General features: G+C 42.2%; 1 pseudogene; it reads right to left on the bottom strand.

The window, feature by feature from the left end:
- Positions 1-43231: 43231 nt before the first annotated feature.
- LOC131403101 (small ribosomal subunit protein eS6-like) lies at positions 43232-43976 on the bottom strand (annotated as a pseudogene).
- Positions 43977-72089: the final 28113 nt, after the last annotated feature.

The following is a 72089-nucleotide window of genomic DNA, read 5'->3' as shown; positions in this document are numbered from 1 at the left end:
ATTCTACATTTCCCTCTAAGCATTTCTTTAGCAATACCTCAAAATTTTTGAAATTTTGTGTTTTATTTTTATTTATTTGAAAGTATATTCCAGCTGCTCTCATAATTTCTTTGACTCATGGATTATTTAAAAGCATGTTGGATTATTTCCAAATATTTGGATATTTTTCAGATATCTTTTTGTGATTGATTTCTTATCAGTACTGTTATGGTGAGAGAATGTACTCTGTACAATTTTAAGCATTTTTAACATTCTGAGATTTGTTTTATGGTCTGGAATATGGCCATAATACCCGGTGAGTGTTTTATATACAACAGAAATGAATATATATTCTGTAGTTTTGGACTAGAATGTGCCATAAATGTTAATTATGTGATTAAGAGTATTATTTCAGTGTTGCATAATCTTCCAAAGACATGTGTCTGAGATTTAATTTAGTCTGATAATATCTGTATGTAAATCTCCTGGGGGAGAGGTCCTAGGGTAACACTGAGCTCTGTTTCCTTTGGTGATGGCCCTTGACTGTGTAACGGGAGGACACAAGAGAAGGAATTTGGTCTTCAGACACAATCAGCAGCAGCAGGAGATTTTCATCATCATCAACTTAATCTTCAAGTATTTATTAAGAATCCATTAGGTTACATTCCCCCAAAGACCTAGTTTCCAGTCTGTCCTGTTGTAAGTCACTAAAAAAATATAGTCACAAAAACATTAAGGTTTTAGTATTTTTAAAATGGAAATATGTTGAGTTTTGCACGTAGCAATTTCTCCAGTGATTTCTGCTCAATCTACACCATTTTTTACTTTCCTCCAGTTTATGTATTTGTAGCTTAACTCAGCCTCAGCTAATCAGATCCCCATGATTCTCTGATATATGTCCCTGTTAGAATCCACTGAGGACTTCCCATGAGGCTGTTAAGAGAGAGGGGTTTGCTCTTTCCCTTTGGTCTTGAATCTGGGAGGATCCAGGGGGAGCTGCCCACAGGTGAATTGCATCAAAGGGATCTGAAGAGACCAGAGACAAAGATAGGTGAGAACAGATCCCAGTGAACGTGAACTCCTGAGTCCAGCTCCCCCTGCAGCTGCAGATGTGTCCCGAGAGCTTTTTGATGGCACAAGCCAATGCAGTTAATCCTTTCTTCCCTAAGCACTGCGAGCTATTTATTCTTCCTGTTGCTTAAATCTGTAAGACTTCTAAATGATGTAGATATTATCAAAGTCCTCAGTTGTATAAAAAATATGTTAATATGTGTTTTCTGGTCTGAGCTTCTATAAGACAGTGTGGATAGTTTGCTCTGATGATCTCTGCATCTTCACTGGTGAAACAAGCATCTGTTCCTGAGACAGTGGTTAATAAATGGCTAATGAGTAACTGAAATATTGAAACGTGTTTAGTGTACAGTAATACAGAGGATGAAGTAGTTGCCTGAGTCTTATAATTGTGAATGGTTTAGGAGGGCTCCCTAAATTTTCTTCGTAGAAATTTCTGGTTGAATGCAGCCAATCGTCAACCTCCAGTTTTTGTATCCTTGTCATGCACATTACCTGACGACCTTCTTCTCAAACACTTAGTGTTGGTGGCACCTTGCAGGACCAGTCTTAGACCATAGGGTCCATGAGGTAGGGACTCTTGGTGTTCCCCTTACACCTGGCCTGTGATGGTGGAGCATCATGAAGAGGTGCTTCAGTGCCTCTATGTAGGCTCTCTCCTGCAAATCCTCCTCCCAGAATCCTCCTCTGCTTGAGTTCTGGCCAATGTCTTTCTCTCTTGAGGGTACAAATGGATAAACATCGTCTTCCATGGAACTCATCCCAGTTTCACTGTGGGGTGAAGACAGGGAACAGACAAATATGAACTCTCCTCCTTGCTCCTGCCTTGCTCCCCAGGGTTATATCTCATCCTTTTCCTCAATAATATCCTGCACTTGGAAGACTATCCTACATTAAGATTCAAATAAGTCACACTTTGCAATGTGTTCCTGACCCCAGAATTTCTTGGCTAAATTCAACCCTTGTTCCACTGTCTACAAATCTTGCTCGAAAAAGGAGTCAAGCCAAGGGGTCTGTCTTCTGCTCACTCACCAGTTCAAGCCCACTTGTCACCCAGCAATGAAGACCAGTGGCCCTGCCTGATTCTCTCTCAGCTCCAGAACAACCACAAAACCCTAAACGTTATAGTTTGAATTATGCTCTTTCTTTTCTTTCTAAATTGAAATGAAAAGCAACTCACAGAAACCACAAACTGTGTCAGGAAAAGTAACAAAGTGGCAAATTGGAGGAGGAAGGAGGGCAGAATAATTTGCAGCAGTTTTAAGTGCACTTGTCATCTCATAGATAGAGATGGTTAGTTAGCATCTTACATTTTGCTGGCAGAGACTGTGTATGATCCAGAGCATTATGTAACACAATTTTTCGATAGCAATGGAAGGCTTCCATATTTTTATGTATTTGTCTAAGAAGTCAAAATGTGAAGAAAAGATATTGGAAAGGCTCTGGCCGCCAGCCATTAATCTCATATTATCACTTTTTACAGCCTGTGCTGATTATGCTTAGAAAATTGATGTAGTAGGGGGAAAACAAAATTATAGCCATTGGAATGAAAAGCTACTTACAGTCGAGCCAATGGAGATAAAATCCAATAAGACGTCTGCACACGTTCCCCACTCTCACCCTCCACTAAATTGCTGACATATTTGTTATGCTCGAACTCAACAATATCAAATACCAATATCAAAATGTAAAAAACATTTCTATCCCTTTACTAATTGCAAAGAGGGCAGTAGCTTTATTATTATTTCTTTACTTTTGTAAAAAAAAAAAGAACAAATAAACAAAAACGTGATACAAATTTGGAGCATTGGTTGACACTCAGTAAATGGGCCAGAATCCACATGGATGCTGACACTGCAGCCACCACTCACTGGAAGTGACCCCACATTATGCGTGATGGGGCGAGAACCTCAGAAGTCCCTCAGCTTCTTGGTGAGTGAAGTTATATGGTTCATGCTCTCGGCAGACTTATTTTCCTTTTTATTTGTGTTTCCTCAAGTTTTATGGCTTGGCCCCTTAGAAACCATTTTCATTTTTGCAAATAGAATTTATCTTCAGTTTATTTTATTTTACTTTTACTGGTTCCTCAGTCACCATGGTTTTAGGTTTCATGCGAGGATTTGCAAGTCTCTAAGCTATTGAGACTCTTGGCTGCTGCAAATGTCTGTGAATAACCAGAGACGGCCTGATTGTGGGGAAGTTGGAACATCGGCCAAGTCACCTACGGCCATTTTCTGGGATTCCTTCTAACATTATGTTTTGTATCAATGGTGATAACCATTAGCACTAAAGTGTGGATGCTGACTTCAATCCACATCAGCAATAAAAAGTAGCCAGTGAGTAGGTGGAGTCGCTTTATCCAAAATATTTTAAACTAGGTCTTCAAATAGCATGACGAAAACTTATTCTTACTTGGCACATATATAGCAACCCACAACTCCTGCTTTCAATAATATTTGAATCCTTAGCTTGAGGAAATAAAGGAAAATGTCAGTGTTATAAAATGACATGCTAGGCTCACTGAAAGGAAAGTCTCAGAAATAATTATGTCCACAACCTTGGTGAAAGATAAAAATCAGAAAATGCAGCTTGTTTCAAAATATTCCTCTTTCAACACATACTACTTTCATTGGATTGTGTCTTAGTTTTTACATTTTCAGATTGACTGAAAAAGCTAATTCTCATTCAAGATTAAAAGGTGACTGGTGGTGAGTGAAATTTGGTAAAGACCAGCAGATATAGCATTAGAAAGGTCCAGTATTCCATTGGATTTGCCAGAAAATCAATCTGGGTGTGAGATCTGGCTCTTCAATACTGCTATTTTGCCCATATCTCTGCCAAAGAGTCGCCATCTCCCTGACGCCTAACCCACTGAGGCCGCGCCTATCTGGATGCAGGTGGAGGCGGCTCATAATTTCAGTTTAGAGGTCATTTTCCTTGAGTCTCATCCAAACGCATGAACCCAAACATGAGGAAAGCCGAGGTGGGAGGTGATCAGACACAGCTCTCCAAAGACCAGGGCAAAGCAGCTGCCAAGTGGATGGAGCGGGAGAAGTGGAAGGATGAGGGCATGTTTCTGTCTGTTGCAGGGCTGGGAGGGTAAGAGGAGGTGGGGGAGGCTGCGAAGAAGTGGGAACATGAAAATCGAATCTTGATCATGTTTCAGACAACACACGATGAACTTTTTGTTCTTCATTTTATTTTTTCCTCAAACAACTTTCTGAAGTGGACATTAGTCTCCCCACTTTATAGGCGCAGTGGCGTTCACTGTTCTGCCAAGTACACACAGGGAGTGAATCCTGATCTAGGATTGTTGGGCGCAAGAGCCAGTTAGTGTTTCTTAGGACCACTTTTGTCCACCAAGGAGACTGAAACGCTAGAAATGACTCAGTCTTCAGTTTCAAGTGGGAGATAAACCATGAAAACAATGACTAAATACTATTAAGGTGAGTAATATGGAAATGCCTTTTTTTTTTTTTTTGCAAGTCAGGTCAAAGGCAGGTGAATATTTGCAAATTCATATGGTTCAGCCTAATTAAAATAGATACATTGTTTGATTCCTTTGGGGAAATATGGAGGTCAGCAAGGCCAGCCCTGGTTAGACGGTCCATGATGCCGAGTCTAGGTGACATCTCTGCTCTCCTTGGCTTCTCCTCAGGGTCTCAAGACCCATTTTCCATTGTTCCCAGGACTTTTGGTTCTTATACTGTCATATTCTTCAATTTCCTTTTCTGCAATATTCAATCTACTATACATTGGCATCAGTTTTTCTTTGTTTTTATGTTGGAGAGATTCATTATCTGCAATAACTGTTTATTGTGAACAGATTGGGTCTTTTCATGACAGTTTGATGTAGAACAAATATCATTGAAAAGATTATTTGTGTGTGTGTGTGTAAATTATTTTTTCCTCCATTCCTATTTCCTACAATAACTCTGTCCATTTTGAGACCATTTGTTCTAAGTACTCATATGTGCCTGCTACCTCTCAAGTCTAGTTTTTCTATTTTTAAGCTTCTGAGACTGTTTTTTTCCCTTCACTCTTTTTTTTTTTTTTGGTGAGGAAGATCAGCCCTGAGCTAACATCTGCCAATCCTCCTCTTTTTGCTGAGGAAGACTGGCCCTGGGCTAACATCCATGCCCATCTTCCTCCACTTTATATGGGACGCCGCCACAGCATGACTTAACAAGTGGTTCGTGGGTGGACGCCCGGGATTCGAACCAGTGAACCCCAGGCCACCACAGCGGAGTGCACTCAACCACTTGCGCCACTGGGCTGGCCCCAAGCTTCTGAGACTTTTTATGTAACTGTTAATTTTTCTATGCTTATTCATGCTTAGAGATGGATATCTCTTTGGTCAGAGGCAGTAGCCCATAAAGACTCCATCAGAGGTTGTACAGTTTTCTGCACTCCTTAAAACATCTTAAAATTTTGTATGTGCCTCTAAACATCCTCCCTAGATACTAGTCATCTCATAGAAGTTTACCAGTCGTATTGATGGTATGGCAGAGATTTTGGGTGGCCCCGCATTCCTGGCACTGGAATCATTCTCATTAGCAATCCTACACTGATAACTCACAGAATAATGATCAATCCAAAGTATTCCTATGCTGGCTGTGATGCCATCTATGGTGTGACCACTCGAGATGTAACGGTTCCTGTCAGAAACAAGCAACATTAAAATGATGTACACAAATAACTCGAATTTGCTGGTTCCAGTTGAGGATCATAACTGCGCTGATGTTTTTTTCATCTAAATAAAAAAATTACTGAATTTTATATGTGAAGTAAAGATGGTGTTTCATAGAATTGTTGCTTTGTTGCTTTCTTTCTCTAACATGAATATTTCACCTTAACACTACATTAAAAATTTGTTATTCTTTGATATTCTCCATCTGAGCTACTGCTTGCTTGAAATTAAGCCTCAATGTTGTGCTCATTAACTCTCAAAGCTTCTAAAAATGCCAAACTTACTCTTGGAAAAAGTGTGGTTCAAATGTTGCACCTTGATGTTTTACTGGCCCTCATACATTTCAAACCCTCAACTGTCACAATAAAATTAAATGAGTATAATTTATTGAAGATTTCTTGACATAATTATAGCTTTTTGAAAGAGAGGAATATTTTTTCTGGAAAGTAGCAGTCCAAAACAAAAGAAACCTAGAGCATTCACCTGACTGCAAAACCATAATTAAATCTGCTAGAGAAACCTGCAAATAGCACAAATGCTATTTTTGTACTGAGTTCAAACAGACATTGGCTTTCCCTAACTTAAACATCTCTGGTGAAAAGCTGAGTTCAGAGTCCAAGGCCTGGCAGACGTCGAGATGTCTTCTCCATGCCCGCATGGAGAACCAGCAGCCATGTTGAGGAAAATGGCTCTTCTGCAGGTAAGGAGGTTTATTTCTCCTTTAGCATCTCTTAGAAAATGGCTGGCCGAGTCTGGAGAGCACTGCGGGAGGGCAGGCCATGAACAGCACCTACTGTAGGTAAATGTGGTGGATTCAGAGGGCCCACATTCCTCCTACTCTTCCCACTTTCTCTCACCGTGGGCCATGCTTCACCCATGAAAGCCTCCCAGTTTCTGCTTGGGCCTCAGAGAATGACTGCACTGGGCAGAGCTGTACTCTATGGAGATGTCTGATTATGAGAGGACAGCATGCTGGGAAAGGCCACATGGGGAGACGGCAGGGAGAAGCCCAGTCAGGGGAGAGATGTCACTAACTCCCAGCCATGAGTTAGCTGAGACCCCAGCTGAGACCCTGATCAGCAGGATGAGCTGACGCCCCCGAGCCCTAAAAAACTGCAGATTTGAGAACAATGTGATTTAGTATTATTCTTTTAAGCCACTGAGTTTTGGAGGGGTTTATTACGTAGTGATAGGTGATCACAAGAGTCAAGTCTACTGCTCACCCAGACTTGATGTGCTCATCCTCCAAGATTGGGTCTGGGGCCACTGCTCTGGTAGGTATGGAGAGTCAGCTAAAGCCAGAGGTTCAGAGTAACAGCATAAGCTAAAACCAGAGAATAAAACAAGGCATTTCAAAGCCAGGGAAGGGAACGCCCCCTGGAATAGGAGACATACAGACACCTCCAGGATAAAATAAGAGTTATTGACATTCCCTGCGCCGCCCAGGGCTGGCCACTCATGTGTGTTCACAATAACTGATGATACCTCTGCAAATAAAAATGAGCCCATTTAATATGCTGTGGTCAATAACTAATTAAATTTATTTTTAAGAAGCCATCCCACTGCTCCCAAATGGTTTGTAGTTGGAAACCAAGAATCACAGAGCAAAATAACCATAATGGTCAACTAACTACGTGTTATTTAATTGAAGTAGCCGTGAAAATCCATCTTCTTGATAAGACACAAGCATTTTATGGTTACAAAATGCTTTAGTAATCCTTCCTAACACAATACTTGGGGGACCTCCTGCCATTAAGGTTTCCTTTCTGAAGGGTCACTAGCAATAAATGTTCTATATTCACTTTTATGTCAGTTTCAGCTGTAAGGCCATATAAAATCCCAGAGCTGAACAGTGCAAAAGCATCAGTTGCTTGAATTCGTGAAGAATTCTGGGCAGTGGGACCAGATATCTGCCTTCTTCAGACAATGTCATAGTGTGGAAAAATCAGCTGTCCTCTGCTGCTGGAAAGGGTCATTAGCCGTTGCTGGATCTCCCTGCGTTGTGTGAACCCTTAACAGACACACAACAGCTGTCATGTGGAGGTCTACACATGTGCCCACAACTGGAGTGCAAAGACTCCGCTCTGTGGGAGACGCAGAATCGCACATGGGCTGTCTGAGCAACGTTCTTGTGGCTGCCTCTGCTGGGCCTCCTTCACTGTGATCAGTGGCAGGTTTTTCTTTTGTGGATGATCTCCTGTCTTACATAGTATGTTAAAGATGGAGACGATGACCGTAACCCAAGCGCATTTTTCCAGGGCAACTGTTTATTCCTGGCTCAAGGACCGGAGACGCAGATGTCCCCACTGGGGTCAGTGCTATGTGTCTCCAAGGTCCCTGTAGATCCCTCACCCAAGGACAGGCAGCCTTCACCAGTGGTTTTATGATTCAATGACAAACAGACAGAAAGGATCACGCTGAGAGGAGGAGCTCTGGGGACCTTGATTATCTCCCACCTTTGGGAGGAGAGAGAGGAATTTGTAAGGCCCAGGTGGACATCTGGATATGTGGAAGCAAGACAAGGGAGGAGGGCCTGGGAGGAAGAGTGGCTCTAAGCAGAAAAGCAGAGCCCATCACGCCTTCCTCTGGCTGGGTCTGGGCAGTGGCCAAGCGGGGCAGGGCCAAGTGCCCAGAGCCGGGCCGAATCTACGCTCCTCTTGCCTAGCATAAGGAACGTGTGCACAGAGAAAGCCCATCCTTGTTTACAGAAGTGAATCTGGAGAGCATCCTCGTCTGCTGGTGAAAGTGTCCCATTTTCTCCAGCGTGGGTTCCTCCCTCAGGCTTAGCTACAATGGCAGATGGAATTGGCAGGAATGTCCTCACCCTATAGGAGGATTTTCTTGATTTTGTGCCCATACCAATGGAATTACTGGAAACACGAGACAGACTTTTATAAGTACCACAGGCATGTCTGGTTTTTCAAGCTTCAGCAAAGAAGTTTTTTCAGTGAAGAATACGAAACAGACTTAATAAAAATATAACAAAGCAGCATTCTCTTGATTCGTTGGTGAGGGGATTTTGCCTTTCCCCAAACTCGCATCAATTTTTAAGTATAGTTCATTTTTAAGCATTTAATGAGTAATTAATTGAACAGAAATGGAGTCAAATGTTTTCACTTGCAATTGGGAGAAATTTTGCTTGTGTCACTTTTGTTAAAATGGGAGTTCAGAGTACTTTGACTTTTCATAGCCATACGAGAAAAAATAAATAAATAAAATGTAAGTAAAAAAACCCCACGGTGTCAGATGTCAGTCTCTAACTGCACTGGGTATAAAAATCTAAACACAATATAAAACAAACCAACAGAGAAACACATTCCCAAGTCTGTGCTAGCTTTCTTCTGATGAACTGCAAATAAGAGATAAACGAAAAGTTGAAATAAAAGCTATTATTTGTGACTATCGTCCCATTAATGAAATCTGGCTCTGGCAGCCTGTGGACGTGGAGGCAGATAACGCTGTCAATGCGGGTGGACAGATCCACGCAGACAAGCCCATACCAGCACTCTGGAGAGCAAGTTCATATAATCCTTTTCTATACTTCAGCTAGTATTTTTCTTTTTCAGATTATAAAATAAAACCTCCCCAAATTGGAAAACATAAATATTTTACGCATCTGTAGAGAGCAGACATATGTTTTCATTGGTTTACAGAGTGTTCTTCATATCTGAGGTTAAATTGTTATTCTTCCAAGATGAGGATTATTACTAATGACAACAGACACCTGGCTCTTGTGGATCTAAGAGTGCACAGCATGTCAAGGGCAACTAGTCCTGTGCAGCTGAATTGAAATGGTGTCAGTAAAAATGGAAAATGGGAACAGAGATATTCAAAACGAACGTTATTTTATGAAAAAACTAATCCACTAAAAATGTAGCAAAAAGGATGTGCCAAAATGCAATGACATGCTTGAGTCTAAGTTTTTAAGTAATGCAGACAGTAAATCTGTCTTTCCTGACACAAACATGCAGAGAGATAGAAGTATCTGGAAAGAAATATACCAAAATGTGGTTGATTTTATTGTGCATGATTTTTTTTTTATTTTAACATTTCGTTCTTTAAATTCGCATCTTCCAAATTTCCTGTAAAGGATATTTATTCCTTTATTTTTTTAAGATAACATTTTTTAGAGTGCATAGAATTAATAAGCCTAGATATAGGAAAAGACTTATGTAAATACTCCCATTAAAAAAGAACATTCCTACAGTTAAGTTCGGAGCTTTTGAATACAAAAGAAATACTAATTTTAAAAATAGTATTCCTTAGTAAATTGTAACGTATTAATTCTTTGAGTTTGGAGAGAGACCAGTTTATTTGTAGTCCACACTATTTACAAAATGCTTCATCCTCATGCAAATGCTAACACTTACTCCAGAATACAGTAAAACAAATTAACAAACTAAGACTTTCTAGATGTTACTATGCATTAGGTTCTGTGCTGAGTGTTTTACAGACACGATTCTATTCACTGCTCACAATCACAATCCTGTGAAACAGCTCCTCTCGTTTGCATTTTATAAATGGGACAGTTGAGACACGGAGAGGACAGTTACCACACGTGTAAGCACACAATGAGCGTGGAGCCTGCAATCCGACCCCACCGGCCTTCCCCAGAGCCCAGGGCTCAGTCGCTATCGTCTCAGCCACCCCGCTGTGCTGCACTGTTTTTGCTTCTAAATGAAATAATGTACAAGTCAAACATGAACTTTGAATAAGTAAGAACTGTATAAAAATGAAATAAAACAGAATGATATTGTGTCTCTGCAAATGGAACCAGACGCAAGTGGACTAATGTGTGAAAATACGAATGCGCCAGGCTGCTAGTTCGGACCCCAGTGAGGACAGCGGGTCCCCACGGCAGGCAGGGAGTGAACGCCCTGCGCTGACAGAGCCCCGAGTCACCAACACACACAAGGCAGCCTTGTTCCCCTCCCTGCTGACTCCTCTCTCCTTCCGCTGCGGGGGGCAACTTCTTCTGCATTTCACAGCAGATAATTTCAATCCTCCGGATTGTTAGAAGACGTCCACGGGTTCCGGAGAGGATTGTTCTGAGAAACAGCATGTCTCCAGAGTGTTCATCTATTTCTAATGTTCTCCTCTATTTCTCAACCTTGTGGAAGAAACCACAAACTGAGAGCGAGACAGAGAGAGGGGAAAAGCACATCCCGGCCATGGTGCTCTTTAAACGCTTTACATCCTCATCTGGATCATCAAGTTCCCACACTGATCATGAGAACCAGACGAGGCACTTGAGCTGAAGCAAAGAGGAAAAAGTACAATTAAATCCATTGAATGAAAATCCTTAGATGTTTGGTGTTGCCAATATGCCTATGGTCTTGGGCCACGTCATCATCCTGGTGCTTTATACCCGAGATGGAGAAGAGAGAAGATGGACGCAAAAAAGGAGCAGCCTGCACCAGCTCTTCCCACACCCCTCAGCGGGGGACGGGCCCGTGTTCTCACCAGAGCAGGGCTGGGTGAGGGGGAAGCCGCCCACTCTCCCCACGGTGCAATCGTATTCGTCCTTCTTCAGACTGTACTTTCAAATACGCCACTTCGCGCTGTAGGTCGGCATTGTCGACTAATCTTAGAGGCACAAGTGACAGGGGCCCCGAAAGGGCCTGCAACAATTAATATGAGGTGGAAGATCTCACCACCAACCTCTGTATACCACCCACAGGTGTCTATGAGGTCTCTAAACACCACCCCATGAAATTATAGGGGATTAAGGAATAGATACAGGTACCCAAATAAACAAGCAAATGAAAAGAGGCAGCAAAGGTTGAGGGACACCCGGGAAGAATGTGTAATGAGAGAGGCAGGGCGTACGTACATTCAGAGGTACATGCCTTTTTGGGGGCCACAAGATACCCCACAGCACGAGTTTTTTGAAACAGAAGTGAAGTGGACAGAGTATGTCTGTTATGACCGCAGCCCGTGCAGGCGGAAGACCCAGCCCAGTGAGAGGGAGCTCTTCTCCTGGAGGCAGAGTCGGCCACGGGGAGAAGAGAAGGGCAGGATTCAAGGCACCCGGAGATGAACTAGTGCAGGCAGGCCCGTTGCGTTCAAAGGACGGACGCTGCAGAGGACATGGGGAGGGGATGGGTCTCGGAATTCTCGTCTTGTTTTGTTTCCCAGGATTGACCCGATCCTTATTCTATGGCTCCATTGTCCATGGTTCCACTGGGTTGCTCTTTTATAAAAACAATGGTCATGGAAGCACAGAATTCTCCCCAACATTACTAGCTGAGTACCTTCTCACAAAATTGCTTCTAAAGCTCTCTGTGGTATAAGAAAATCTAATAGAAGGTTTTACTTGATAGAACTGAGTATTTCAATATATTCATTATTTTTTACAAAGAGAAAGAATCATGATTATAGAATGTTTGCTTTAGCCTGCTAAATATGCAACATTTTCCCAAGTCTAAGATATTGATTTGCTTTCTGTATATACATAAGCAGCTTATATTTAAGGTAGGATACTGGACTCAGTATTTTACTTCAAATTCCTGAATAGTCAACACATATAAAACCGTTTCCCTTGCTACACACAAGACTGAAGCTACACAGATTTGCTCCACCCACTGGCAGGGAAAGGAAGAAGGATCTGATTGAGATTGAGTGCAATATTAGAATTCAATTAACTCATCAGAACAATTAAATATTTATAAAATAGATATCCTCTTGTATGGCAGAAGAGAATTCAATTTGCCATATTCCACCTGTGAGATCTTCTAAAAAATGAAATGTGCTCCTGAAATGTGGTCTTTGAACAATTGGGTAGTTTGTTTTTTTTTTTTTTGGTGAGGAAGATCAGCCCTGAGCTAACATCCATGCCAATACTCCTTTCTTTTTGCTGAGGAAGACCAGCCCTGAGTTAACATCTATTGCCAATCCTCCTTTTTTTTTCCCCCTTTTTCTCCCCAAAGCCCCGGTAGATAGTTGTATGTCATAGTTGCACATCCTTCTAGTTGCTGTATGTGGGACGCGGCCTCAGCATGGCTGGACAAGCGGTGCGTCAGTGCACGCCCAAGATCTGAACCTGGGCAGCCAGTAGCCGCGTGCGCGCACTTAACAGCTAAGCCACGGAGCCGGCCCCCCAATTGGCTATTTTAACCGAATCTTTGCTTAGCCACCTTGAACGTCCACAATGAGTGAAAGTCTCAGTTGCTTTTTGGGATGGTCATGGTGTTGAATCAGAGAAATGACCTGAATTAGACCAGAACATGCTAATTGGCTTGAGATGGAAGGTTTGACATAATAATAAGAAATTTGTATTAACTCCAAAAAAACTACAAAACTCTCACAGAAGGCGGGGACTCCTGGATTCGGATGAAGACCATGATCTATGCAGTGGACTGAAGCAGAAAGAGCCCAGGGCGGGAGATGTGGTATTTTTTGTGAGCTTAGGCAGGTTCCTTACCAGTCCTGAACTCAAGGTCTTCATCTCTAAAAAGATGGGGACACTGTGTGTTGCTGCCTGTGCCACGGTTGTCATAAAACCAAATAGAAACGTAATGTAATATGTCTTGATTTCCTTTTTTGTTCTCCCATACGTGAGCGCTCCCTTGGGAATATTCTGGATTGCCCCATTTTTCCTTCAGGCTGTTACATGTGGGACCAATGGCGGGTCAGGACTAGTTTGAACATGTGAGCCTTGCCAATTTGAGCTCACAGTACATGGTTTTGGAGGGTCCTGCACTGGGAGTTGGGAGAGCTGGGTTTTCATGCTGGCTCTGCTTGAGGAGAACATGGGAGATTCATTCACTGCTTCCAACATCAGCTTTCTCATCAAGAAGTTGAAGTATTTTAATCCCTCTGTTTCCTCTGAGCTCTGAAATACCAGGAATCACTCTCTTTTTTAGAGTCGGACAAAGAAAAGGAAGCTCTGTTCTATTAAGCACCTCTTCTTTCAGGCTCAGTGATGTGCTCTGTCCTGACATTCTCTGGTTTTTCCTCCACAGGGACCCTGGATCCAGCTGTCGTGGGGACACTTGATGAGGATGGCGAGGCTCATCCTGGTAAGACCAGGTCTGTATTATGAGAGGGCACCCGGCCTGGAACCGTGCATGAAGAGTATGCAGAGACCACGCACAAGACAGCATCCAGAGGCTTCTATATCACTAGAACACGATTCCCCAAAATGTTTCTTCCCCAAACTTAAGTTTTGCTAAAATTTTTCAAGGAAGTCATAGATTAAGAATGCCACCCCAATGATAAACAACATTCTGAATGAAAGTTTAATACAGTGTGACTTTTTGATCAACTTTATTAGCCATTGCTCTGTTAAATTAAATGCGAAACTCTCGCAATTTTGAGATGCATCTATAGTTTGAGCACAAGAAGACATTTAGACCTTCCTCTGTCGTCATGCTTTTGTTTTCCATATGACAAACTCATTTATGATCGATCACTCAGCATTCATCATTAGAACTGTGCTTCTTGGTTTTTATCTGTTAAAAGCATCTAATCACAGAAATCCCCCCCAAGGATTTTTGTGAAGGATAAATTAGCTGATGCTGCAAAGCTTTTAAAACAGCGTTTGGTACAGAGTAAGATTTTTATTTTTATTTTTAAATATTATTGATGTGACTACTCACATATTTGTGAATTCCTCTTCCAACTGAGGAAGGTGCCTCTGAATCATTCTGTATATTCCATGGCTTTCTTTGCAAAGCAACGAAAAAGCATCCGGGAGAAACCAGGCTATCACTGCTTCTGGGCTGTTACACACAAAGGTTCTTCCCACCAGTTGGGAGAGGGGGACAAAGATGCATCAAGCAGCTTCATAGACTCTCCTTGGCGATTGGCTTGTACAGCAAATGTGGAGAACACCCCCCTGTTTCTGATATTGAGTGCCACCTATCCCTAAGCTCATGATAATAATAAAAATAAAGAAATAATGTTATAGAGATGCTGTATTGGAAAAAAAAAGATTTCCAAAATCTTCATACCTGTTGTGTCCAAAGCTAAATACTACAAACCTACTTCTTTGTCTATCTGTCCACCCACCCTGCAACCTACAGCAGTGGCTTAGTGCACTGGGGGCCCGAAAGGCTAGGCTTGCGCAGTTAGCAAAGTGGATCACAGAGCTTTCTGCAAACATTTTTGTCAAAGTGAGATAGAAAATGCCAAGGTTTCTAACTCAAGAATGCTGCTAAGATTTCAGGAGCTTCCTTCCTTTCACAAGAGATGGTTCAGGGAATTTCCCACGAAGAGAGAAATAGAAGACTGAAAAGTAAATAGTCAAGAAGCTCCAATTCGGAGAGGGACAGGTGGGAAATGGGCCTCCACGGTGTCTATGCCACATCCAGTCTAAGCTGACGGGGGGCTTCACAGGACACTGGGCACCCAGCCCCCAGGCCTGGGTCGTCAGCTCATCGCGCTGCACTGGGCAAAGCTCCGACTTCTCTTTTTCTTGCGTCAGCCTCTTATTTAGGGTGAAGGGAAAAGCCACGTGGCTTCTGACAGCTCCACATGAAACTATCTGAGCGACACTTGAAAGGATCTTTGCTCACTTTGGTCAAACACTGGACCTAACTCTCAACAGTGGCCCCTCATTTTCACTCATCAAACTTGTTGCAGCCAGGACGTTAGTGCATGAACCCCAGGGGCCAGCTGGACAACTGGGAATGAAGCTTCTCATACAGGATGCCCACAGGCGTTCTTTGCAAAGAGGAATGGGGAATGACATCCGTGTATCACATCCTGTGTGGCTGGCTGTCTGTAATTTTTGGTCCCTTGTCCCAGATGAGGGCCACCATGAGGAGACACAGCAGAGAGACACTCAGCCCCACATAGGTGATCACAGTCAGCACAGGGGCCTCCTGGATCCAGCAAAAGAAAAGAGATATCAACTCATTTTGGACCTTCGTATTCTTTAATAAATTTACAATTATTGTAAATAGGATAAAATTGTTTAATTATTATATATTCTTGATCTGGACTACCATTCAGTCCTTAAAAAATTATGTTTTCAGACCACTTATGGATGTTAGAAAGTGTCCATGACAATGTTAAATTTACAAAGCAGTATATATACTACATGGATCAGGGTCTGTCAATCTCAGCACTATTGATGTTCTGGGCTGGATAATTCTCTGTCGTGGAGGGCTCTCCTCTGCATTGTAGGATATTTCGCAACACCCTTGGTCCCACTAGATGCCAGCAGCACTCTCCCCACCAAGTGGTGACAACAAAAAATGTTTCCTGCAATTGCCAAATGTCCTGGAGATGGTGAAGTTGTCCCCAGTTGAGAACCACTGATATGGAGTATGGTCACACAGTTGAAAAAGAATACACGCATAAAACAACACGATTTATTTTTTAAGTTAATTTCCATTATCTCTGGATGGTAGAGATATTTCTTGTTCTTTGTAATTTTCTATATTTCCCATTTTAAAACCAGGAAGCATACATTTTCTTAATTAAATAAAATCAGTATATATTTAAATCCTCCACTGAATATAAGTTTGGAATAAGATTCATTTTATAAAAAAATTAATTATCAGACTCTAATTGCTTAGTAATACACTTAAGACCTTACCTTCATCACACTGGATGCCATAAGCACTGCAAAACTCGAGAGGCGACTGCAGGAACATACCGTTTGCATCACAGTATATAAGATGACATGACAGCCTTCATTGAACCAAACCATTTTGTGCCAATAGATACATAGAGGCCTTTCAATTTCATTTTTCCCCTGAAAAGAGAATAATAGCCTTGTTATATTGTATTTTACAATCACTTCAGTCAGTATATGTAATATATGTATCACTATATGTAAATCTATCAGAGTTAACAATTTATGTATATTTGAGGGTAAAACACAGCTATAATTGCTGCTCCCTATTGTTGATTGAATAATCCCTCCCACATTTGCTCCCTCCCTCACGTATCTAATTACTCCTTGACTATAACTGTGTCCTATGAATCCCAATCTTATCTTTTTATGAATAACTTCAACAGAACTTCTAGCCCAAGAGATGGAAAACTATGACCCTTGGCAGATGTGACCCACTGCCTGTTTTTATATGCCTGTGAGCTAAGAATTGTTTTTACTGTTTCAAATAGTTGAAAAAAATAAAAGAACAATATTTCATGACACTTGAAAATTGAACAAAATTCAAATTTCAGTGTCCATAAACAAAGTCTTGTTGGAACACGCCTATTAGTTATGTAGCTGATGTTGCACTACAGTGGCAGCATTGAGTCATTTTGACAGAGACCATATGGTTAGCAAAGCTGAAAGTAATTACTGTCTAGTCTTTTACTAAAAAAAATTAGCTGATCTTTGTTTGAGCCCACCAGCTATGAGTGATCAGCTTTAGACCAACTGGAGAACTTTGCATCCAAAGTGGGGAAAAGAATTATTGTTTGTTGAAAACCTGCCAAACGCATCAACTATGTTATATCATTAAGTTGCCACAACAGCCCTGACGAGAAAACTAAATCTCACAGAGCATCAAAAACTTGCCTGGGTGCCAGCCCTGTGGTGTAATGAGGAAGTAGGGTGGGCTCCGCTTTGGCTTCCTGGGTTTGCAGGTTCAGATGCCTCAGTTTTCTGTTACCTCCAGTGTCTTCTCCAGCAGTGGTTGTGCAGTGAATGCTCACCACTTCCATTCCAGCACTCAGGGTGAACGTCTTTTTGGACCCTTTACAGCCTCCTTTAATGGACAGGGTTTCAATAGCTGAAAGCCAGACATTTTGTTATGAAGATTGATATCTACTTATATTAAAAATTCACAGCACTTTACACATTACACAGAGTGAGTTTCATTGTATGTGACACCACCACCACCAACAGAGCAGAATCACTAGGTAAAGTGAAAAAATTACAAAGGAGCTTCAAACAGTTATCTTTGTAAGTGAGTTTGTTGGTCTCATGTGGGGAAACAATACACTTGAGGGAACAAAGTAGATGAAATGAGGAATGTGTGTGGGGGAGATAAGAAACAGGAAGTAGAATTCAAGTTTGAGCTGGATGCTCTGTCATTTTCACTATAATCATTTCAAGAGAAGGAATTGGAAGAGGCTCTGCTATACCCCACCACTCTATAATCAATGTGCAGATGGAAAATATAGGCCCTTGTCTTGCCATTTTACCTATTTTGGTGAAAGATAAAGACATTTTAAGCAACTTTACATGGAGATGCTGGTAATAACACACAGTGAGTTTAGGTCATTTTGGTCTTCGTCACAGTGTTGAATCCCTTCCTTCTGTATCTCTGAGACTAAGGACACTACATTCAGCTTCATTTGCAAGTTTCTCATATGTTCTGCACATTCCATTACCATTTGGTCATGCCTTTATTTCACCATTTAACCACAGTGTCCACCTACTGCTAGGCACAGGGAAATAAAGGAAACAGGACTTGAAGTGGAGCCCTACCCGTCTCAGCTTTGTCTGTGGCCTCAAAGGCCCAGAAGAACACAGTGGGACACGTGTGTCTCCCACATCCAGAAATGAGGGGCCGAGCACCTGTTCTGGACATGGCTCTTGATACCCAACAGGAGGTTTCCCAGCATTGGCGATGGCTGCCTGCAATCCCCCTCTCTATTAGAGCTTGAGATTGGAGAAACCAGATAGGATTCTAGGGGGAAAAGTTGAAGGTGTAAATGAATGTACTTTCCCCTCCTGTCACATCAACTGAGCAATGTTTCATGGGGACTATGCAGAGAGCATCTATCTGTTACCTGGAGATTGGAGAATGTAGAGATTGGAGTCTGACTCTCACCAAGGGAAGCCTGAAGTGTTTCCTGGATGAGATCGAAGATGCCCTTGCCTAATAGCAGAATAATGAGTATTGCAGTGGAATCGGGATGCAAAGGTGCAGAGTCCTGGGGAAGGAGATTCAGATCTGCAAATAGGAGCTAGACTGGAGCCCATGTTAGAAGGAATCCTACTAAGGGAGCTCCCCGCAGGATGAGAGGATCCTGCTTGAGTAGCTCAGAGGCTGAGGGGAGGGGTCTAAGATGCCGGCTGGGGGAGTGGCCTTGGGACATCTTGGGATGCCTGCAGGTCTCTTGCAAGAGGAGTGCCAAAGACGCCCCATGAGAGAAGCAGCCTTGTACAGTTTAAAATTTGAAAATGTGATTACCAAAACTGACTCAAATATAAAATAAAGAGAGAATATTATACAAATGTTGCCATGTGGTTTCAAGAGAACATCTGAGAAAAAAAATTCCAAATATCCACCAGGCCTGGAAGAATTTACATGGGGCATTGCCTGCACGCCAACTTGCCCAAGAACAAGGTCTCCTGAGCTGGTGTGAATGGAGAGCAGAGGGCGAAAAGAAAAGCATTTAGCCTCTCGTCCTGCAATGAGGAACAGGCTATCCCTACAGCATCCAGGTGCCTGAAGCTGCGGGAACACATGAGCTGAGCTTGACTTCCGCCCCCAGGATATTCACCCCAGACCTTCCCTGACAACACACGTGTTATTATAAATAACATGTCAATACATTTGAAAATTAGATGAAATTCACAAATTGCCAGGAAATGAAAGTTACCAAAACTGTCTCAAGAAGAAATGAGAAATCTGAATAGTCCCATATCTAAAGAAGAAACTGAATCCACAGTTTAAAACATTCCCACATTTCATCGTGGCTAACACCTCTGCTGGCAAATTCCACCAAACATTCAGGAGAGAAATAATACACATTGACTCTAGCTCTTCCACAGAACAGGAAAAATGGGAAAAACTTTTTGATTCATTTTGTGAGAATAGCTTAACTTTGCTACAAAAATCTTACAAGGTCATTACAGGAAAGGAAATTTACAAGCCACTTTTTTTCTGGAACTAAACTCATGTATTCCTAAAAAAAATTAACCTTCCAAATCCAGCTATATTTTTGAAGGAGGCCACATCATGACCAAATTTGCTTTATGCATTGCCATTCAGTGTGCTACTTCCTGAAAAAGGAGAAATCATAATCTGGGTAACTGCGGTTATTATCTATTATATATATCATGTATAATCTACTAAAATAGAGCTGGTCATGTTCTGTTTGTTGGCCTGGGTGTTGTTAATACATATGTACACTTTTTGATAACTTATCAATCTTTACACTTGGATGTGTGCTCTATTCTGATTGTATGTCATATTTCAACAAATATGTTTATTAAAAAGAGAAAACGAAAGCACAACAACGAATGAAAACCATAACAGTTATTCAATTGAGAAGTGCCCAGAGGACTAACCAGAAAGTTTGGGGAAAACAACCCAAAACAGACCTAACAAGTTAAAATGCAGAGTTATTTAGAGTCAATACAAACCGGAAATTTACCTTATTGAAGGTGAAATTGCAGAGATACACACGTGTGCATGTGAGTATTCTATCATGTATACATACATGTATATGATATACATAGGTACATGCATTATATATATGTATGAGTGTTTGTGGACACACATGCACATATGCGTCTCTCTATATATATAACTTATAGGGGGTATATATATGTGTGTGTGTGTGTATTTATATATATACATATGGCTGCTCTGGAGAGGGAGGGAGGGACAGATGTTTACTGACCACCTACAAGGTTTCTCAAACTTAATTTTTCCAACATTTGAAATGTCATTTTTTTAAACTTCACATATGTTTCAATAATACATTTGTATTTTAATGTGTTATACCAGTATAATCTCAGCATTTTTAATTTGTTCATTAATGACAGAATTCTCCAGCCCGTATGCATTCTCTTGATGCTGTGATGTAATAGGCTGGGCGCTGACAGCCTCCCTTTTGTATTCCAGAGGTTGTGTGAAACCTCGAGTTTGTGGTCTCTCTCTGGCCTGCGGATTTGGACCAAGTTTCGGCACGTGCTCACTAGCTGTCCTCCAAAATTCACTCTAACCACCACTGTTGGGAGCATACACAGGGAAGAAGCCCTAGGGTGGAGGTGTGTGTATGTGAGGCACGCAGAGCACTGGGGGTGCCTAAGGGCCAGCTGGGGAGATGCATGGGTGAGGCATAGCCCACAAGTCGTGGGAGACTTCTTGATGGAGTGCTCAGTGCAGTTACAGGATCCACATCCTTTAAAGCCCTCTAAGGGTACCTATCTGCCAATGCCTCCAAACTCTTCAACCCATCCAGACTCATATTTTTGTGCTCCAACAGAGGGCTGGAACTTCTCTTCTTGAAACCTGGACTTCCACAAAGGCCCTCTCCTCTGTGTGTCATGATCTAAGACAGTGTTTTCAGGGGTTTCCATGCAGCAGCTGAAAGGAGCTTGAGCTGGTTCACGGGCCACTGCAGGGTCCAGAGCTGGGACCGAGGTCTGTCTGCCTATTACCAGATGCATGGGTGGGTGAGACTCCCTCTGGGTCCCTTGGCATATGGTGCGGGATCCCACTTCTCCCACAAAGGCACTTTTGTCTATGGATGGATGCCAAAGCATTGTAAGTGCAGGAGTAGAAAAACAGGAGGTGTCTTATTCCACCATGATGCTGATGTCACTCTCCTTTGAATTACAGAGATTCCAATTTGACTCAGTTTTTCAGGAGCCTGTTATTTGCCTACAATTCTCTACAACCTCAGACCCTCCCAGACCCACTCTATGAAGGACATAGAAAGAATGTTCTCAGATCTACTTACAAGGTCCAGGCAAATAAAAGCCAACAAATTGGTTCTGGTCATTCTGCTGGGAACAGAGGGCAGTGGACGTCTCATACATTCTGGTTTGGAAGCAAGACTTCTTGTTCTCTGTGGATGAAGAAACAACAAGAAAAGAGAGCCTGTGGTAGGTAAATACATGCTTGATTCATCTGAAAAGCTCATCTCCTCCCCTTCAACTTGAAGGTTAGTGTAGGGCGAGAGCACGGGTAGTTTCCACTGTTCACCTTCTCCCTTAATATTCAGAACAGAGAATCAGTTTTATTTTGGGTGGCAATTCAACAAACTAAAAGATAAAATTCCTAACCCCTCTTGCAGATAAGAGTGACCAGACTAAATTCAGGCCAATGATGTGTGACAAGAAGTATGGAGTGGGGGTTTGTGGAGGCTGCACAGATGGAACTGACATAGATGGGAGGTTCAGCATTAGACACATGTGACATCAATCCACAGGTGTTGTAGGTATTATCTCATATACACCTGACGATGTTCCCAGAAAGCTGTTTTTAGCACCATCCCCATTGTGCAGGTGGGGAGACTGGGGAGATCTTGAGAGGCACAGTGGCTTTTCCAGGACACAGAACTGGTAGGATAAAAGAGGTGTGACTTCAGCTCTGTCTCCTCAAAGCTGGCCACTGGTTCCACTCCCAAGGAGCTGTGGGGAGGGTGGTGATGGATATTTGTGTACAGTGATGGAGATGACATGGGCAAGGAGGGAGAGCAGCCAACAGCCTAGCAGGGGCTTTGTGTGGGTCTGATTGAAGGAAGGGGCCAAGTAACAGAACCTTGAAGAAGTGACCTCACTTCCTTGGTGACAGCCCCCAACAGAACTTAGAACTCTGGTTACCAGGCACCCACATTGTAATCACAGCCTCCTGTCCAGTTCATTTGAGTGGAGACACTCGACACAGCAGGATGTTCTCGTGTTGTCCCGTGACTTTAGGAGGCTCTGGCCCCCGGAAAGCCAAGAATGAGAGCATGTTAAGTCGCTTTAGACATTGGCTCAGCCCTCACCTCGAATGTCTGTGGCCTTTTGGCAGGAGGAACCATCAGGTAACAGCGTAGCCCAGGGCAGGCCACTCTAGATCAGGCCACAACTGTGATCCCAAATGGACAGCCCCACACCCCTTGACCCTCTTTGTGTGTGTGTGTGTGTGTATGTGGGAGGTGGAGTTAGAGAAGGTAGTATGAGGAGGAACCACCCTGAGCAGGAGCAGGTAGCTAAATGGTGGAGATCTGGTGGTGTGTCATGTTCATACTGAAGATCTTGGCTGCAGGAGAGGAAGATGAGTGCTGGGGACCAAGCTCTTCTACCCACATGTGAATCCCAGGCCGTCGAGGTGTCATCACATTCCTTCCCTGATGGAGACTATGCAGATGCCCCTCTGTGCCTGAACTGTGGTGGGGTTTCCCTCTGTGGTAAAGTCCAGGCAGGCCCCTGATGCCTCCTGGCCTGACTTCTGGGCACTGTCACTGCAGAGCTGCACCCAAGTGATGGTTGAGGAGCTGGTAGATGGTTTCCAGTTCACCATCTCCCCGGAGAGGACACAGGTGCACCAGTCCATCAATGAAGAGGGCTGGTCTGAGGTGAGTGTGGGTGCAGAGGGGTCTTCATACCCAGGACTCTGAGATGACCAAGGCACTACTAGAATGCAGACTCAAATCTGAGTCTCCCCTGGAACCCCCCAGGGTTTTTTCATTAGAGTGCTCCACAGTCCCACTCCCAAAGGAATCTGGACCTCCACTCCTTCCCACCAGCTACACAGGAGTGTAGAAAGTCACTTCATGCTCCCGCTGGTTCACCACGATGTCATTGAGTGTATGTACCTCCTCCTCTCCCTCAGTGTGAGGATGAGTCCACCGTGAATTTAAATGAGGCCTGCAGGATGCGGGCCCTCCAGACAGGCGTGATGGAGAAGATGACAGAGTCCATCGCACCAGCTTTCCTGAGGAGGAACATCTCTAGCTTCACCACCTTCATGGTCAACTACTCGGCCTTAGACACAACCCACCAGGTCCTGGACCAGCTGTTTACTAGGTGAGTGGCCACTCCCTCCTCAGCACAGTGGTGACTCTACCCCCTGCCAGCTGTGTGTCCTCGGAGTGTCACCAAATCTGAGCCTCAGCTTGCTCCTCTGAAAAGTACGGTGGGAGAGGATAAATTTCATGGGGATCTTGTAGGAACTAATGGGATCAGCAATGGCGGGTGCTTACTTGGTGCCTGGCTCTGCAGAGAGGGCTGTGGACGTGCTGTGGTTGTTCATGGTGTTTATTTCTCTCTTCCCCGTGAAAAGTAGTCTGCCTCACCCATCTCTGAGATGCGGCCTTTCTGAGTTTGGAAAAGCACATGGAAACCACCCTGTCAAGGAGTTGGAGATTCCATCCAGCTGGTCCTGGTCCTTTTCCTTGGGGTAGCCAGTCAAGGATCTCTGGGGCAGCAGAGAGGCCCTAGGCCCACTCAGGTGTCTGGGATGGCACTGGGTGGACTACATTCATTCAACCATGTAGATTAAGCACCTACTGCATGCAGGACATTTGGAGACAGTAAACCCAGTGAATGAAGGAGACACAATGCGTGGCCTCAATTTCCGTCTGAGAGTGAGACATTGACATTCGACATCATTCGCAGGTCTTGTCATCCACCGTCCATCCCAAGGGATGCCCTCATAGCCTCCTTGACATCTGGAGGCATCTCCCCTTATTCCAGCCAGGAGGGCAGAGCGCAGGACCACCTAAAAAAGTGAGTGGTCTTTGGGTCCAGAAGGACGGCCTCCTGTCTCTAAAGAACAAGCTGTGGGGGGAGAGATGGAGGCTGTGGCTGAGGGGAGCCTGTCAGAAGCCGCATCTCACGCATCTTTTGATTCCCATGGGAAGGCAGAGGCCCGGTGGCTTCCACTCCAGGAGGACAGGAGTCAAAGAGCTATGGATGGGTGCCAGGACCCCTGGGAACCAGAGGGGTGGCTGGGCTGAGTTCTCCCCTAGAAACCCATTCCCACCACAGACCCATTTTAATCTGCCTCCCCTTCTCCACATCTACCTCTTCTGACCACCGCCTCCAGGCCCAGAACAGGAGGTGTGTGAGCAACCTGCTCACACATCTGTCTCAGTGCTCAATCCAGTTGCACAAGTGCATGGAGGGCCGGGGTGGGCTGTGTCCCAGACCTTCAGGAGAAGAGTGTCAGTGGGAAGAGAGTCACAACAGACTCTGTGTCAACTTGCTATATAAGCAGGCCTGCCCCTGCCAGGACAGCCTCACAGGGGTCAGGGCTGCCATGTGGCTCTCACCTGGATGGAGAGGTGCGGGCATAGGACCCAGACCCAAGCCAGGGTGCCTTGGGTGAGAAGTGTGGAGGGAAAGGCCAGGCCTCTGACTCTGTTGCCCAATTGCCTCCCCCAGTGCCATCTCTTCTCTGGTGGGAACCTGCCTGGACCCAGGGCAGGATTTCTGGGAGCTCCTGCACTATCCCTGCTTCAGCATGAAGCTGGCCTCTCTGCATCTCAGCTTGCCTGGCTAGGGGCTGCAGGGCCATGCCTACCTTCTCCAGGTCCAGCTGGAGCATCCACGGCCCATTGAGGCAGATCTGGAAGGTGAGGGGACTGCAGTCTGGGAAGATGATTTGAAGGGTCTTCACAGGCTAGGTTCCCTTAAAGGCAGTGGGGTCTTTCCTGGCTTTGACAGGCACAGGGGAAGTCAGCTATTTGAGTGACGCTGTTTCTTTCTCCTGCTGCAGTACCATCTCCAGAGCTCCCTCCAGCTCCAGAGCCAGAGCAAGGGCCAGCTCCACGGCTAGATCCAGCTCCAGCGCTAGTTCCACCACCTGTGCTAGAGCTGGAGCCAGTGTCACCTCCATCAGTCCCTCCAGGGCCAGAGTCACCACCAACTTCAGCTCCAGCCCCAGTGCCAGCTCCTGAGCTGGAGCCAGCTGGACCATTGGCTCCAGGGAGAATCCTCCCTCCACCTGGAGAGATAACAGCAGAGCCAGATCCAGCCCCAGAGCCCGCCTGCCCCTGGGACGTGACCACCAAGAACCTGCTGAGGGAGGAGAAGCCTGACTTCTTGGAGTTCCCTCCCCGGCTGGTGGCAGAGCAGTTGACACTGATGGATGTGGTGAGCAGCGGGGCTCTCAGGGCAGGTGGGGCCGGCCTTCCCTGTGCCATCAGCTGCCCCAGACCTGCCATTTCCTGATCCAGAATCCCATGATCTCGGTCCAACCTCTTGCTTCCCCACTTACCCTCATGTGACCTGAGCAGCCTTCTTCACTCCCAAGCCTTTGCTGTCCTCATGTGGACAGTAGGGATGGACTTTGAGAGCAGCTGCCATGCAGAGTGGCTGTGCAGGTGGATGAGGTGGAGCAGAGAGGAAGTTGGGCAGAGTCTGCGATTTGGTTGGGGAGGGGAGCACACTAAATTGTTGTCTCGTCCTTGGGTAGTTCACTCATTTGCCCAGGAGGCCTCAACGGCCTCAGCACTAATTAGGCACTTCATGTGTACATGACTACAAGGCAGACAAACAAAGCCCGTGGTTGTTGCTGCCTTGGGGGAATGTGCATGTGAAAGAGGAGTCAGACCCCAGGATTGTCAGAATGGGTGGAAGATGCCCCTAGAGATGGTCAAGCAGGAGCCGAGTTCTGGTGCTTGGAGGAAGTGAGACTGGGCGGCGAGCAAATGCTACTTCCTTGCGCCACAGTATTGGGTCCTGGGCCATCCTGTGCTGGGTGCCCTCAGGGGACACAGGCAACATCCAGGGATTACCACAAGTCTCAGGCCACATTCTCAGCTTCCTGAGCTCCAGCTCTCACCACTGACCCGGCCTGGGACTGGGGGCTGCAGATGCTGAGCTGGGCTGTGGCAGGGCTGGGTGACACTCCCTGTCCTCCCCAGGAGCTGTTCAAGACAGCGATGCCCCACGAATTCCTGGACTCCATCTGGTCCCAGTGTGACAGGGGCAATAAGCACCTGGAATCCACCATCGATGTCACCACGACCCACTTTAACAGAGTGGTCGAATGTATCATAAGCACCTGCATTGGGGACCCGAGCATGACTGCCCAGGACAGGGTCAGGGTGGTGGAGCTCTGGATCCAGGTGGCCAAGGTAAGATGTGGGAGGCCCTGGGAGCCCCTCTCTGGTGTCGGGGGAACTGCCCCTTCTCCTTTCTCAGCTCTCATATTTGAAGTCCGTGGTCTGAGCCTCTGCACAATCCTTAGGCCCCTCCTGCTAGGCCTCGATGACCTGACTCCTGGTCCCAGTGGTGGGAAGCTCACCCCTTCCTGGGCTCCTTTCTTGGCTTGAGCTAAAATCCTCCTCCCTGGAAGTATTCCTCATCAGGTTCCACCTGTGCCCTTCCTGGGTTCCCTGAGCTGCTGTCTCATCCAGGACAGGAGACGTCAATGAGGCGACAGAAGCTAGAGGAAGCAGGGCTCCAGCTCCCCCTCACAGGTCATTCTCTTCCCTTCCCCAGGAATGCCACGGCCTGAGGAACCTTTCCTCTCTCCACGCGATCTTCTGGGCTCTGCAGGGCCCCTCCATTCAATGTTTAAAGGAGACGTGGAGACAGGTGTCCAGGTGGGTAGGCCTCTCTCCATGCGAGCACCACCTGGGTGGACCAGACACCCCCCACAGGGCTGGCATTGCCCTTCAGTCAGTTGGGACCTCCTGGGAGACAGCAAACACTGGGGATAGGGTCTGACCTGGTTGGCAGGCTTGAAGTCGTTCTGAAAACTTAGGCCAGTCGTTCTGCTTCAGGAATCAGTTTCCCTAAGTGACAGATCATGGCTTGAACCAAATTGAAGATTTTCAAGTGTTTGCAGCAACAGAACTCTCTGTCCACGTGAAATTAAGACTGCTTAAAACACATCTGCTGAGAAAATAAGAGAATAAGAGAATGGAGGCCCCAGGTGACAATAGGAGAGCCCCCTCCCCAGTCCCAGACACCTCAGGGCTCAGAGGACACAGTGAAAATGCTCATCCAGGCTGTCTGGATCTTCTGGGTTTTCAAACAAAAGGGATTTACCCTCAAACCACTCCACAGTGTTTCTTTCCTTTTTTCCCTCCTCAGGAAGAACTGTCAAATCCTTAAAAATATCTTCGAAACATGCCAGCGGGAGAGCAGGAAGCTGCTCAAGGAGGTGAGTGGAGGCTGGAGATCTGGAAGGACAGGAGGTGAGGTGGGGAGGGACCAGGCAGGATGTGCTTTGGTAAGTTTTTCACTTAAGGTTCCCCGAGAAATAACGGTCTGTCTTGTCCAGCTGGACAGGAAGCGGGGGGTGTGAGCTGCAGGGGCAGATGGGGACTGTTTGGGGCAGGAGGCCTTGGTCACGGGATACAGTGGTGTCGCCTGGACTGTTCCAAGAGGTGAGGAGCTGACAGAATGAGCAGGTGTCTGGCTTCCATGGGAACCCATCAGCTGGCCCTCATCATCCTCCAGGCTGGCGGGTGGATGGAGTGGGTGGGGGTTCCTTTCTTCCTAAAGCAGCCCAGTCTGTCCTCAGGAAGCCAGGCCCCTGCTTCTCCTTCTGTCTTCACTGCACCTCACAGGGGAGGGCATTCTGCCTGTCCCAGGGATGGGCACTGTGAGGTCACACAGGCCTTGTGGACACAGGGGCTGCACAGCCTTGGGCCAAATGGTGGATCTGGGACAGAACTGTGTGCTCCCTGGGACTGTGCAGTCTAGCCCGATAGTGGTCACTGCTGACAAACCAGTGAGTCACCCCCAGTGCCTTGTCGACAAGGATATGCCCCAGATGGCAATGAGAATTATCAGGGAACCTACAGATTCTTAATGGACCTTCCTGACAGATTCTTAATGGCCTCCATCGAGGCCCTGGCAGGAGGGGCCTAAGGATTGTGCAAAGGCTCAGACCACAGACTTCAAACATGAGAGCTGAGAAAGGAGAAGGAACATTAGAAGTTTCCAAGTGAAAAAGGATGCAAATGTCACCATTACACAGTGCCGTGGTCACCCCCTACACTGTCACTCAGATGTGGCACATGGGGGTCCCCTTCTTGAGTGAATAAAGGAGGAGTTCTGTGCAGGGACCATCCTGAGGGGATCCTAGGGAGCTCAGCACTTTGGCATGGCTTCAGGTCCAGCCTGGTGTCAGAGAATCCCAGGGGGCTGGAAAACACAGAAGCCACTTGCATGGGACCCAGAGACACCTTGTGCCTCTCCATCCATGGCTCAGGTTGACTGAGGGCCTCAACACACCCCGAGAGTCCAGAGGACAGGACATTGGTCAGAGGTGTGTCTGGAGGCGGAGTGAAGGCCAGGGGCCAGGGCTTCTGGCTGGGAGGGGGAGCGGTCTCCTCTGTGGGCCCCTGAGCAAGTCACTGCCCCTCTGTGGGCCTCGGTCTCCTCATCTGGGAAATGGAGGGAGATGATCTGTGGTGCAGGCCTCACAGGGGTGATGAGGTACAAGGAGGAGAGGAATGTACAGGAGCTTTGTGCTCCTCCTCCTCGAGGGGGGAGGGGACAGCACTGGTGACAGTCAGATGATACTGAGTCCTCAGGGGACCCTGGGAGGCATGGGGAGTCCTCCTCACACTTTCCTGATGAGGAGAGAGGCTTAGGGGCCTGTGTAGGCCTGAGGGCAAAGAGGAGGGAGTGTTGGAGCTGGGAGCGATCTAGAATCAGGGCACCCTGGAATGGGAGCAGCCATAGACACCAGATGTCCAGGGTCGAAGATCAGGGGCCTGGGAGACATGGCGAAGGGAACATGGCCTCCCTGAGCCTGTCCTTGACCCTGCAGGAGGTGATATCTGTGAGGGCCACCCTGCAGATGGACCCCCAGGGACCTCAGGAGAGGCAGCAGCAGCAGGTGAGGTGGCCTGAGGGGGAGGGTCCAGGTGTCAGAGTAGGGGTCACTCACCTCACGGCTGGAGGCCTCCCTAAGAGAGGGGTCCCTCCTCCTCCAGCCCAGCTCCAGGAGCCCAAGAGGATGAAAGGCCTGCCCTGGAAGTGACCAGGAGGAGGCTTGGAAGGGCTGGGCCCAGGATGGGTTAAGGTGGGGAGGGGCAGGGACCACATACCCTGGGATTTGCCAAAAGCCACCCCTGGGAGGTGACTGGGGAAGTTGGGTTGCCCTGGAGGGGGCAAATGGGGGGAGGCCGATGAGGGTCCTAGGCTGTTCTCTGTGGGAGTCTGTGGTGGGCAGGAGGCTGGGGTGAAGGGATTTGGGGGAGGGTCCATGGGGGCACCTGAGAGGTGGGACTCATCTCACCACTCCCACCCTGATTTCACAGGGTGTCGTCCCCTTCCTGGGCATGTTCCTCTATCACCTGAAGCTGCTGGACATTGGGATGGAGGATGATCTGGAAGTGAGTGAGCCTGGAGGTGGGGACAGGGAGCAGGATCCTGAGGTTTGGGAGGCGAGAGCCCTGCACTGGGACCTGAGCTCTCAGTATGTGGCAAACCTCCTCTCATGAGAGCCCCATGGCCACCCCTGGGAGCTGGGGAGTCAGGCCCATCTTAGCAATGCGTGAATAGACGCTCCGCATAAGCCCCCCACCAGTCTACCTGGGCTGGTGAAGCTCATAGCTGCCTGCCTGCAGAGCTGCAGGAGGCTGTGTCTGAGATGGATTCAGCCTCCCCCTCGGGCCCTGCCCCTGGGGGAGTGCCATCAGCCCCTGCAAGTGAGGAAGCACTTCTGTGTTCCAGCTGTCCCTTCCTCCCTGAGGCCTCAGTCTCCCTGTCTGTCATCAGAGAGGGTGTGCTACATAAGGTCTCTGGCCTCAGCTCCCCTGTCCCTCCTGCCCTGGAGCCCAGAGCCTGGCCCAGTGTCAAGTTCTCTTTGTGGAAGGTCTGCCCTCTGCTGGGCCCTGACATTCCTGCAGCCTGAGAACGGGTGGGATGGGGGTTGGTTCTGGGCTTAGGGGGCTGTTTCTGATGGACATTGGCTGTCTCCCTTCCAGGGAAATCGGGTCAACTTCCAGAAATGGTGTGAGGTGAGCAGCTATGGGGAGGGTGGGGATGTGGAAATCAGAGACCTCGCCTGGCAAGACTTTCTCTGGCCTCATCCCTTGGGTCTTACATTTATTGGGAGAGTCAGATCCACAAAGCTGGGGATCCCATCACGTTGGCGGGTGCGGGAGGGGCTGGCATCAAGGACACCTTCCTGGATGAGGGACTAATTCAAGCCAACTGTGAGGACAGGCAAGTCCTGAATGGAGTGGGAAGGAAGGAGGGTTCCCAAGTGAGCACAGACCCCAGACCAGATCCTCACTCCGCACAAGTCCCTGGCAGCGTTCCCCACCCAAGCCCTGTCTGCATCCTGTCCTTCCTCCCAGAAATACAAACTCATCCGGAGGATCCAGCTGCTCCAGCAGGCTGCAAATGCATATGACCTGGAGCCCGACGAGCGATTTGGGGCCTGGTTCCAGGCCATGGAGCCCATGAGTGTCCATGAGAGGTGAGGGGGACAGGAGTTGGGTGAGGGCAGGCCAGACTCTCTCTGATGGCCAGCTCCAGAGCCTGTGGCCTGGCTCGCTGATCAGCCACAGAACTCGTAGCGTGGTGACCCATGGGGCACCAGGACTCAGCTGCTGGCAGGCTCTGGGAGGGGCACCTGAGGTGTGGCTCCTGGTAGCTCACAGGTCCACTCTGTCCTGTAGCTACTGGGTCTCCTGCCAGCTGGAGCCCGCACACCAGAAGGCGAGCAAAATGCGGCTCTTCATGAGGAAGAGGAACCGGACATCCTCCAGTTCAGGGCCGAGTGAGTGTTGGGACCAGGAGCGACTGAATCCAGGGGCTCAGTACAGCTTCGGGCTAAACATGGGCCTCGATCCCAGCTCCACTGCTGAGCAGGCCTGGGACAGGCCGCTCCCCTCTCCTCTCTGGGATTCAGTTGCATCCTCTGAAATGGGTGATGCTAAATGATGCCTCCTGCATCAGGGACAAACGAGGTGCTGTTGATGGACTGAGCACTCGGTACAGGGTTTGGATCAGAGTGCAGGGGGGCAGGGAGTTGTGCCATGAATCTCAGGAAGGATCCCCAAAATAGTCTGTTTCTTCTCTTCAGCCACCATGCCCTTGGCGATGAGCCATCACACTCTGGAGACCACAAGTGCAGCTCCTCCTGACCAGCAGGGACACTGGCGCCCTCAGGGTGCACCGGGCCAGCTCTTCCCACCCTGAGTGAACGAGGACATCCTAAGACTTTCCCTGGTTACCCCTAAATCCCGAGAGGGAGGGCACCACCCCCTCTCTCTCCCTGACATCACCACGCCAGCCACTGTTAACCCATTGGGGAGGAGTGATATTATTTCTTTAACAGTAAATGGTAGATTTGACTCTTACATTATATCCTGTTTCTTTCACAGCCTGGGTGTTGTGGTGTGGTTCTTTCACTTCTTATGCTCATGTAAATGAGACACAGAATCTCACTTTCCTCCTTGAATGAAGAACTTGTGTATGGTCACAGCTTATTGTATGTGGGAGAAGGGAGGAGGGCCACCCTCCTCCCTGGCTACTGAATGAAACCCTCAAGTCCCCCTTCCTCAGAGGACAGGTGGATTTCAGTGTGGTTCACCTGGGCCAGGAGCAGAGACAGCCCCTCAGATCTCCCTGGATGTAGAGGTTGGAGGGACTTTCCCAGGCAAAGCAATAACCACTGAAATGTGGGTGTCTTTCAAATAGCACTTACCAGGACCATGTCCTTCCCCAGGACAGCGGCTGTCTTTCTACAGCTTTCCAGGAAGAAGGAATGTTTTTTGCTTCTCTTGTTGAGGTTTCTTGGATCAGATATTGGAACTTGCCGTTTTCTAATCAGTGTCTGGATTCGCATCAACACTAAATGAGGAAAAAATGTAAAAAGATAAAAGTTTGCATGTGGAACGGACAAGGACAGAGGAAGACCATGTGCAGATGGACTAAGAGCCGACAGGACATCCCCATCAGGCCGCCTCTAGGGCTCCCTGTTCACCCTTCGCCTAGACTGGAATCCTCCTGGGATCCTGGCCCATGCCCGTGGAAGTCCTTTTCCCGCTTGTTTCATGTCACTTTATGATGAAGTGCTGCTGTTCACGCCCAACTCTAGAGCTTTATGGATCAGATAATACCCAGTTCATAACAGTCATCTCAGACTGTCCCATAATTAGGTATTTAGTCCCAACCAGCACCAAGTAGCAAGAAAGGTGCCATTTCTCAAAAGGAAAATGGATATCTGCATGGTTTTGCTTTAAAATCCTAGGTGCATGCATTGTCATTCTCTTGTGGAGGGCTGCCAGAAGATCCCGAAAACAGCCCTAAATGCCAAAGACCTGCTGATTCATATGGCCTAAATGGTAGAATAGCTTATACTGTACCCTGGACCAGCTTCAGAGACTTCTTTTGCTCTGAGCCCCATTTGAAACTCAGTAAATATGCAAAGTAAATCACTCAAATGAGACACATATTGGCTCCAGAACCCAAAGAGGCCCACAAAGCATTGGATCTTTTTTAATGTTAATAGGTGGAAGATACATCAACTTAACTTTCACATTGAAGGAGGGATCTCAGTATGCCCCAGAACCCTAGAGCCCTACAAACCCACAAAGTCTTCATGGGGTTTATCTCCCACTTATATATCTTACTAAAGCTTCCAGGGTATTTGCTACTTCCTTCCCAACAAATCTATTAGCATGATTTCATGGATTATTTAGCCTCGATTATGACAGAGAGGGCTAGAGCCGAAAGTAACAGTGAATGTTTTGTTGACCCGATCATGTGGAAGCAAATTACTTCTTGGTTGATGTAGAGAGAATAAAGCATTTGCCAGAACAATAGTTGCATACCAGTTTTTAGAGACTGTGCTGTTTTGCTCCAGTAAGGAGACTACATCTGTAAAAGCAGCAGCATTTAGGATCACCACCTGATTAAGTGTATGAAAATCTGCTACCACTCTCCAAAACCCCACTACCATGCATACAGGCCAAGTCAACACACTTGCATCTCTCAAGACTTGCATGGTGGCATTACTCTCCACAGACTTCCTCAGGGATGCAATATTGCTTTTGATTTATTATTTTGGTTGAACAGGGAAATTCCAGTGGTTTCCAGTTGGTCTTTCCTATTATATAAGCCATTGTTCTACAGGCAGGGAGCCAGTGTGAAGAGTCTGCTAGTTTGCAAATGTGTTCTTGAGAACTATAAATTCAGGTAAAATTTAGATACAAAGAGAATTCCTATTGGGTTGTATGTGTGGACCCACTGGGCCCACTGTGAGAAGGAATCAGACCAAAGAACTATTTATCATCTAATCTCTCTCAATCTCCACTCTGACTATTTGACCAAAAAGCATTTGGGATCCCCGGGAATTAGCATCAACTCCAATTCTATCTTAGTCATTCCAAAAAAATCTGGCTGTTTCCCTCTTCCCATGCACAGATACCTTGGTAAAGGGTCCCAGGTCACTTTCAGAAGGGCAAAGAGGAAGATTTACAGTATACTATGTTGGCAGGGTTATAGCATTCTTCCTCAAAGGGACCCCACTCATATCTCAATTTCGAATATCTATTCCTGCACCAGTACCAAACTGTTTCTATTAATACAGCTTTATAATGTGTCTTGAAAATTGATAAGGCAATTCCTAATATATTCAATGATTGTTTTGGCATTCTTTTTTTTTTTTTTGGAAGATTGGCCCTGAGCTAACATCTATTGCTAATCTTCCTCTTTTTTCTTGAGGAAGATTGTCCCTGAGCTAACATCTGTGCCAACGTTCCTCTATTTTGTGTATGGGATGCTGCCACGGCATGGCTCGATGAGCAGTGTGTAGGTCCACGCCCAGGATCCGAATCCTCGAACCCCAGGTCATTGAAGCAGAGTGCAAGAACTTAACCACTATGCCACTGGGCCGGCCCCATATGTTGGCATTCTTATATATTTGCTTGTCCTAATGAATTTTGGAATCCATTTGGCAAAATCCACACACACAAAAATTCTATTAGCATTTTTATTGAGATTGTTTGGATTTATAAATTAATTCAGGGAACACAGAAATTTTTCATAACATGAAGTTATCCCGTCAGTGAACGTGATATATCTACTTATTTGGCCATTTTATATCTTTTATTAAATTCTACAATTTTCTCAGTAGAAGTCTTATACATTTTTGTTAGTTTTAGTCCTAATCGGTCTCACATAAAAAATTTAAAACTTTTATGGACTCACATTCTCATCCAGCTATTTCCCTTTCCACTTTATAGTCAAACATCTTGAAAGAGTTGTCTACACTACATGTTTCCATTTACTCATCTCACTTCCTCTTAAACATAAAGCAATTTGGATTCAATGAGCTCCACTTCATCAAAACTGCTCAGTCACTGATGACACACACAACTTTAAAAATCCACAAGTTTCTTCCTGACCCTTATCTTGCTTGATTTTTAAAAAATTTATATGTTTTCACTTTCAGTTTCCAGTTCTGCTCGTAAGGAGCTTGGAAGTTACCGCTCCATCCTGATAACAAGTAAAAAGCTGAACAGACTGAAAAATCAACAAACAACTATTCTTGGATCCATAAGGCAGGGGAGGACACAGGGTAAACTGCTGCCCCCAAGAGTGGAGAGATGGACAGGCAAACACAGAGAGCCGCAGCTCACCAGAGCAGAGACTCGCGCGCAGAAACCACCTCCAGAACCAGCGCCAGGGTAGGAAAACCTGAACTGTAATGGACAGATTGGTGAAGGCTCAGTGCGGACAACTCTGAAAGTGAAGAACTCTGGGGTGATCCAGTCATAGAGGGGCCCCCAGAACACTGTGAGATTTACCTCCAGGAGCTTGACTAGGTTCCCACAGTAAATATCTGAGAAAAATCCCCTTGTGCTCCTGGCAGGAGGAGGGGAAAAGGAACCATTCACTCCAGAGCACTCTGTTCTTCTTAACAAGGCCCACCCTCAGGGAAAACTGTCTAACAAGAGCTTAACCTACTGGAGTATTATCAGAGCCTAACTGACCTGGGGGAGGGGAAATACCCAACTCCAGCCCACTCTAGCCATCCTGTCTTACCTAACGGGGCAAAAAAAAAACCTGAGAAATAGTCATGAAGTTCACAGTGCAGAGGCAGAGGCTCACTGAAAAACTGAGACCTAATCTTAGGACTATAGAATGCTTCCCCTCCCCAACACCTCACTGCCACATCACTAAAGGCCTATTTACAGCAGTTCCTTTTACCCAGTGCATCACATACAGCTATCAAGAAAATTTACCAGGCATATACCAAAACACAAAAAACATAATTTGAAGAGACAGAGTAAGTATCAAAATCAAACATGGCAAGGATGTTGGAATCATCAGACTGGGAATTTAAAACAACTGTGATTAATATGCTAAGAGCTCTAATGGATAAAGTAAACAGCATGCAAGAACAGATGGGTAATGTAAGCAGAGAGATGGAAACCCTAAGAAAGATTCAGAAAGAAATGCTAGCAATAAAAATCACTGTAACAGAAACGAAGAATGGCTTTGAGGAGCTTATTAGTAGGCCAGACATGGCTGAGGAAAGAATCTCTGAGCTAGAGGATATATCAATAGAATCCTTGAAAACTGTAGAGCAAAAAGAACAAAGACTGAAAAAAAAAAAAGAACAGAATATCCAAGGACTGTGGGACAACTACAAAAGATGTAACACATGTGTAATGGGATTACCAGAAGGAGAAAAAAGAGAGAAAGGAACAGAAGAAATATTTGAAAAGATAATGACCAAGAATTTTCCCAAATTAATGTCAGACACCAAACCACAGATCCAGGAAGCTCAAAGAATACTGAGCAAGATAAAAGCCCCCAAAAATTACACTTAGGTATATCTTCAAATTATAACCAAAAATAAAGAAAAAATCCTGAAAGTAGCCAGAATATAAAAACATCTTACCTATAGAGGAACAAAGATGAGAATTACATCTAACTTCTCAGAAACCATGCAAGCAAGTAGAAAGTTGAGTAAAATATTTAAAGTGTTCAGAGAAAAAAACCCACCAACCTAGAATTCTATACTCTATGAAATTATTCTTCAAAAGTGAAGGAGAAATAAAGACTTTCTCAGGCAAACAAAAATTGAGGGACTATGTTGCCAATAGACCTGCTCTGCAAGAAATGTTAAAAGAGGTTCTTTAGAGAGAAGGAAAATAATATAGGTCAGAAATTCAGATCTACATAAAGAAAGGATGAGAGTTGAAGAAGGAATAAGTGAAAGTAAACCAAAAACTCTTATTTTTCTTATTCTTAATCTATCTAACAGATAACAGTTTGTTTAAAATAACAATGTATTTGATTATGTACGCTTACGAATATGTATGCTTATGTGTGCTTACATATAAGTGAAATGAATAACAGCAATGATACAAGGGATGGGAGTAAGGAATTAGGATTATTTTGTTATTATAAAATACTTATGCTACCCAGGAAGTAGTATAGTGTTATTTGAAAATGGACTTGGATTAGTTGTAAATATATATTGCACTCTAGGGTAACCACTAAAAAAGTTTTAAAAAACTGTAACTGATATGCTAAGAAAGGAGAGAAAATGGAATCATACAAAATGCTCAATTAAAACCATAAAAGGCAGAAAAAGAGTGGAAGACAAAAACAGGAACAAAAAACAAAAGAAACAGGGGCCAGCCCAGTGGCGCAGCAGTTAATTGTGCGTGCTCTGCTGCGGCAGCTTGGGGTTCGCAGGTTCGGATCCCGGGCGCGCACCAACGCACCGCTTGCTAAGCCATGCTGTGGCGGCGTCCCATATAAAGTAGAAGAGGATGGGCACGGGTGTTAGCCCAGGGCCAGTCTTCCTCAAGAAAAAAGAGGAGAATTGGCATCGGATGTTAGCTCAGGGCTAGTCCTCCTCACAAACAAAAAAAAACAACACACAAGAGAAACAAATAGAAAACAGTAATGAATATAGCAAATATATGTCAGCTATATCAAAAAACACTTTAAATGTAATGATCTAAATGTACCAATTAAAAAACAGAGAACGTCAGAAGGGATCAAAAAACACGACCTAACTATAGGTTGTCTACCAGAAACCCACTTTCAATACAAAGACACATATAGATTAAAAGTAAATGGGTAGAGAGAAATATACCATGCTAACAATAATCAAAACAAAGCAACAGTAGCTATAGTAATCTCAGACAGAGCAGACTTTAAAGTAAGGAAAGTTATCAGAGATAAATAAAAGCATTATATAATGATAAAGGGGTCAATTCTCAAAGAAAACATAACAATTCTGAACGTGCATGTGCCTAACAACAGAGTGTCAAACTATGTGAGGCAAAAACTGATAGAACTATAAGCAGAAATAGACAAATCCACTATAATAGTTGGCGACTTCAACACCCCTCTCTCAGAAATGGACAGATCTAGCAGGCAGAAAATCAGTAAGGACACAGTTGAACTCAACAGCATCATCAATCAACTAGATATAATTGACATCTATAGAGCACTTCATCCAATGATAGCAGATCACACTTTCTTCTCAAGCTTGCATGGAGCATTCACCAAGATAGACCACATCCTGAGACATAAAACACCTCAACAAATTTAAAAAAATAGAAATCATACAATGCCTGCTTTCAGACCACAATGGAATGAAACTAGAAATCAATAATAACACTTTACATGTTTTAAATTTACATAATTCACTCTTTGTGATGTATATTTCTATGGATTTTGACAAATGCATAGAACTGTGTATACCATCACAGTCATGATCCAAAAAGTTTCATCACCCCAAAAATTCCTGCTTGCTGCCTCTTTGTGATCAACCCCTCCCCACACCCCACTCCTGGCAACCTCAGATTTGTCTTCTATCTCAATAGTTTCGCCTTTCCCAGAATGTCATATAAATGGAGTCATACAATATGATGCCTTTGGGTTCTAGCTTCTTTCACTTAACAAAATACCTTTGAGATTCACACATGTTGTTGCATGAATCCATCAGGGTTACTTTCTCCCTTGTGTTGCTAAGTAGTATTCCAGTGTATAGATATACCACAAACTGTTGATTCCTTTATTCTCATTGGAGTTGTTTCCAAGTTTTAACAATTAAAAATAAAGCTGAAATAAACATGCGTGTACAGATTTTTGTGTGCACATAAGTTTTTAGTTCTCTTGGGTAAATATTTGGGAGTAAGACTGCTACTCCCATATAAGAATAAGTAAACATATAAGCACTGTATATGTTTAAATTTGTTTGTTAAAAAAACTATTAAACAGTTTTTCAAAGTGGCCATACTGTTTTATAGTCTTATCAGCAAAGCATGAGGATTCCAGTTGTTCCACATCTTTGTCAACACTTGGTAGTGTCAGGATTTTTTTTTTTTACCTTCTAATAGATGTATAGTGGTGTTTCATTGTGATTTTACTTTGTGTTTCCATCATGAGTATTGGCATCTTTTCATATGATTATTTACCATCAATATGTCTTTTTGAGTAAAGTGTCAGTTCAAAACTTATGTTTCTGTCTTTTGAGTTATTTCTTGTTGAATTTTGTGAATTCTTTACATTCTGAATAAAAGTCTTATTTTATTGAGGTATAATTGATATATAACATTATATTAGTTTCAGGTGTATAAAATAATGATTTGCTATTTGTATATATTGGGAAATGATCACCACAATAAGTCTAGTTAACATCTGTCACCATGCATAGCTACAAAATTTTTTCTTGTGATGAGAACTTTGAAGATTTACTCTCTTAGCAACTTTCAACTATGCGGTACAGTATTAACTATAGTTATTATGCTGTACATTACATCCCCACTACTTATTTATTTTATAACTGGAAATTTGTACCTTTTGATCTCCTTCACTCACTTTGCCCACCCCCCCACCCCTCAACTTTGGCAACCAGCAATCTGTTCTCTGTAGGCATGAGCTTGTTTTTTTGTTTGTTTGTTTTAGATCCCACATGTAAGTGAAATCCTACAGTATTTGTCTTTCTCTGTCTGACATTTCACTTAGCATAATGCCCTCAAGGTCCATCCATGTTGTCATAAATGGCAAGATTTCATTCCTTTTTATGGCTGAATAATATTTCAGTGTATATATACACCACATTTTCTTTATCCATTCATCCATCAGTGGACACTTAGGTTGTTTCCATGTCTTGGCCACTGCAAATAATGCTGCAATGAACATGCAATGAATATGAAGTCTTTTGTCAGAAATGAGACTTCTAAATATTTTCTCTCAGTCTGTAGGTTTATCTTTTCCTTCTCTTAACAGTGATTGTTTCAGAACAAAAAGTTTTCATGTTTATAATTGCTCATGTTTTGGCAGCATTTGACATTGGCTTTCTCATCCTTCAAGACTCAGTTTCAGGAGGCCTACCTGAATTAGGCTCCTCCAGCTCCTTTATCTTAGCAAATTTCTATCATATTACCCTATACATTTTCTTTATGGCACCTCTCACAAACTGTAATTATTTTATTCATTTATTATGTTTATTATCTGTATTCCGCACTACATTATAAGCTCCGTGAGGAATGGGGGCTGCATCTGCTTTTTCACTAGTACTATCAATGACTAATATAGCGCCTGGCAAATAACTATGGAAAGGAAGGAAACAAGGAGAGAAAGAAGGAAGGCACAAAGGAAGAAAAGGAAAATCTTGAGGGAGAGGTCCAAGATTATTCTGAGAATTCAACTTCAAGAAACTAGCTAATTGTTATGATTTAAATGGAAATAGAAAATACAGGATTGAACAGCAACTCCCCACTTCCAGCCCACCCCCCATCAGCCCTTGGCAACCACCATTTTACTTTCTGTTTCTATGAGTTTGACTACTTTAGATACCTTATGTAAGTGGAATCAGGCAGTATTTGTCCTTCTGTGACTGACTTATTTCACTTAGCATAATGTCCTCAAGGTTCATCCATATCGTAGCATATGATAGCATTCTCTTCTTTTTTAAGGCTGAATAATATTCCATTGTATGTATGTACCGCATTCTCTTTATTCATTCATCTGTTAATGAACATGTAAGTTGTTTCCACCTCTTGCCTATTGTAAATAATGCTGCAATGAACATGGGAACGCAAAATATCTTTGAGATTCTGTTTTCAATTCTTTTAAATAAATATCCAAAAGTAGGATGGCTGGATCATATGGTAGTTCTATTTTCAATTTTTTGAGGAACCTCATACTGTTTTCTGTAGTGGCTGCACCATTTTAATTACCATCAACAGTGCACAAGTGTTCCAATTTTTCAACATCCTTACCAACACTTGTTATTTTCTGTTTTTTTGACAATGGACATCCTAACAGGTGTGAGGTCATATCTCATTGTGGTTTTGATTTGCATCTCCCTGATAATTAGTGATGTTGAGCATTTTTCGTATACCTGTTGGCCATTTGTATGTCTTTTTTTTGTGTGAGGAAGATCAGCCCTGATCGGATGGCACCCTAACATCGGATGCCAACCCTCCTCTTTTTGCCGAGGAAGATTGGCCCTGGGATAACATCTGTGTCCATCTTCCTCTACTTTGTATGGGACACCACCACAGCATGGCTTGACAAGCTGTGCGTCGGTGCGCTACCAGGATCCAAACCTGCAAACCCTCGGGCTGCCGAAGCGGAGCACGCACACTTAACCGCTGCGCCACCGGGCAGACCCCTGTATGTCTTCTTTGAAGAAATGTGTATTCAAGTTTTTAGCCCACTTTTTAATTGGTTGTTAGTTTTTCGGCTATTGAGTTTTATGAGTTTCTTATATATTTTAGATATTAACCCTTTATTGGATAACTGGTTTGCAAATATTTTCTCCCATTCTGTAGGTTGCCTCTTCATTCTGTTGATGGTTTCCTTTGCTGCACAGAAACTTTTCAGTTTGATGCAGTCTCACTTATCTATTTTTGCTTTTGTTGCCTGTGCTTCTGGTGATATGTAAGAACAAACCTTTTAGCAAGGTCTTCCCGGCTTTCAAATTCTGACCCCAGCCTGCCTTTCTTCTTTGAGCTTCACCACCACACCACCGCACACCACAGTCCAGGCCACTGGACCACTCCCAGTCCCTGAGAATGCCATGCACATGTATGTATCTCTGCATATTGTCCTTTCTTCTTGGAATATTCACCCTCTGCTGTCTACCCAGCAGGTGCAGTATTACAAAAGTCTCTGGTGGCTTTCCTGATCCTCTTCCTCCCAAGGAAGGATTAGTTGCATTCAGCTTTGTTTGGTCCCCTAGTGAAGTACGTACTAGAGTTGTTTACAAAATTGTTTCCTGTTCTAGACTATATCCCAGAAATTAATATCTACCAGATAGTGTATGCTATTTTTTAAATAAATTTGGTCATTTTGTCTCGATTTCTTTATCTATAAAATGACAGTGCTTTTAAATTTGCTTGTCAATAATAACCAGCCGAAACTCATTTTTGAAATATAGATTTGAGGCTCCCTCCCATAGATTATGATTGCAGGGTTCCAGGAATTCATATTCGAAATGACCTCACTATGTGATTCTTATAATCAGGTATGTTTAAGAGAACTGAGTTAGATTACTCTAGGGCCCTACCCTGCTCTAAATTTTTTCCTTTTTTTGTCTATAATTTCTTACGGCATAGAAGAGAATAAAAGTGAAGGACAAAGGTGAAGGGCATGTTTTAAGATGACTAGCCAGAGTTTTGGTAACTGACACCCATCCCCTCTCCTTCAGTCCTTATTTTCAAGGGCAATTTTGAAATTTTAAGCCTGGTAAAAATGTGGAAATGTGATTAGAGTAAAGAGAAAGTAAGAGGAGAAACTGATTCGATGTATATCTAAATTACAAAAATACCTTAGACAATTTTCCATCAATAATCAAAATAACACCTTACACCGGTACAATGCTTACAACTTGCAAAATACTTTCCACTTCCTTTATCGTTTTTACACTTTATAACCACACTGTAAGTTCAGCAGGGAAAAGCAGGACAGCAATCATTATTTCCATTTTATACAAATATTTTTTGAGTGCCTATGTCATATGAGGAAAAAATAGAGTATTTCATATAGAAAAAGGCTATGATCTTCTATGCGTTTAAAAGAGGTAAAGTTCTCAAACTGTATATGCCCAGGTAAAGAGTTATTGGACTGAGTTGGAAAGATATATTATCCAGATATTTCAAGGCCATCGAAATCTTCTTTTCCCACCACCTATGCAGAGTTATTTAGGGAACTGCTATAAATGCCCTCTTGACTTTTCAAATTTGAAATAATTTCAGAATTACAGAAAAGTTGCAAAAATAGTAGTTTCCATATACCTTTCATCCAGCATCCTCTAATGTTAACATTTTACATACCACAGTACAGTTATCAAAATCAGGAAATTAATATTGGTACAATACTAGTGACTAAACTACAGACTTGAAACATTTTTCCACTAAGGTCCATTTTCTGATGCAGGATGTAATCCAGGATCCCACATTGCATTTAGTTGTCAAGTCTCCTTAGTCTCCTTCAATCTGAAATAGTTCCTTGGTCTTTCTCTCTCTTTCGTGACCTTGACACTTTGGCAGAGATACTGGTAGAGTTATTTTGTCGCATATCCCTCGATTTGGGTTTGTCTGATGCTTTCTCATGTTTAGATGAAGGTTATGCATTTTTGGCAAGAACACCACAGAAATGGCATTGTGCCCTTCTCAGAGCATAAAGTCAGGAGACATGGTGGTCTCTGCCAAGTTTCTCCATGTAATTATTCCCCTTCCCTTGTCATTAATAAATATCTTAGGGGAAATACTGAGACTATACAAATATCCTGCTTCTCCTCAAACTTTTACCCACTAATTTTAGCATCCTTCAATATATTTTGCCTCTGATAATTATCACTATGGTGTTTGTCTAATGAAGATTTTCTTTCTTCTTCTTCTTTTTTTTTTTTTTGGATATCTGATCTTATTTGTTACTCTTAGAAAATTTCATTTTTGACTGGACTCAGACTTAGAGGTAGAAGCTTTCGGGACAGCCCCTGTCTCTTGGCAATCTGTTCCTGGTGTTTTTCTTTGGCCTCCTTCACTCTCTTGGCCAAAAGTTCAGCATATTCTGCAGCCTCTTCCTTGTTTTTCTTAGTACACTGTTTCTTCAGAGCAATAGGCCGCCGTTTGTGTTGCAGGACACGTGGAGGAACAAGATGCTGAATCTTGGGTGCTTTGGTCCTAGGTTCTTACCTTTTTTGTCTAGGGGCTTTCTCACAACATTCTAGCGGACATCATCCTCTTTAGAGAGATTGAAAAGTTTGCAGATTCTGCTAGCTCTTTTGAGCCCCACACGACGAGTCACAGTAGTATCAGCGAGTCCAGAAATATCCTTCTCCCCTTTTTTCACAATGAACAAGTTGAGAACACTCAGATTGGCAACCACAATGCAACCCCCAACAGATTTGTGCTTTCTTTCTCCAGTCCTCCTCCGTCTGTAACAGGAATGCCCCTCACTCAATAGCAGGCAGACACGGCCATGGGTCAAGACACCCTGCTTGATGGGGAAACCCTGCTTGTCATTCCCACCACTGATTCGGACCACATAACCCTTCCACTCTTCACCCAGAGCGTCAGCAGCAACTTCTGTGGCCATACGCTTCTCACAAAATGTACAAAGTTGGCATTCATCGTCCACTTCCATGAGTTTCTGGCAGCCAGTGACCGGGAAAGAGATGTTCAGCTTCATCCTGAAGCAGCCGACTACCTCCGAGGCACCACAAAAAAAGAGGCTAATGAAGACTTTCAATTTTCCTCATTCCTCTATATATATTAGTTGGAATTTTTCTCTAAGGAGAAGCTATCCCTTCTCTCTCAATTATTTATTCATTCATTTGTGCCCTTCATTTTTGCTTGTGTGTTCCCTCTGTTTCCCTTCTTTGCCAGGCCAGTAGGAATTTAGCAAAGCAATAGATAAAAACAAATATCATTTAAAAAGACAACTCCCAAAGTATTTTCAAATTTTTTGCACTATCCTGTCTAACCAGATGGACTAGTCAAACAACAAAAAACTTAGATTAAGATCAGACACACAAACAACATTGATCAAAGCAACATGAATCCATAAGAAACAAACTGACCAAAAAAAAGACAAAAGTCCTTACTCACTGACTGTGTGTGGTATCTTAGGGGCAAAAATTAAATCAATGCATTTTGACAACCAATGTTCATTTTGTTTGTCTCCAACTCTCTAACCGGGTAAAGTTTCTAAATAAAAGAAGAAGCTAATTGCTTTATTTCAAAATGGATAGTGGTTTTTAATGGTTTATTTTGGCTTGGGGCTTTTTCTCTCCAACCAGGACATCTATTCTTCTTCAGAGAACAAAACAGAAAATAAATTATTGGTACCGAAGTAGTATGAATATTGATACCATCAGATGTTTCTACCCTAAGAAAGATTATTTCCACATCTATCATCAATGAAATGTTTTGCAAAACAGGTTGTTTTTCCAACAGATTGGTGTATGGTGAATCAAAAAAGTTTGCATGTGAGGAGAATAAGCATTGATTCTAGAAATGAGCCACAATCTCTTGGGTGGCCTAAGAACAAGTTACCAAACTTGCCTAGACCTGATTTTTCCATCTGTGAAATGATGATAGTTTTTACCTACCTCATTAAGAGATGTCAGACATTAATTAATGTTCATAATGGGCTTGAGATCTGTGATTAAATCTGTTATCCTTATGGAAAACAGAGCCATTCAACCACTGAGGAGCAGTAAACAAATCAGGGGGATGTATAGTCCATGGAAAGAAATACTAAAGAGTGAAAAGTTAGTCAAGAATGAGGAGTGGGGGCTGGGACAAGAACCTCTTTCGGTGTGTAAGTATTCGTGCATTGTTATTGTTCATGGAATTAAGAAATACACCTCTCTGATGTCTCAATATGCGGACTCTTCTTCGCCACACTAAGGTTCTTAACCTTTTTCGTGTCATGGATATTTTTAACACTTCAGTGAAGCCACAGACCTCTTCTCATAATGCTTTTTAAATACATTAAAAAGTATGTAGGATTATGAAAGAAACCAATTTTATTAAGGCACAGTTATCATAATGTTTTTAAAAATTTAGTCAGAATTATATGTATGCTTCTTTATTAAATTAGATGAGATCCAATAGCAGTCTAATAACTACCATAATTTCAAAGTTGTGATGGTTGTAAACAAGATTTCAAGATATTTGCAACAACTCTAATGTGATATAAAAATATCCGTGTTTTCTGTTAGTGATAAGGTTAGAGGAACTGCTCTTATTATTGTGGTTTGTTGCCTACATTTATAATTTTAAATTGCTAAGTTTTAGTTGGAAGTTACTGAAAATAAAGATGTATTATTCTTCCCATCCAATTTCACGGACCCTCTAAATTTTATCCATGGGCTTCTTGGGGTATTTGGATCTCAGGTTAAGAAACTCTGTTCTAAACCTATCCTGGAAACCCTCAGATAGCCAAATACTTGATATTATTTCTCCAAGTGCAATCAGGTGATCATAGCTATGGAGTGTTTATTAAAAATGCAAATCTCTTGACCTTTTCCTAGACCTGCCGAATCTGTATTTTTAACAAGCATTCAAGTGACTGATATACACACTAAAGTTTGAGAACTGCTTCAAAAGTGGTTACATCAATACTTATCTTCAATAGAATCACAATTATCAAGCCACAGATTCTTAAATATTAGTTTGAGGTATTACAATGTCGTATAATATTATAATATGGTAGGTCTGGAAGGGGCCTAGAAATTTCAATCTTTTAATAGGCCTTTCAAATATTGTGATGAATATGTTCTCAACTCCATTATGAGAAATATTCCTAAACGAAGACACTAAAAGTCAAAGTATAAAATCTGCCCAGGAATGAGAGGAACCCAATCAGGAGCTTTCCATCAGAATCATCATCACAATACTCCACTACCCTTTCCTTTTCTGCACCAGTTAATACTCTTCAAAAGAAAATCTTTAGATAGAAGAATTAAATATGGAATCAATGCATTGTATCACAAAAGATACAAAAGGTGAGTGACATTCTCTGTAACTTTTAACATCATGCTTTAAACTGGTAGGCAAAAATTAAATGTCATCAACAACATGAAAAGCAGAAAAACAGAGAAAAAGAGCTGCAGAAGATCTAAAGATCATCTTGAGTTTCAACTACTTCCCTTTTTCTTCTGCCTCACAAATCTTTATCCCTATCCCAAAAATTCTCTGTAATTTGAGCTTCAGACCAGTAGATCCAATTGTCTACTAAACATTTACCCCTGCATACCACAGACAACTCAGACATGACAACCAAAACTGAACTCATCACATTCCTCTGCAGAATGGCTTTCTCTTTCATATTGTGGGTCTTGGGTATTGGTACCATCTAGCAAGATATTCAGAAATTGTCCTAGACATCTCCCATCTCTCACTAAGTTTTTCTTTGCTAGGGGACGCTTTTGGAGTGATGGTCAGTGTTAAAGCTCCAGCAGTGACCTAGTGTTCTTCATGTCTGCATGTTTGGAGTGCCAGCCTCCAATGTGGCTGATGTCGTAAGATTGACATAGTGATTGGAAGAGTCCTTCTCAGACAGGTCTCATGCCCCAAACTAACTCCAAAAACACAACTGCAGCCCTAGGAAGGCTTAGGAGATGTGGCTTACTCCAGCTCAGATTTCAGACTCTGAAAGAAACGCCTTTTATTTCTATGATTCATTTTTTCCTTGTATTTATGTTTTCTTGCCCTTCACTCCATTCAAGTAGTAAGACTTTGAGTTCTAAGTTTAGGGTGTAGTTCTTGGAGAATGCCCTCTCAGACTGCCTGTGATCTAGGCAAGAGAAATTCTTGGGGGTTCACAGGGTCCTCGCTGAATCATGGAGTTTGGAGGCCAAAGACACCTAATAACACATGATTCGGAATTTGGAATTCTCATCACCAACATCTGGTGTAGGTAAGCTGACCAAAGTGAGTACATAGACAGGTTTAGGAGGTAAGATCACTGAAGAACCTCAAACCTGAAGGGCTGTTGCACTATTTATGGGTAAATCCCCCTAAGAAGAGCAAGGCTACTGCACCAGGACAGGATCTAGTAAGTGGACCATGGTCTTGATGAAGACAAAGATTCACTTCTAAAGTAGTGGGCTGATCTCAAGACAGAGCCTCAGTATGTAAACTTCTGATCCAGTCATATTGCTAGACTGCTCTGTGTTCTTCACTCCAGGATCAATTTTCCTTTTCATCCTATTCCTCAGTCAGGGCAGAAAGAGTAATATGTAACTCCAAAGGAAATAGAGCAAATTTCTGCTGGAGCAGAAAAATAGGTGGCAGAAAAGAATGTCTGCATCACTATGAGAAGGATAATTTTAACCAAGGCTATGTGGTTTCAATGCTGACAAAAGGTGAGATTTGGGGAATGAGACATGGCAGAGATAATCTACTTCTCAACGGGCCCCTGCATGTAGAGGGGTAGGAAGTGCTTACAGTAACAGTAGGAACAAACGAAGCTGGTTCCGCTAGGATTAAAGCAGCTCACAGAGTGGGGTCTATATTACTGAGCATGGGTGACCCTCAATTCAGGATTGTGAGGCCAAAACAATGGGAACCTTATGGGACAACAGGAATAATTCAAAAAAGAGAGAAGAGGAGGATCCCAGGAAAGGCCCACATCATGGAGGTGCAAACCTTGCAGTCACTGGTAGTGGACCCTGAACAACAGACAGGAATGGATTGGTCTCTTGGTGCAGTTGGAACCAAAAAGTCTTTATTTATTATTTTATTTTATTTTATTTTTCATACTGATGCCTTTTCTTTTTTTTAAAGATTGGGCCTAAGCTAACATCTCTTGCCCATCTTCCTCTTTTTTTTAATCTTTTTCTCCCCAAAGCCCCAGTACATAGTTGTATACCCTAGTTGTAGGTCCTTCTAGTTCTTCTATGTGGGACGCCACCCCAGCATGGCTTGTTGAGCTGTGAGCAGGTCTGAGCCCAGGATTCGAACCAGCGTACCCCAGGCCCCTGAAGTGGAGCATGCAAACTTAACCGCTATTCCACTGGGCCAGGCCCCTATTTTATTTTATTTTATTTTATTTTTCTGACTACTCCCTCACCCCAGAAAATACCAGTGCTCTTTTGGCATATGGCTGGTAGCAGTAATTGGATCTAGACCTGCTTTCTCAAATCCAGTAGGCACTAACCACATGTAGCTATTGAGCACTTGAAATGTGGTTAGTCTGAATTGAGAGATTCTTTACATATAAAATATCTATCGAATTTCAAAAACTTAGTACAAAAAAATGTAAAATATCTCATTAATTTTTATATTAACTACATGTTGAAAATATACTATTTTGGAGATATTGCTTTAAATAAACATATCACTAAAATTAATTTCATCTGTTTCTTTATTCTTTTTTAATGTAACTGTTAGAAAATTCAAAATTACATATATGGCTTGCATTATTTCTCCATTGGACGGTGCTGATCTAGACCAAGACATACCTTGGTTCCATGGCCATTGTTCTTTTTGTATGTGCTAAGGAACTAGTATTTAACCAATGATTCTAAAACTTAGTGTGTTTAAAAATCATCTGAGGAACATAAGAAAATGTCTTTCTTGCCTCCACCCTCCTAGCAAGATTCTAACTATTGCATTTGGGATGTAGACAATGAATTCGTATTTTCAACCAGTTCCCTAGGAGATTCTGATACAGGAAGTCCTCTGACCGTACCTTGAGAAATATTGGCTTAGGGTGAACAGCACTGCACTGATCATGTTTGATTCTAGGATGTTTTTCTCTTTTTCTAAATTTTGTGGGTGGGAGAAGCTGCTGTGATAATCTCATGTTCGTGCTGACTCTCTGAAACTTGGGCTAAGTACATCCAGTGATGGTTTTAGGATTGGATTAACCAAACTTTAAAAATGCTAAAACCTTTACCTCAGATTTAGTGGAAGATGGCCCAGGATACAGCTGCAGAGGAGAAATCTCAGGCTGCAGTGAGGGCCCTGAATTAGTTCCCTTGTATATGAGAATGTAAGAACTGAAAAGAAAATGTGCATGGGTGCAGGCAAGAAGGAGGGAGGCATGCAAGAGGGCCTGAGACACTGGATCCTATATTGAAGCTTTGACTTCTCTGTAGGAACAAGGGGTTGGCTTGATGCTGGGAAGAGATTTATATTACTAAAATGTATACGGTGTATTCACAAAATGACTAACATTATGTGCTGAAGTCAACAAGGGCTCACTGCATACCATGTGGTTAAGAGATGGATTTTGGAGCTAGACCATCTGAGTTCTAATAGTATCTCCGCCTTGGGCAAATCTTTTAACCTCTTTGCTTTTCTTTAAAATAGAAAAGATAATTGTACCTACCCATAAATTTGTTGTGAGAATTAAGTGATCTGATACATGTAGAAAATACAGAATTGTGTCCGGCACATAAGAGCTATATGAATGTTAGGTATTATTCTTGCATTACAGGGTGGTGAAATTTGCTGGGCAATATAGAGCTAAAGATACTTTACAATAAGGAAAGGAACAGAAGGAGACCACTTTACCTATTGCAGACAGCAATAGGAAGCAGCAAGTGCAAATGCTTGGAGAGGACAGGGAAGTTGCACAAATACTGATCTTACTCGGCTTACGACGGGGTTACGACTCGATAAACCTATCGTAAGTTGAAAATATCATAAGTCGAAAATGCATTTAATACATCTTACCTACCAAACATCATAGCTTAGCCTAGCCTACCTTAAATGTGCTCAGAACCCTTACATTAGCCTACAGTTGGGCAAAATCATCTAACACAGAGCCGATTTTATAATAAAGTGTTGAATATCTCATGTAGTTTATTGAATACTTACTGAAAGTGAAACAAAATGGTTGTGTGGGTACAGAATGGTTGTGAGTGTGTCAGTTATTCACCCTTGTGGTCGCGTCGTTGACTGGGAGCTGCGGCTCGCCGCTGCTGCCCAGCGTCACAGGCGAGTACCGTTCGGCATATTGCTAGCCCGGGAAAAGATCAAAAGTCAAAATCGAAGGATAGTTTCCACTGAACGCATATCACTTTCACACCATCATATAGTCAAAAAATCACAAGTCCAACCATCATAAGTGGAGAACCGTTTGTATGTGTATAAGGTATACTGGGAGATGAGGAGAGAGGGCAATAAAATAGGAAATAACAGAATCTGAAAGAAGGAGTTGCCTTTTGTAGATTGGAGTAAGCCTATCTAGCCTAATTTAAATATACATTCAAATTCAGTATTTACTTATTAAAAGTGCAAGCCAAATATAAAAAATATCTTTGGGTCAGATTACCCTAAGGGGCTAGCTCCCAGTCCCAGCCACATGTGCGGTTTCTAGAGTTGTCATGCGCCCTCTCAGTTAGAGTATTGTTCCTTCCTATTTCAGGTGTTTCTGGGGGAAACTTCAGGCCTTGAGGAGGGAATGGCCCATCTCTGGATGATGTCGGGGAGCTGTGGTGAGGATTATGTGCAGTTAAGGCATTTCTGATACTCTGCGATCTCCCTCAAATGGAGCAGCAACACCCCAAGTGTTAAGACCATGTGGGTTAAGAGGAGGAGGACAAAATAGCAGCTACTATCCGCTGTGTACTTGAGGGAACTCAAGGTGTTTCTTGCTTCACTTCGCCTCCAAAGGAGGGCAAGGAGAGATAAAAACAAAAGTAGGCAACAACGCTGGGGGCTGGCGTTCCTAATGCGACAAGTGAAAAGGTTAAAGCAGTACTTTCTCAACCTTTTTCAGCTTATGTCACGGCCCGAGGCAGCTGACGTGGAGTCCTAGCTGTCGGGCTTCTATCCCCCTACCTGCCCCAAAGGCACACTTCTGAGCCTTTCGCTGGAGAAGGACTCTTTCACGTCCCGGGAATACACGTGGTGTCACATCTGGCTTTTCCTCACTCAGTTTTTCTCTAAGAAACTTGCTTCCTTTATGGATAAAAGGCAGACAGCCCCAGGGCATCTCCTAATTGGGAAGGTGGTTTCCCCTTTGCTTTCCTCTCTTCTTCTCTTCCTAAACCTTCCCTTTTATTAAAGGTCACGCGGGGAAAGAGAGAAAAGAAGATTATTTGAGCTTTCTGTTCTTGGTCTTCAAGAAAAACATTTTTTCTGCTTATGATACACTTTGCTTGGAGTTGTTCTTCCTAAGCTCTTCTTACCATCTATAAGCCCCTCAAGAGCCCAGATCAGTATGTGGACTCAAGAGAAAGTGGCCAAGGGTGACAGGTGGACATTGGAAAGTGTGGAAAGATGTAGACCCAGAGCAAAAGGAAAGCAAAGCTGCCTCAGCAAAACACAAAACTGAGAATCACAGCACTGACCTCCATCTGCCAGGAACCAGAATCATTGTATTTAAAAGTAATTAAATACACTCACATAACTCTGGAAAGTTTAGTTGCCCCAGGTTTCAGATATTCAGAAGTATTAAGCATGGGAATGCGGTGGTTATAGAAAACCTCAATAGTATTCCATAAAATCAGTCACAGTGGTAGCTCTCCTAATTGACATTTACCTAACTCCTCACTCCCACTGGCTGACTGACGCCCCATGGTCCGATGAATCTTACCCTGAGGCTCCTTTCTAGTGCCTCCTAGTATGCTACTCTCCCAGAGGAGTTGCGAGATTTCTAAGAGTTATATACGTGTTACCCAACCTATTTAAGCCAACTGTGCTTATTAGTATAATCACTTAATTTAATAAAATATTTATTCTTATTAAATTATAAATGAATATTAATATTTTTAAATTTAATACAATATTTTCCATTTTAAGTTATAAATAAATGCCAAAATATAACAGCAAAATTTAAAACCAAAGAAATACGAATGTGAAAAGAAAGATTTATATCTATAAAAACTAAATTTAATGCCTTGTAAAGCCTCAATAAAGGTGAGTCACTTTTAAAACGTTGCTGTCAAATTAGTGTTCAAGGCAACTGTAAAAATTGGGGGGAAAGTCTTAAAAGTCTAAAAAGGCTGCACCCAAATTGCTTTATAAGTATCATCAACTCCTATTTCACTTTAAAGAAACAGAAACTAGAAATCAGAAATGAGGCAATTTGTGTATTCCATCATGCCATTTTGAGTATTTTTTCATGCCAGAAAGAATATATCAGGAGACTTGTACTCAAGGAAAATTCATGAATAATGGACATTTATATATTTTAAGTAAAGATAAAATGTTTAAGATATGTTTGTACCATTTGTTTTTTATGATTTCCAAATCTTAACTGACTTTTTTGGTGTGAACCAAACAATTTTGGGTCATCTTTAGGTCCCAACTGCATGGTGGAAGATGGTTACTATTGAGTTTTTTTGAAATTTGTAACCGAATGTGTTTATGTAATTGCTTCATGGGATCGCATTGTTTTACTTCCAGGGAAAGAAATGACATCATATTACTGGAGGATATTTTCTAGTACCTACAAAATAATGTACAGGTGGTGAGAGGGGGACAAATAGGTAGGTGATGAGATAGCCTTCTCAGAACACCAATAAACCATAACTTTTGAAACAGCCTTAAATAGCTAAATAGAATTTATTTGGAAGGGTTTTTTTTTGCATTTAACTTTTGTTATTTAATAATTATTTTCTTGTAATAAAATATCTCAATAATACTGCACAACAATTTTTATATCGAACCCTAATTTTAGTAAGTTTCTGTAGGAATTAGTGAAAATAAAGTTATTTATGTAAACTGAAACTTAAGATTTCCAGCACAAATTCACACTATTATTGGGGTTCTTCAGGGTTTCATCAGGGATGCAGCACTCAGGTTCCTTTCCTTCTTTCTATCTGAAATTATATTATTCAGCTGTAAGTTTTTATAAAATGCATAATGAATATGCTAATCTGCAGGTAACTTTCAACAGACTCTAATTTTACTAGGAAAACTGTGTAGCTAAAAAAGTGGTTACCCGGGGCAGCCCCATGGCTTAGCGGTTAAGTGCACGCGCTCCGCTACTGGCAGCCCAGGTTGGGATCCTGAGCGCGCACCTACGCACCACTTCTCCAGCCATGCTGAGGCCGCATCCCACATACAGCAACTAGAAGGATGTGCAACTATGACATACAGCTATCTACTGGTGCTTTGGGGAAAAAAAAGGAGGAGGATTGGCAATAGATGTTAGCTCAGAGCCAGTCTTCCTCAGCAAAAAAAAAGAGGAGGATTAGCATGGATGATAGCTCAGGGCTGATCTTCCTCACAAAAAAAAATAAAGTGGTAACCCATTCATCTCTTTTTTTTTTGCTAAGGAAGATTAACCCTCAGCTAACATCTGCTGCCAATCTTCCTCTTTTTGCTTGAGGAAGATTCACCGCGAGCTAACACCTGAGCCAGTCTTCCTCTATTTTGTATGTGGGTCACTGTCACAGCATGACCACTGATGAGTGGCGTAGGTCCGTGCCTGGGAATCGAACCTGGGCTGCCGAAGTGGAGTGCACCGAACTTAACCACTAGGTCACAGGGCCAGCCCCTCCATTCACCTCTTTTTAATGCCCTAACACATTTTAAAAGTCAAGAGATGAGAAGGAGCAATATTAAATTCAGTATTCAAAATTAAGAATTTTTACATTAATGCTATCAAATAACTTTTACTCATTTAATATGTATAAGCTTGGTTTTTTCATAGATCAATTTTATTATATCAGGCATAACAGGAAAACTTTTCAATCACAATAACAGGTGACTAAGGGAAAACTTTTCTACCTAAGGGAAATTTTGAATTCTACTTATATTTTTGTTTTTTTTTTTTTTTGTGAAAAAGATCAGCTCTGAGCTAACATCCACGCCAATCCTCCTCTTTTTGCTGAGGAAGACTGGGCCTGGGCTAACATCCATGCCCATCTTCTTCTACTTTATATAAGACGCCGCCACAGCATGGCCTGACAAGCGGTGCATCGGTGCGCGCCCGGGATCTGAACCTGGGCCGCCAGCTGCGGAGTGAGCGCACTTAACCTCTATGCCACAGGGCCAGCCCCCTGCTTATACTTCATGAAATATAAACAGAAAAAAAGGAAGTCCAAGTAAACTCCTGTCATAACTCACCTGTGTCCCGTTACAAAGAAAATTCTTTATCTGTTTGAATTTATATTGCCAGGAACAGTGGTATATTTAACATTTCAGCAGAATGACTGATCGGCTTTAAATAAAATTCTATAACTCTTCTCATTAGAGCAGTTTCATGTGACAAATTATGCCTCAAAAAATTATAATAAAACTCCTCTCTCTACCTCGAGATCCCAAAAGGATGTAAAACACATTATGAGGTTCTACAATGATAATTAATTATAAAACTTAATCTGCACTCTTAATGGCACGTGTTTTTAAGTTGCATTTTTTTTTAACAACAAAGGACATACACTTTTTAAATAATTACATATCCCTATTCATTTATAACGAATATGGCAATGAACCTATTTTGCACTAACCGGATAGAAATCTTTATTTCCTCTTTTAAAAACTATTTATTGAGTGCTAAATATGCCTGGCACTATTCTAGATGCTGGAGATATAGCAGTAAACAAACAACTCTTATGGACTTTGTATTATAGCAGAGGGACATAGACAATAATAAAGTTAATAAGTAATTAATGACTAAGCTTTTCAACAAGGGCTATGGAAAAAAATAAAGCAGAGAAGGGAGATAAAGAGTGGAGGGGATATGGGGGATAGAAGGCGGTCTGAAATTTTAAATAGAATGGTCAAGAAAGGCCTCACTAAAAAGATATCGGTAGGGCGGGCTGACCCGGTGGCTTAGCGGTTAAGCACACGCGCTCCGCTACTGGCGGCCCGGGTTCGGATCCTGGGTGCGCACCGACGCACGGATTCTCCGGCCATGCTGAGGCTGCGTCCCACATACAGCAACTAGAAGGATGTGCAACTAAGACATACAACTATCTACTGGGGCTTTGGGGGGTAAAAAAAAAAGGAGGAGGATTGGCAATACATGTTAGCTCAGAGCCAGTCTTCCTCAGCAGAAAAAGAGGAGGATTAGCACAGATGTTAGCTCAGGGCTGATCTTCCTCACAAAAAAAAAAAAAAGAGAGAGAGAAGATATCGGTAGGGCTTGTAGACATTTGTAAAGACTTTGACTTTTATGTTAAGCAAAATGGGAAGCTTTGGAAGTTTGGAAAAGAGAAGTGGCATGATCTGACTTACTCTTCAAAAGGATCCCTAGCTGCTGTGTTGAGCATAGACTGGGGAGGGAGGCAGGGATGCAGAAGATGAGTTAAGAGGCTATTGTAGTAATCCAGATAAAAGATTAAGATGGTTTAAAAGTAGTGAAAAGTTTTTGGATTTGTGATGTCTTTTGAAGGTGAATTCTAAAAGAATTATTAATAGATTGAATGTAGGTATAAAAAAAAGAAAAATCAATGATTACTCCAAATTACAAATTCCTTATTGGAAAGCAGCATTCCAAAATAATTAAATTCAGCACCCACTTGTTAAATAAGAGCATCTTTTGAGATAATAATAACAACAACAATAATAGCTGTATTAGTCAGGAAGGTCTAGGTTATGCTTCTATGAGAAAAAAAGAAAAGAAAGGAAGAAAAGAAAAATCTCAGATAAAAGTCAATTTGTTCTTTTACACAAAGTTCACTGCAGGTTCAGGAGTGATTCTAGGGCAGCTGTGTTCCACGGATTTTCCAGTGATCCAGTTTACTTTGATGTGTTGGCTCTTTCGTCTCAACTTGAGGCCTCCTCCATGACCAGTAGGTAAAGAAAGATGAAGAGTTATGAATGGGCTTTTCACTATCTCTGCCTGAAAGTGATGTGTATCACTTTTGCTCACATTTCATTCACCAAATCTAGTGGCACAGCTCTACTCAACAGCAAGGAAGCCGAGCAGTAGTATTCCATGTGTCAGGAAGGGGATAAGAATGTATAATACTACAAGCTAGCTTTGTCTACTGCATTAGTTAACATTATCCAGCATTTTCCATATGACAGGCTATGCTACGATCCACAAATAAAGACTTCCAGTGATCTGTTCTCAGTGGTTTCTACTTTGGAGTGACACTTAGGCATGTCCGCTCTGGGCTCATTATCCTAGATCCTAACAGATCTGGTTTCTAATCCACCGTGACCTGGATTTAACAATGCTCTGGGAAAACTCAACTACTCCCAGAATGTACATGCAATAAGGAAACAGGGATTACGTCTACTGGTTTCCACCTTCATCTGGGGGTCACAGCATACCCTGGGGATAGGATTATCATTCCCAAATAAACAAGCCACAGTTTAGCAGAGTCCGTGCTTAGGCATAAACGTTCATGAACTCTGTTCTTCCAATGTTTGGATATCAAATTTCTTGTTTTCTGAAGTTGATGCTGTGTCTGAAAAGATTAATTACCAAGGTGTCTAGGAGTTAGCCCTACCCTGGGGCATCCTCCAACTTCATAAATGTTACTCTCGGCCAACGAGCAGTTAACTTTTATACCTAGTAGGATTGAAAGAAACCCAGGGCACCCAACATGGCACCATATGTAATGAGGATTCCTGTAATAAGGACTGAATTGAGGCCCGGTATCTATGTTATGTTGCCTCTCCTTTCCCTCAGGTCACTCATCTCAGACCAAAACACAAGTGTTCATCCCAAATACAAACTTAGAAATTCAAGAGACTGTTAAAACCACTTTTGACACCTTAACATCTTTGAAGGGCATCCCTCTATGTTAACTATCCCAGAGCCATGCTGCAATTCTAAGTGGTGGTGGACAGGTTAATTCTGACCAACAATTTATCTTTTATTCAAGGGCATGCTCAGCCCTAGACATTATAACTCTTTGGTCCTCCTTGGTACGCCAAAACATACTCAGTTCAAGTTCAGTTTTTAGAAAATAGAGACTCAGTGTAAAGATGGAAAAATTTTTATTATCTTAGGAGCACATGTGACAATTCCTTTTATTGAGAGAAAGCTATTTTTATTGGGAAAATACTTTTCTTAAAGCTGAGTATAACAGCTGGGATCCTGAAAGTCTGGGTATTAGCTAGCATGAAATCTTAAGAGGAAGGGAAAAGTAACTCTCTATAATAGAAGCAGAGGAATTTGAGTTTCTGGGGAATATGTGAGAAGGGAAAAGGGAAGTGAGCAAAGTTGATGGATATATATACGAGAGAAGGGCCAGAGAGAGCAAACCCCTCTGGCACAATATCTGAGAAAGAACTTAGGAAATCAACAGTGTCTTACAAGAATATGAGCTGTGGCATGCAAACTGTTCCTCCTTGTCCCCTACAATAGCTCAAATAAAGTCTATATTTCTCACTCATATTTTAGTATGAGTCGATTTTTGTATGGAAGAACTGAGTTCTGCATCTCAGATTAGACAAAGTAAAATAAAGTAAGTATCTGAGAATGCAGTAGGCAAAAGGAAAAGGCATTTCCTGTTGACATCTTCATTACATCTTTTTTTTTTTTTTTTTGATGAGGAAGATTGCCCCCAAGCTAACATCTGTGCCAATCTTCCTCTATGTTGTATGTGGGACGCCGCCACAGCATGGCTTGTTGAGCAGTGTGTAGGTCCGTGCCTGGGATCTGAACCAGTGAACCCTGGGCCACCAAAGTGGAGCCTGTGAACTTAACCATTACGCCACCAGGCCGGCCCCCTTCATTACATCTCAAGACCTCTATATGCAGATTCTCCTCACCATTGTCCACCAGATGGACCGTGTGAAACTTGTTTTAGGAGAAATCCTCTAATCTTATTACCAGCCAGTGGTTTTGAGGGGAAATAAAAAACGTTATTTAAGAGAGGAGTTAACAGTGGAGACCAAGAGAAATTCACTAGAGCTTTTTTTAATGAAATTTTCCTACCTGACTGTGGTCATAATCCAATATTCTTTGAAATGGCTGACTATCTCAACAAGTTTGGCAGATACTGTCTAGATGCCCACAAACCCATATCTCTTCCTGAGCACACAGACAGTATTGCCCAGCATCTGTTGCAACTGAACGTGTGATAAGACTGAATTCTAGCCAATGGAATATGGGCATAAAGGACATGCGCCACCTCCAGCCTGACTCATAAAAACTTCCCTCGTAGGGTCTTTAATCTGCTACCTGATTGGAGAGGTCTTGGAGGACCTAGAATAGGGCACAGCCTAGGTCCTTGAAAAAATACTTGGAAGGCCTCCCAACCAGGGCCACCTACATGGGACTGTTGTGAGAGCAAGAAATAAACTTAATACATTAAGCTACTAAAATTTGGTGTTTATCTGTTGGAGCAGCTAGCATTACAACTTAACTAATACAAAGAATCACAGTTTTCACTACAAGGAAAGATTCGTATCTTTTCTCTGACACTTAAAATCATAGAATTTTAGACTTGAGTGAAATAAGAAATCACCTAGTCCAACCTATGTTCTGCATATAGGGAATCCCAAGTTTGTCCGTAATTCTTCATGAACTCTCTTCTAAGTAGGGTTACTAACTTCTTGCTTCGTTTCCCGCATCCTTCCACCATTCCCAGACTGGGTTTGGGTGTACCTTCCCCAAATATGATAATCTTAACTGTTCAGGAATGGTGCTTGTTTTTAGGTTACTCCTAAGTGTCCACGGAAACTCAGAAGCAAACTCCATGAGGTTACAAATAACAACTGTTCAAGGTGCTAATATTGTTCTGGATGAAGTTATACTCCAAACATTTGTGTAAGCATAAAAACAAGGTCCAATACTCTTCTTCCAGATGAGCTATATCCAGGAATTTAATACTTAGGACATTTGTTCATAGTTATTGTGATGTTCCGTGATTTTACCTTGGAAGTTTTTTTTGTTTTTTCTTTCTCCTGAATGCATCTTCCCCATTATGATTACTCTGTTACTTCAAAACAAACTCCCACATATCTGCCACTGATGAAAACTCTCGAATCAGTTTTGATCTTTGGCAAGCCAAGATTCTTCCAAAAGCATTTTTTCAATACTGGCTATTTATCTACTATTGTAAATATGTAATTTATTTTCTATATCACAAACATTTAGTCTCTATTTAGGAATCTTAGTTCAGTGCTTAACATCAGCAGCACTATTATGTGACCTGCTTGATGAAATATTATTTGGGGGTAAATATTCCCAGACCACCTTAGGGCATTCTGCGAATATGTTCTATTCTTCTTTTTCCAAGCAGTTCATATTTCACCTTCAGGGACTCATTTGTTCACTCCCATTGTGCAAAAATGTCTTTATACCTTATATTCCATTGCTACAGTAAAAGTTTAATACAGTAGTTAGTATGCAACAAAGTATATATTAAGCAAATGGTATATTAGATGTTTTATTCAAATGTCAAAGTAAAACTTTGTCATTTAAACAGCTCATAACAATAGCAACAAATTTCATCTTGTGTATATTTTCCAGATTTATGTCCCATTACAGAGTCAGTAATTCCTTCACAAGCCGTGGAGCATCAAAATAGGTCCCTAATAATTGAAACATTTTTAGCCTTCCTGCTTTGTAGTAACAATTGCCATTTGATGTTTTCCAGCATATTTTATTTTCTTCCTTCCAAGATAGATTTCCTTATTCTGACAGGACAGTGACTGAATTCTCATCATCTTTTAAAAATTACAATCAGGATGTTTCATAAAACTCATGTTTAATGTTATTATCTAGAAATCCATTTGATGAATTTTATTTTATTATAGTGTGGGGGTTTGTTTTCTTTTTTGAATGTTTGAAAATCTTTAACCCAGTTGGAAGCACATACAGTTAGCCTGATAAAATATTGGGTCTTTGTTTTCAGAATAAACAAATACTATTTCTAACTGTGTGGCATCAAAATAGCTTCCCATTATATTATCTTTTTACATAGAATATCCATTAGAAAAAATTTTCTAATGCTTCTTCCTTCTTAGTGTCTCATGTATTATTCTGTTTTTCCTCTTTCCATTGACACATCCTCGTGGGCTAGGTACTGATGCCTTTAGATCAGCATGACTACCATAGATTCCTAATTGATCTCTCTCTCTAAAATCTCCAGTCTCTTCTGTACATAATGGCCTTATTATTTTTCCCAAAATTATTCCATTAGATCATTTTCTTATTCAATAACTTGCCATTGTTGGCCAAAGTAGTAATTTCTTTGTCTGCCAATCATATCTAACTCATTTTTGTAACCCTGGCTCTTAAAACCAAGTATGTCTATACTAGATAATTCTTTTTTATGAATGGCTCCAAAATTATTTCACAGAGGTGCCAGAGGAGTGCATAGCAGAAAGCAAGTAATACTGTAAGGGAAAAAGAAAGCCAAGAAAAATAACGTGCAACGAATTCTTATCATATCATCTTACATATTTCCCTCAAACAGCCTGTGAGCTAGACATCATTATTCTCATTTCATAGATGAGAAACTGAGGCTAAATAGTTATGACCAAGGGCATACAGCTTCAAAGTAGCAAGTCAAGAGTCAAAGACGGGTCTGACTACAAAAACTTTCTGCCTCTGTCTCTTGCCTCAGGTGGTGCTATCTATGTTTTGAATCAAGAGTATTAGTTTCTCAGCTGAGAGGGAGGGGGGAATTCTATGATAGGAAGAGGGAACAGTATGAACAGATAGACACTCATATACCTGGGGCATTTGGGAAAATTGAGTTGTCAACTATCAGAGCATAGTTCCACCACCACTTCCGTTGGTGGATCAGGTAGACAGATTAGAGAACCTACCAGTGGTTTGGAGCAGGACTTGTGGTAGAGAGTGGAATTACCAAGCAGTTAGCCATGACAATTTGTATGTTACCAGAGGTGTTCTGGAGCAAGATGGAGCTATCCGCTCTCTTCCTCAAAGGTATCCACTATTCTAACTTCTACAATTTAGTTTCTGATGTTTATATTAGTGGAATCATGCAGCTGTATTATTGGACGTCTGGTTTCTTTCAGTCAATATTATATTTCTGAGATTCATCCCTACTGTGTATGTAGCTATAGATTATGTTCACTTTCACTGCTGAATGGTACTCTATTTCATGAATATGCCACTCATTATTTATTTATTGTTTTAATTATTATTTTACTGTGGTGATAATACTTAACACAAATCTATCTTCTTAACAAACTTTAAATGTACAATACACTATAATTGACTAAAGATACAATGTTATACAGCAGATCTCCAGAGCTTATTCACCTTACTTATCTGAAACTTGATGCCTGTTGATTAATAATTCCCCATTTCCCTCTCCAGCCAGTCTCTGGTAAACCATCATTCCAGTTTTTGACTTGATGCATTTAACTATTTTCGATATGTCATGTAAGTAGAATCATGTAATACTTGTCTTTCTGTATCTGGTTTATTTCACTTAGCATAATGTCCCCAAGTTCCATCCATGTTGTCACATATTGCAAGATTTCCTTCTTTATTAAGGCTGAATAGTGTTCCACCATATGTATATACCCCATTTTCTTTTTATTTATCCATTCTATATCTATCTGGGTTGTTTCCAGTTTGTAGCCGTAATAAACAATACTGTTATGAATTTCCAGTGCAGTTTTGATGTGCATGTCTGTATTTCTGTTGGGTGTATACCTGAGACTGAAATTGCTGTTCACTGAGTGTGTATATGATTTAGTAGATAATATCATTTTTCCAAAGTTGTTGTATCAATTATACTCCTACCAAATGCATATGAGAGTTGCAGATCAACATCAACAGTTAGTATCCAAATACACATCAACTTTTGATATTGATATTTTTAACTTAAACCATCCTGATCACTGGGTAACGTTTAATCACTGTAGTTTAACTTTCTTTTATTCATTTATTTTTTTTTGTGAGGAAGATGGGCCCTGAGCTAACATCTGCCAATCCTCCTCTTTTTGCTGTGGAAGACTGGCCGTGAGCTAACATCCATGCCCATCTTCCTCCACTTTATATGGGACGCCGCCACAGCATGGGTTGCCAAGCGGTGCATCGGTGCGCACCCAAGATCTGAACCGCCGAACCCCAGGCTGCCGCAGCGGAGCGCGCGCACTTAACCACTTGCACCACCAGGCCGGCCCCCGTTGTTTAACTTTCATTTCTCTGTTGACTAATGATGTTGAGTATCTTTTAATATATTTATCTATCATTTGTATATCGTATTTTATGATATACCTATTTGTTTCTTATCCATTCTTCTATTGTTATCTGTCATTAATTTGTAGGGTTTCTTTGTTATACACATTGCAAACGTCTTTTCCTGTCGGTTGCTTGCCTTTTCACTGTCTTAATGGTATCTTGCAATGAACAGAAGTTCTTAATTTTAATATTGTCCACTATGTCAATATTTGCCAATATTTTCCTTTCTAGTTAGTGTAATACTAGTGTTTTTTGTAATACTAATTAAGAAATATTAGCCTATAGATGTGGGATGATAAATAAGAGGTGTCTCTAACAATCGGGAATCAATTAAGGACAGGATCAAAGCAGGCACAGAAAGGGAACAAGCGAGCAGAGACAGATCATGAACCGTTAGGTTCACGGTATGTGGGTGTGTTGGGATGACTTAAGGCTACGGAATCGAGACGGACACTACCTCTTACTCAGGTCTTCCCTGCCAAACAGGACTCAGTCTAAGTTTCTTTGGAATGACCTAAGAAACAGCTGGCATGCATTTAGGGGCTTGCTATGAGAGGCTGGGTTGCAGCACACCAGATTGCCAGGGCACTGCTTTCACTATGTACTCTGTTTCCCCACCTGAAGACGTAGGGCCTGGACGAAGAGCAGTGTGTATGTCAGCCAGGCTTGGCACGAAGGAATAAAAGACAGCGGAAACGAGCAGCGGTAAATACAGACAGGAGCACCAAATTCAATGAATGAATAATACCAATTCAATGACTGATCTTGAAGAACTTTATGAACTGTTCTCAAACAGGTACAAGTGCTAATGCCTATAATATAGGACGAGCCATCCGGTGTTTCCCATGTGGTCTGTCTGCCTTGACGTTTGGTATATAGATTTCTACATACTTTATATTGTTTCTCGCATATTAGAGTATATTATTCAGTTTTTCCTGTTTTAAGAGTCAAATCTGCTTCTGAAAAAAGACAGGAAGGGGAGAGAAATTTGTTTGGTTAATTGAAAAAAATCAAGAAGTTCATGATTTCAGGCATGACTAGATCCAGGGAATCAAAGACAAATCATTGGGTCTCAGTCTCTCTCTCTCTCTCAATCTTTCTCTCTGTCTCTGAAGTCTGTGTATATTAGCAAAAGCACATATTGAGGCAGTGTACAATAGTGGTAATGAACACAGGTTCTAGATCCAGACCGCATAGTTTCAACTCTCAGCTTTAACATTAACTTTGAAACTTTGGGCAAGACATTTAGCCTTATTTACCTCATCTTTAGATTGGGGATGATAAATGTCAACCCTGCCTCTAAGGGTTATTGTAGGACTAAATGATTAATTGTGTGGTTAATTAACACATAGTAAGCTCAATTAATATTATCTAGCCATATCTTGATTCTATTTTCCTCTGCATTAACTTCAGTCTCAGGATCTCCTTAGACAGGATCTCCACATATGGTAGCAAAACTGCTACCAGCAGCTCAAGATTTTTTTTTTTTATAATTTTATTTATTTATTTATTTTTCCCCAAAAGCCCCAGTAGATAGCTGTATGTCATAGTTGCACATCCTTCTAGTTGCTGTCTGTGGGACGCAGCCTCAGCATGGCCGGAGAAGCGGTGCGTTGGTGCGCGCCCGGGATCCGAACCCGAGCCGCCAGCAGCGGAGCGCGCGCACCCAACCACTAAGCCACGGGCCGGCCCTCAAGATTTTTACTATTAAGTTTAAATCTGTTGTAAAGAGAGATTTCCTATCCCCAATCATTCCAACATATAGCTCAGAAATGAGTTTTGTGCCTTTGATATTCCTGTCTTCTATTGTGTAGTTATCCATGACCCAAGCACTGTGGCGAGGCTAATGTGGTTCTCTGACTGGATCAAATAATCACTCCTGGATCCAAGCTGGTGGGATCAGTCCCAATCTAGCAACGTGGCTTGACAATGGAAGAGGGGCAATGCCCTAAAAAAAGCTAACGCCTTTACCTTAAGAAAAAAGAACGTACTGGCTAAGCTAAAACCCCAAGTGTACAAGAACAGAGGGCATCGTGTAGGTTTTCTTGGGCAGCTCCTCCAGCTATCAATCAGAGGCTTGTTCTTAGAGGGGCAGGAAACAGGACAGCAAGGATGGAAGCTGTGATGGCAATGAATGCTGTGATGAGCTCAATGGGTAGAGCTATACACTCCTGGAAAATTCCACTGTGATGGATTATGACTTGCATCTCTATACTATGTAACAATGGAAATGATCTTCTAGAACATGGTTGGTGCAGTAATTGGTCTAAGATGGTGGGTGATGGACAAGTGGATATGGAGATGGATAACTCTGAGCAGTGACTGCTGGAAGGCATGAGGAAAAAAGGGCTCAATGGTAGGATATCAGTGTTAGGTAGTTTTTCTTATTAAATCATATGACAATGACCAAGGGAATTGGAGATTCAGTCAAGAGAACGAAGTCTGCCATTTTGGCGAGTGCATCTACCAAGACTGTGATATAATCTTTGGAAAGATGCAAATATCTTATGAAATCTAGGGTGATAGTTTCTCAGAGGGGCTGGGAGTCAGGGTGAATGAAGCAAGTCTTCCAGGATTTTCTGATCCCAAAGAAGTAAGTAACTAGGTGGTGCTATAGCGTAGGGCATTGTGTTGGAAGAGGGAGTACGTGAAATTTCTAAGAGCAACATGAGTATGAGGGCACAATGAAGACTCATGTTTGTATTTCCTCATTTGAATCATGGGGCAGGGTATTTTTGTCTAGTTTAGGACCTGACAGGGGCTCTGCCTGGCTCACTACTAGACACTAAAAGGCATAATCTCCACTTGTTGTTTCTGCCTAATTGTCTCAGTTATTGCCAATTATGGCCAACTAGTGGACTCGCAGTCTGGGCCAGCTTCCCAGTCAGTGCTCTCTTGAGCTCCTCTTGGTTTAAGCCATAAATGTGGGCTAGTTTCAGCCCAGTTGCTGCTAGAAGAACCAAAATTCTACATCTACACTCTCCAAAACAGAAGTGCTAAATTATTTTGTTAGGGTAGGTTGGACACTTCAGACATAGCCTAGAAGATGGCCAGAAACCCCCACATAATTCCTCAATGGGGACTGCCAGGTTATCTAAATAAAATTCACCATTTATCTATGCATAGTTAGCAAGAAACTAAAAATGTCACTTTTTTAGATTCCATATTCATGCATTCAAAAAATATTTATTGAGCACCTATTACGTGCCAGGAACCTTTTTAGGTGCTGGGAATGTTACTGTGAGTGCAGCAGATAGAAATCACTGCCCTCATCTATCTCACATTCTAGTAGGGTAAGGCAGACATTAAACAAAATAAGGAAAACACACAGCAAGGAAGAAATGTCATAATGTCTGAGACTTTCTTTAAAATACACCAGAAAAAAAAGTAATGGGGGTATAGATTAAATAAGATTGGTAAAATATTGATAATTATTGAAGCTTAGTGATGGGAACATGGGGATTCATTATACCATTCATACACACACACACATACGCACTTATTCATTTGTAAGAAAAGCTATATAGAAAATGAAAGCAGAATAGGAGAATAAGGAGTGGTTGGGGTACAATTATAAGCAGAGTGGTCAGGATAGGCCTGCTGAAAGGTAACATCTGAGCAAAGATCATATGGATAGGGTTACTCACTCTTCTCAGATATATAATGACAATGAGGTCTTTTCATTTTCTACAACCTATCTGATCTTCCTTGTGAGCCCCTACCCTTTTGGGAAGTAAGGAAGAAAAAAACCTACATTTCATCCAACCCAGGAAAACCTCAGCCTAATCTACTTGTCACCTCAAAGATGTAGGATCGGACAAACTGACACGGCGGTGTGGAGACACAAACCTCTATCACCTATAGTGAACACAACCTTGTCAGTTATCTATAACAGGTCTAAGGTACCCAAGTATCTTCGAAGTCTGCAAGTCTGTACATTTTTATGCCTAACCCAAGTTTATCATTTTTATGTTCTCATCTTTCTTGCACAAGATCCCTCTCCCTAACTGCTCCCCAGTTTTTCCTCAAGGTGACACTAACTAGATCACAGGGTGCTCTACCACTGTTTAACAGTTACTTCATTTTCTTATTAAAATAGCATTATGATAAGGAGGGATTCCATTGCTCAAGCCATCAGGCGTGAGGCCTGTACAGTGTAATGTCAGCGATAGCCTGTCCTTTGGTCAAACTCCACTGTGGCTTTAGCTCATCCTATGCTTATCGGCTTAAGAATGTAAACATTCTGCAGTTGCCTCATCTGTATTTCTCACAATGTCTTGGTGACCTTATACTTTCCCCTGAATTCAGTGACTTCATACAGTCTGCTTTTTATAACCTACATTAATACAATCCCATTCTCCAATAAAAGATATTTTGCCTCTGATCAATTCTACTCAACACCAAGAATTTGAAGACTGATCCTTCAGATCCTCTCCCTAAGCACTGCCCCCGACCCCCGCCCACCCCCTTGAGAAGCCGACTTAACCTCTCTCCTTTTTCTGTCTCATTCAATCCCCCCTTTTGAAAACTCTAGGCTAGTAATTTTTTTAAAACTTAGATCACAGTTTAGTGTGTTGTGAATAGAGTATTAAAAAGAAATGCAATTGTAGCGGATAGAGCATATCAAAATGCATTGCAAGTAATACGAGTAAATTTTTTGTGTTTGCTTCAGGTATAAAATACATATGCTGAATATTATCCATACATGTGAACTGGGTCACCACACAATGTTTCCTATTGTGGTTAGTGGTGCTTTGAAAGCCGGGAAGCTATCAGGGCTCACTTTTGCTATGTTAAATGCAAGTAAAAGGAGTTTAGGAAAAGCTTTTCACTCTCCATGTTTGCAGGACAATTACCTTCCTAGAGAGGTCAGGAAAGTCAGCTTTGGAGTCTAAAGCTCATCAAAGTCCTTTTTGGTGTAGCTTCTTTCGTGTAATAGCCTCTGGCTCCCTTGTGTAATGAGCCTCAAGACCAGGGCAAGGAAGGCTGCAAAGAAGCTCTAAGTTGTATCAGTGTAATATTGTAAATATCACCCTATTAAACATGCCAATCATAAGTCTTGGGCTTCCATATAGATTTGCAGTTGCTTAAGCAACAAAGGCAATTTTTCTTATTGACCCCAAGACATGTTTGAGGAGATAAAGCAATGATGGCTTGCAGATCCCTGAAACAGCTGTGGCAGGAGATGCTGGTACCTGCAGGACAAGCAGTTTCTCTCTTTAACAAACGAGTTCTGCCAGGTAGGTAAGCATAAATATTGTGGTCAGCAGTCCCCTCCCTTATCTCTGGCCTTTAACAGATGCACTTATCCCATTAGAAAGTAAGGATTTTTGTTGACAGCTATGTCATTAGTAGCCAGAACAACATCTAGCATATAAGGTACACTCAAAAAATATTTGTTGAAAAAACTGCTGTTTGAATTGTATTTTTGCATATATCTTTAAGAAAAGTATGTTCCTAGAATGAACAGTTGCAGCAAAATGTCCATTGTCCCCACATAGGGATTGGGTGTTAGGCTGCCTGGGCTGCAGACCATTGGGCATTAGAATGGCTACGGTGACCGCATTACCAGCAGAGGTCCAGAATAGAGAAAGCCAGGTCAGAATCCCAAGATTCAAGATTTAAGAGCCAGAACTTACATATAAAAGTCAAGTTTTTAGTAATCTGAAGAGATGGAATGAGGACTCAGGGTATGTATAAGAAATGGACAGAAACAGAGAAGTGGGGACCAGACCGGTTTCTGCAAACACCAGTGGGTGGTTTCTTTTATAGGCCAACAGGTAAGTGACACAGGGTGAGTTAGATGATGAAGAGGTGCCATGTTGAAAGAGAAAATGGGAAGATGGTTAGAGAAATAAAACTGGATATGTAGGTGGGCTTTTGCGCGAAAAAAGGAAAAAAGTGAGGGCCTGAATAAAGCAGAGGAAAAAATAGATTTTAGACACATTTCTGATTAGAACTTTCAAGACTTAGTGATCAACTGTTAGTATGATATGAAGGAAGAAAAACAATGACTAAGGTCATTTATTTGGGGGAACTGGGAATACAGTGACTGTATTAAAAAGAGATAGAGACTCTATGGGGAGTGGTGTTGTTCCCCCATAAACTCATTACCTTTATGAGTTTAGTTTTGGACACAATAAATTTGAAGTTTCTGCAGAAAAGTCAAGTTGAGAGGTCAAAAAGACGTTTGGAAATTCTCATCTAGATCTCAGAAAAGAGGTTAGAGATGGAGCTAAAGATTCAGGAATCCATTTGTGTATAAGTGCTAATTAATTTCATAGGACTAACTTGAATGCAAAGATTGCTTATGGACTCATATAGAGAAAAGAGAGTAAATGATGAGGTACTCTAAAATTTAGGGGTAAATGGAAGAAGTGAGAGGAAAACAGATAAAATAGGATTGGTGGTATTTTCCAAGAAGATGAATTTGACATTTAAGCCTTGTTTTCTTGTCCTTTCTCCATGATTATGCCACATGTGATAGCCAAAATTAATGAGCTCTTTCAAATTTCTTCCTTTCTCTCCCCTATTTCCATATACACATATAAGCTGGGATCCAGCAGACACTCTGAGATTCTGAGATCCGCATGTAGGAGGTTTGTTAGGGGGCAGGAGGATACTCTTTGGAACAAATTGTGTGAGAGTTAAGAGAAGTAGGATTGGATAGAGGGAGAAGTTGAACTGTGGTGTAGTCGGAACAGAGGCCTCAGTGACCCATGGGAGCTCTGAAGCCCCTTCAGAGAAGCTCTGAATTAAGGCAAGGGTACCAAACCTTTGTATCCCAACATGGACACAAGGGGTGTAAATTTGAAGGTGGTAGCTTCTTTAACTCAAGATAATTTCCAGAGAAGAATGTAGCTATGAGCAGTCAGCAGCCCACACTCTAGGCAGATGTGGGCACAAATGTCTCAGTCCTTAAGAGGCTGGAATCTGGGTGTCACTGCACAGCATCCCCTACAGATTCTCATTTATATCTTTATATGGGGGTGTGTATGTGTGTGTGTGTGTGTGTGTATTTGGTGATTCTCTGGTTTTTCAGTAGCCTATTATAAAAAAATGATTACTGATGACAGAGGTATTCTGGTGATAGAACAAATATATTGGTAAACTTACTGACTGCACCTGCTGTTGTTGCTGAAGCTGCTAGTAAGAACAATTTTCCAACTCATATCCTAGAGGCAGAGAGCATAAACTTGGGTGGGAAAAACAAGGTTGAGGGAGCTCGTCTCTTCCCTGAGAGAAACAGTCAATAAAAATGTGTCTCCTATGCTTCTGATCTTTACAGTTTCCTCATATTGCAGCACTAGAACAGGAACTACACCATATTATTTAGAGCTAAATAATAACAAATACAATTTTTGCCAGAAATTTTAAAAGCGTATCAAAGTTCTTGCTAAGAATAATTTTAACAGACATATAGATGTCTCTATAATGTGCTGTAAGTAATATTTTTTTTTTGTGAGGAAGATCAGCCCTGAGCTAACATCCATGCCAATCCTCCTTTTTTTTTTGCTGAGGAAGACTGGCCTTGGGCTAACATCCGTGCCCATCTCCCTCCACCTTATATGGGACGCCACCACAGCATGGCCTGACAAGCTGTGCGTCAGTGCGCGCCCGGGATCCGAACCTGGGCCGCCAGCAGCAGAGCACACGCACTTAACTGCTATGCCACGGGGCCGGCCCCGTAAGTAATTATTTTTATAGGTCATCCAAACTTAATACTATCGTACAAGGCAAACCTAAGAGTTTTATGCTTATATATTTCTGGGTTGTCTCAAGTCCTCTTTGTAAAGAATTCAGATGTATATAAATATTAACATATTAATAGAAAAATAGTTAATTAAAACTAGGTAATGGAATCAGGAGAATGTATCATATTTATCTGTGAATAAATGTAAATTAATGATTTTTGAATTGTTTTTGTATTAAGTAATTCTGAGGGGGTAAACCTGACCTTATTCAAGCCTAAATTTCTTCAGATCTCTTCTGAATCCACTACGAAGTTTATAACGTGTCCATTTCACAGATATATTAAAGAAATGGTTGGTTGGGGTGGAGTGGCGGGGCTAAGGACAAAATTAAACAGACTCTGCCATCAAGTGGCTAGGTAATCTTGGATACATCATGTAAGCTCTTCAGGTTTTCATTTTCTTATCTGTAAAATGAGGAGGTTAGACAATTACTAAGGACCCTTCATGCTCTAAGGGACATATCAGAGGGATAAATGGTTCGTCAGCAATGAGTTCAAACAGCATGTAGCACATGTTACTGAAGGAAGTGTTTTTAAAGTAGAATTACAGGATTTTGCCTCTGAAATATATATAAGCTATAGAATTCCTGAAAGTAGTCTATGACTGCCCTCTCCTGTTAATTATATGGTGAGGAGAAGAAATAAACCAAATACAAAGGGTTTTTATTTTAAACTAACTGATAAGATTCCTACCACCCTGTCCAACAAATATCCATTTACTCAGAAAGGAGGAAATATGTTAAAATAACACATTCATGTGAGTTTGATCAAACATTGCACATTTTTACAGTTATGAGAAAGCCCATGGCTATCACTGCATTAAGAAATTGACCCAAGGAAATAATATGCAACATATGAGGCATCATCAATTCATGTCATTAAACGTAAGTGTGGTGCTTAAAAGAATAAAAACATTTTTAAATGCCATAAAGCAGCAGAGCTAATCTAGTTATTATTTTGCCTCCAAAAAAGCAGCAAGAAAATTTCTATTATATGCTTGCCCAAATCTCAAAGTTCAATGACGTATCCCAAATATCTTTAATGTCTCTTGACAACTAATGGTGCTATTAGGTATTTGATTTAAATTTCCTTTGTTTTTATTCTATATCTTTGGTTGTTGTTGTTGTTTTATTCTGAGCATCAGAAAACAGCATTTTAAAATTGCAACATGAATTCCCATACTTCTACACTCAAAATACAACTATTTCATTCATTCAACAACTTTTTTTTAATTGAGATATAACTCACTTACCATAAACTTCACTCTTTTAAAGTATATAATTCAGTGTTTTTTATCATAGTCACAAGGGACAACTATTTATTGAACGCCTACTATGTGCCAGGTTTCTGTTCAATTTGATTTTCATGTAGTAGAAGTCAGAGTTTTCAAATTATAACGTGAACATTCCTTACTTTTGCCAGAAAAACCAGGTACTGTTGGAATAATTCTTGGTTCCTGACCAGAGACAAATTTAGACAATGAGGAAAATGGAATATGCTGAGAAAGCAGGAAGTGAGATAGGGTTTGGAGAACTAGATCAGAACTGTCCCACTGTCAATGAACCTCATCACGTGTGGCATTTGGGGCATGGATAGTCCCTGGTAGAATGTGGGGGCCCGGTTACTAAAACTTTCACCAATTGTGACTTGGGAGATTATTCTGATGCAGAGGAATGCCCTATGTGGGGCAAAATACAGGCAGTTCAAAAGTGTGTGTACGTGTATGAACAATGGATACAAGCTATGATTGGCTGGCCATTAGGTTAGACGGTTAAACCTGAGAGCAGTTAACAAACAAGTGGAAACTCTCTACTTCACTAGCTGTGAAGCTACTAAAGCAGGCCAGACGGCTTGCTGAGCAGCTGCCATAGACGCCCTTCACTCCTGCCCTGGGAAACTGAAAAAGCTTGACTACCAGACTCAGAACTTCATTATCAAGAAGCTTCAAAAACAATTGCAGCCAGGCCGGCCTGGTGGCTTAGTGGTTAAGTGTGCGTGCTCCGCTA

Source organism: Diceros bicornis, unplaced genomic scaffold (assembly GCF_020826845.1).
Source record: "Diceros bicornis minor isolate mBicDic1 unplaced genomic scaffold, mDicBic1.mat.cur scaffold_55_ctg1, whole genome shotgun sequence".
NCBI classification, from domain to species: Eukaryota; Metazoa; Chordata; class Mammalia; order Perissodactyla; family Rhinocerotidae; genus Diceros; species Diceros bicornis.
The sequence above is the reverse complement of the archived record's forward strand: the minus strand, read 5'-3'. Positions and strand labels throughout refer to the sequence as shown.